We start from the raw sequence: 72089 nt of genomic DNA on the forward strand, positions 1-72089 counted from the left end.
GTCATTCTAAAAATGAAGCTTTTGGGGTGTTCTTGAAATCTCAATGTTTAAACCCAAAACCACTTCTCTTCACGGTTGACTTCATAAGACAGAGTTTAGGGTTAGGAGTAGATACATGATTTGTCGGGTTTGAATATGTCTAGACCTTGTTTATCATCTTGAATGCTTACTATATATATGACGTAAGAAGACTATGTGCTTTGGTTTTTTTTTGTTTTTTCTGAATTATTATGCTCATTTGAATCTTGTTGGTCAAATCCTAGGTTTGACCAAGATTTAAACAAACTTGAAACATGAAAATTAAAAGTTAAGCCTGGATCCTTTCCTAGTCACTCTAAAATTAAGCTTTTGGGAAGTTTTTGAAATTTCCATGTTTGAAACCCAAAACCACTTCTCTTCATGCTTGACTTCATAAGACAGAGTTAAGGGTTAGGGGTAGATACATGCTTTTTCTATTTTGAATATGTCTAGACCTTGTTTATCAACTTGAATGCTTATTTTATATGACATAAGAAGGCTATGTGCTTTGGTTTTTCATTTTTCTGGTTTTTTTAATTTTATGCCCATTTGAATCTTGGTCAAATACTAGCTAGGTTTGGCCAAGATTTAAACAATTTAAAAACATGAAAATGAAAAGGCAAGCCTGGATCTTTTGTAGTCACTCTAAAATGAAGCTCGTGGGAGGTTCTTGAAATTTCCATGTTTGAAACCAATGCGACTTCTCTTCATGCTAGACTTCATAAGATCGACCGAGAGTTTATGGTTAGGGGGTAGATACATGATTTGTCTGGTTTGAACACATGTCTAAACCTTGTTTATCAACTTGAATGCTTACTATCTATATGACATAAGAAGCTAGACTATGTAATTTTGTTTTTCATTCTTCTATTTTTTTTGAATTTTATGCCCATTTGAATCTTGGTCAAATCCTAGGTTTGACCAGGATTTAAACAAGTTTAAAATATGAAAACGAAAAGGTAAGCCTGGATCCTTCTTAGTCACTCTAAAATGAAGCAGCTTTTGGGGGGTTCGATCTTGAAATCTCAATATAATGTTTGTAACCCAAAACCACTTCTCTTCATGCTTGACTTCATAAGACAGAGTTAAGGGTTAGGGGTAGATCGATACATGCTTTTTCTCGTTTTGAATATGTCTAGACCTTGTTGATCAACTTGAATTCTTACTTTATGACATAAGAAGGCTATGTGCTTTGGTTTTTCATTTTTCTGATTTTTTTGAATTTTATGCCCATTTGAATCTTGGTCAAATACTAGCTAGGTTTGACCAAGATTTAAACAAGTTTAAAACACGAAAATGAAAAGGTAAGTCTGGATCCTTCTTAGTCATTCAAAAGTGAAGCTTTTGGGGGGTTCTTGAAATCTCAATGTTTGAAACCCAAAACCACTTCTCTTCATGGTTGACTTCATAAGACAGAGTGTTTAGGGTTAGGGGGTAGATCGATACATGATTTGTCGGGTTTGAATATGTCTAGACATGCTTGTTTATCAACTTGAATGCTTACTATATGACATAAGAAGACTATATGTGCGTTGTATTTTCATTTTTTTGGTTTTTTCTGAATTAATGTTTATGCCCATTTGAATCTTGTCAAATCCTAGGTTTGACCAAGATTTAAACAAGTTTAAAACATAAAATGAAAAGGTAAGCCTAGATCCTTCTTAGTCATTCTAGAATGAAGCTTTTGGGGGTTCTTGAAATCTCAATGTTTGAAACCCAAAACCACTTCTCTTCATGGTTGACTTCATAAGACAGAGTTTAGGGTGTTAGGGGTAGATACATGATTTGTCGGGTTAATTTGAATATGTCTAGACATGCATGCTTATTTATCAACTTGAATGCTTACTATATGACATAAGAAGACTATATGTGTGTTGGTCAAATCCTATGTTTGACCAAGATTTAAACAAGCATAAATCCTGAAAATGAAAAGGTAATTAAGCTTGGATCCTTCTTATTCACTCTAAAATTAAGCTTTTGGCGGGAAGTTTTTGAAATTTCCATGTTTGAAACCCAAAACCACTTCTCTTCATGCTTGACTTCATAAGACATATATAGTTAAGGGCCAGGGGTAGATACATGCTTTTTCTGTTTTGAATATGTCTAGACCTTGTTCATATCGATCAACTTGAATGCTTACTATATATATATGACATAAGAAGGCTATGTGCTTTGGTTTTCATTTTTTGATTTTTTCTGAATGTTTATGCCCATTTGAATCTTGGTCAAGTCCTAGGTTTGACCAAGATTTTAGCAAGTTTAAAACACATGAAAATGAAAAGGCAAGCCTGGATCCTTCTTAGTCATTCTAAAATGAAGCTTTTGGGGGTTCGATCTTGAAATCTCAATATAATGTTTGTAACCCAAAACCACTTCTCTTCATGCTTGACTTCATAAGACAAAGTTAAGGGTTAGGGGTAGATCGATACATGCTTTTTTCTGTTTTGAATATGTCTAGACCTTGTTGAGCAAGATTTAAACAAGTTTAACATGTGTAAACGAATAAGTAAGCATGGATCCTTCTTAGTCACTCCAAAATGTACCAATTGATAGATGTGTTAACTTTGCTTCATGGAAAAATTAATGTCATGTAAATGAGTTAACTTGGATTTCCTACCCTTTAGTCCATAGGTAACTTTGTTCTAATGCACTATAATAATCAATCGAGTTTTTACACAACAGGTCTGTCACTTACGTGTGGTGCCCATGCGTGAGGTCCCACACTTCAGTGAGCACAAGTCACGTGCAGTAGGTACGCAAACTCCCAGCCATCTTCTTTGTCAAGAGAAGACGCATCAGGATGCGTATTGGAAGTCTCTGGGTCCTTCAGGATCCTTCGGTTGTCCCTCTCACAAAAAATAACCTCTCTCTCATTCTCGGCCTCGCTCGACTCGCTCGCTCGCTCGCACCTCCTGCTCACTGACAAAACCTGCACAACAGTCAACATCATCACCCGAAAAAGGGGAGACACCATAATGCACTCCCTTCTTCACTCCTTCCGAGTGATCCCTCTTTTTCCTTCGAGTTTCACTCGACGGGCAAACACACATGTGCTGCATAGTAATAATAAAAAAGTAGAAAAATCGACCTACGAATCTATGATTAAATAGGTTAATCTAGGGTTTTGCCCACTACTACAGATCAAGTTCAAAAATATCCAACTACTGGTTCGATTTTGGGCTACTAATGTGCGTTGGTTTTTTATTTTTTATTTTTTTCTGAATGTTTATGCCCATTTGAATCTTGGTCAAATCCTATGTTTGACCAAGATTTAAACAGGCATAAACATGAAAATGAAAAGGTAAGCTTCGATCCTTTTTAGTCACTCTAAAATTAAGCTTTTGGGATGTTTTTGAAATTTCCATGTTTGAAACCCAAAACCACTTATCTTCATGCCTGACTTCATAAGACAGAGTTAAGGGTTAGGGGGTAGATACATGCTTTTTCTATTTTGAATATGTCTACACCTTGTTCATCAACTTGAAGGCTTACTATATATATGACATAAGAAGGCTATGTGCTTTAGTTTTTCTTTTTTTTTATGTTTTTTGAATTTTTATGCCCATTTGAATCTTGGTCAAATCCTAGGTTTGACCAAGATTTAAACAAGATTAAAACATGAAAATGAAAAGGTAAGCCTGAATCCTTCTTAATTAGTCACTCTAAAATGAAGCTTTGGGGGAGGGGGTCTAGAAATTTCCATGTTTGAAACCCAAAACCATTTCTCTTCATGCTTGACTTCATAAGACAAATCTAGTTTAGGGTTAGGGGGTAGATACATGATTTGTCGGGTTTGAATATGTCTACACATGCTTGTTTATCAACTTGAATGCTTACTATATGACATAAGAAGACTATATGTGCGTTCGTTTCTTATTTTTAAATTTTTTCTGAATGTTTATGCCCATTTGAATCTTGGTCAATCCTATGTTTGACCAAGATTTAAACAAGTTAATTTAAAACATGAAAATGAAAAGGTAAGCATTGAACCTTATTAGTCACTCTAAGATGAAGTTTTTGGGAGGTTATTGAAATTTCCATATTTGAAACCCAAAACCACTTCTCTTCATGTTTGACTTCATAAGACAGATCGAGTTTAGGGTTAGGGACATATGGTAGATACATGATTTTTCTTGTTTTAATATGTCTAGACCATGTTTATCAACTTGAATGCTCATTATATGACATACTAGCACAATGCTCGTGCGTTGCCACGATCCATTAAATTATTTTTCTTGCATATATAAAATATAATGCTTGTGAAAAAATCCATAAAAAAGTTTCATAGGATTTAAAAAATATTAAGGCTGCACTACGCTTGAAATCCTTTTGTTTGATTATAACCGTAATAGAATGTCTTATGCATATAAAGAAAAAAACAACTACTTACTTCCATTCCATAATACAAACCGTTGTGGTAAACTAAAATAGTTTGCCAAAAGCATCGTATATTGGCTGATACTAACAACTTCCCCATCACATTAAATATATTTTATATTTATCTAAATTTTAATGCATCTAGTTATACACCTAAAATTAAACGAAGCACAGGCGAATCAGTGAGTTTAGAAAGTAATTTAGTAGTCATTAGCTGCATCGCACACCTTAAGCTGGGCCCATCTGCCAGTTTTATTTTATTAGCCATGAGCTTCTGCTCTGCACGAACAAGGCAACCAGCTAAATCCCATCTCGATTCCTCTTACCTCGTGCGTTAATTCATCCTCCTCGTTTGAAATGGTTTCTAGATAATGGATCTGGCTCCTCCGCAGCGTGTGACGGCGAATCCATGCCTCTCCGGCCTCCTCTGGAGTTAATTTCACGGAATCCCAATCTTGCTCGAGGGGGCATGTTCCATGGGAGAGAGGCTTCAGCCATGTACGATGCGCTTTAGCTCCTTCGCGTTGGGCGTCGCCGTCTTGCCGAGCAGGCCACTGTCCGCCTCTGCGACCGTCGGTCTCGGCGCTCCCGCGCTGGACGCTGGGCGCTTGTAGCGAGCGTGGGCCTAGGCTCCTCCGTGGCCATGGTGACCATAAAACGGCCGCTCTAGAGCAGCATCTATGCGCGGGGAGTCGCGTCCGGGCTAGACGAAGGCAGGAGCTGGCCCGGCGGCCAGCGCAGCCGGATGTCGTCCTAATGCGAGGCCGCCGGGGAGCTGTCTCGGCGCGCGGCGCATAGGGCGGGAGCCGGGGAGTAGTCTCGGCGCAAACGCCGCGGAAACCAGGGGCGGCCTCTCCCGTCCCCCTTTTCCTCCCCCAGCCTGAGAGGCAGCGATTTGTAGCGGACAGGGGTGGGCGGTGCTGGTTTGGCCTGGCGGCAGATAAGAGAGCTCGGGCGGGCGATTTTGGGCAGCGAAGGGCGGTGATGTAGGCTTGTAGTCCGGCGGGTAGTCGCTGCGTGGCGGGGGAGAAAAAAAAAGAGAAACGTTTTTCCACTTACGGATGGCAATGGTGGGTAATTTTTCTCTAAGTTCAGGGGTAAATCGGTCAAACAATAATGACTTACCACGGTTGCATTGCAATTTAATAGTAAAGATAAAAGGCTATGTGCTTTGGTTTTACATTTTCTGGTTTTTTGAATTTTTATGCCCATTGAATCTTGGTTAAATCCTAGGTTTGACCAAGATTTAAACAAGTTTAAAACATAAAAATGAAAAGGTAAGTCTGGATCCTTCTTAGTCATTCAAAAGTGAAGCTTTTGGGGGGTTCTTGAAATCTCAATGTTTGAAACCCAAAACCACTTCTCTTCATGGTTGACTTCATAAGACAGAGTGTTTAGGGTTAGGGGGTAGATCGATACATGATTTGTCGGGTTTGAATATGTCTAGACATGCTTGTTTATCAACTTGAATGCTTACTATATGACATAAGAAGACTATATGTGCGTTGTATTTTCATTTTTTTGTTTTTTTCTGAATTAATGTTTATGCCCATTTGAATCTTGTCAAATCCTAGGTTTGACCAAGATTTAAACAAGTTTAAAACATAAAATGAAAAGGTAAGCCTGGATCCTTCTTAGTCATTCTAGAATGAAGCTTTTGGGGGTTTCTTGAAATCTCAATGTTTGAAACCCAAAACCACTTCTCTTCATGGTTGACTTCATAAGACAGAGTTTAGGGTGTTAGGGGTAGATACATGATTTGTCGGGTTAATTTGAATATGTCTAGACATGCATGCTTGTTTATCAACTTGAATGCTTACTATATGACATAAGAAGACTATATGTGTGTTGGTCAAATCCTATGTTTGACCAAGATTTAAACAAGCATATAAATCCTGAAAATGAAAAGGTAATTAAGCTTGGATCCTTCTTATTCACTCTAAAATTAAGCTTTTGGCGGGAAGTTTTTGAAATTTCCATGTTTGAAACCCAAAACCACTTCTCTTCATGCTTGACTTCATAAGACATATATAATTAAGGGCCAGGGGTAGATACATGCTTTTTCTGTTTTGAATATGTCTAGACCTTGTTCATATCGATCAACTTGAATGCTTACTATATATATATGACATAAGAAGGCTATGTGCTTTGGTTTTCATTTTTTGATTTTTTCTGAATGTTTATGCCCATTTGAATCTTGGTCAAGTCCTAGGTTTGACCAAGATTTTAGCAAGTTTAAAACACATGAAAATGAAAAGCAAGCCTGGATCCTTCTTAGTCATTCTAAAATGAAGCTTTTGGGGGGTTCGATCTTGAAATCTCAATATAATGTTTGTAACCCAAAACCACTTCTCTTCATGCTTGACTTCATAAGACAAAGTTAAGGGTTAGTAGGTTTGATCGACCAAGATTTAAACAATTTTAAAACATGAAAATGAAAAGGCAAGCATGGATCTTTTTTAGTCACTCTAAAATGAAGCTTCTAGGAGGTTCTTGAAATTTCCATGTTTGAAACCAATAGACTTCGTAAGATCGACCGACTTTATGGTTAGGGGGTAGATACATGCTTTTCCTGTTTTGAATATGCCTAGAACTTGTTCATCAATTTGAAATTTCCATGTTTGAAACCCAAAACCCCACTTCTCTTCATGCTTGACTCCATAATACAGAGTTTAAGGTTAGGGCCAGGGTAGATACATGATTTTTCTAGTTTGAATATGTCTAGACCATGTTTATCAACTTGAGTGCTCATGCATTATATGACATAAAAAGGCTATGTGCGTTTTTTTATTTTTTTATACCCATTTGAATCTCGTTCAAATCCTAGTTTTGACCAGGATTGAAACAAGTTTAAAACATGAAAATGAAAAGGTAAGCCTGTATCCTTCTTAGTCACTCTAAAATGAAGCTTTTGGGAGGTTTTTGAAATTTCCATGTTTCAAACCCAAAACCATTTCTCTTCATGCTTGACTTCATAAGATAAAGTTTAGGGTTAGGTGTTGATACATGATTTGACTGGTTTGAATATGTCTAGACCTTGTTTATCAACTTCAATTCTTACTATATGACATAAGAAGACTATGTGCTTTGGTTTTTCATTTTTTTTTATTTTTTTCTGAATGTTTATGCCCATTTGAATCTAAAAGTGAGAGAACACGTTAAAGGTTATTCTAACAAAGGTCATGCTTGGAATCTTACCTATGTATTATTGTACATCACAAATGTGAAATGAAAATATGTGCATCGATCTCTATAAACCATAAACCCTAACCCTAACTATATAGAAAAAGATGAACAATCCATGCTTTTCGGTTGCCTTTTTTGATACACCTTTGGCTGGATTTCAAATTGGGGGGGGGAGGGGACGAGTGTGTTTCTTTGGATGCCTCTCTCGTATTTGCTAGTTTTTTGGGGTCACAAAAATTCAGGGTAGCATCATGCCCACCCCCTCCCTTCACGCGCGGAAAAAGTGGTAGGCGAGTAGTAAAATGGCATGAACAACAAGTTTCAAGTAAAATTTCGAATATAACCAGAATGTACCAATTGATAGATGAGTTAACTTGGCTTCATGGAAAAAATAATGTCATGTAAATGAGTTAACTTGGCTTTCCTACCCTTGAATCCATAGGAAACTTTGTACTAATACAGTATAATGATCACCCGAGTTATTACACCAACAGGTCTGTCACTTACGTGTGGTTCCCATGCGTGAGGTCCCACACTTCAGTGAGCACAAGTCATGTGCGGTCGGTAGGCAAACTCCCATCTTCTTTGTCAAGAGAAGACGCATCAAAACTCCCCCCTCTCTCTCTCTCTCCAGTTATCCACCTCCGCTGGCTGCTGGTTTTGGCATTGCGTTTCTACCTCAGCTCGGAGGCCATGGTGTGCACGCACAGTAGGCCATGGCGATTTGGTCGCGCTAAGTGGTTCGTCCCCGGCTGCGACGAGGATCAATCTGGGCGGTGGTACGTTAAGGACCCTATCGCATTTCTTTCTTTCAGCGTGGGGTCTTCCATGTAAATGTTAGGGATTTAGATGAAATTTCCTGTTTATTCTGTGTCTTGTTGTAAACTGTGCTTCCGGTGCGTATTGGAAGTCTCGAGTCCTTCAGGATCCTTCGGTTGTCCCTCTCTCTCTCAAAAAAGAAAAAACATCTCTCTCATTATCGGCCTCGCCGCTCGCTCGCACCTCCCGCACTGACAAACCCTGAAAAAGGTCAGACACCATAAATAAGAGGGCCCCACTCACTTCTCTCCCTTCGTCTCCTTCCGTGTGATCCCTCTTCCTCCGAGTTTCACTGGACGGGCAAACACATGTGCTGCCTAGAAATATTCGACCCCTTTGCATGGATAATCATGTCGACCATTTTTACCTGGTTTAGAAATAAATAAATGAAAATGAAGAAAACCTCAAAAATGAAACCCTTCCGCATTGAGTGCTTATAGGTGTACTAGTTGACAGGGAAAATAAGAAACCTGTGATAGGGTAGTAAAAAACAAAATGTCTTCACAAGACGGACTATAGTGTGTATGAAGATTCATGTGCTTTGGTTTTCAATTTTTGATTTTTTTCTGAATGTTTATGCCCATTTGAATCTTGGTCAAATCCTAGGTTTGACCAAGATTTAAGCAAGTTTAAAACACATGAAAATGAAAAGGTAAGCCTGGATCCTTCTTAGTCATTCTAAAATTAAGCTAATTTTGGGGGGTTTTTTGAAATCTCAATGTTTGAAACCCAAAACCACTTCTCTTCATATGGTTGGCTTCATAAGAAAGAGTTTAGGGTTAGGGGTAGATACATGATTTGTCGGGTTTGAATATGTCTAGAACTTGTCTATCAATTTGAATGCTTACTATATATATGACTTAAGAATACTATGTGCTTTGGTTTTTTCTTTTCTATTTTTTTTGATTTTTTCTGAATTTTTATGCTCATTTGAATCTTGTTGGTCAAATCCTAGGTTTGACCAAGATTTAAACAAACTTAAAACATGAAAATGAAAAGGTAAGCCTGTATCCTTCTTAGTCACTCTAAAATGAAGCTTTTGGGAGGTTTTTGAAATTTCCATGTTTGAAACCCAAAACCCCACTTCTCTTCATGCTTGACTCCATAATACAGAGTTTAAGGTTAGGGCCAGGGTAGATACATGATTTTTCTAGTTTGAATATGTCTAGACAATGTTTATCAACTTGAGTGCTCATGCATTATATGACATAAAAAGGCTATGTGCGTTTTTTTATTTTTTTATACCCATTTGAATCTCGTTCAAATCCTAGTTTTGATCAGGATTTAAACAAGTTTAAGACATGAAAATGAAAAGGTAAGCCTGGATCCTTCTTAGTCATTCTAAAAATGAAGCTTTTGGGGTGTTCTTGAAATCTCAATGTTTAAACCCAAAACCACTTCTCTTCACGGTTGACTTCATAAGACAGAGTTTAGGGTTAGGAGTAGATACATGATTTGTCGGGTTTGAATATGTCTAGACCTTGTTTATCATCTTGAATGCTTACTATATATATGACGTAAGAAGACTATGTGCTTTGGTTTTTTTTTGTTTTTTCTGAATTATTATGCTCATTTGAATCTTGTTGGTCAAATCCTAGGTTTGACCAAGATTTAAACAAACTTGAAACATGAAAATTAAAAGTTAAGCCTGGATCCTTTCCTAGTCACTCTAAAATTAAGCTTTTGGGAAGTTTTTGAAATTTCCATGTTTGAAACCCAAAACCACTTCTCTTCATGCTTGACTTCATAAGACAGAGTTAAGGGTTAGGGGTAGATACATGCTTTTTCTATTTTGAATATGTCTAGACCTTGTTTATCAACTTGAATGCTTATTTTATATGACATAAGAAGGCTATGTGCTTTGGTTTTTCATTTTTCTCGGTTTTTTTAATTTTATGCCCATTTGAATCTTGGTCAAATACTAGCTAGGTTTGGCCAAGATTTAAACAATTTAAAAACATGAAAATGAAAAGGCAAGCCTGGATCTTTTGTAGTCACTCTAAAATGAAGCTCGTGGGAGGTTCTTGAAATTTCCATGTTTGAAACCAATGCGACTTCTCTTCATGCTAGACTTCATAAGATCGACCGAGAGTTTATGGTTAGGGGGTAGATACATGATTTGTCTGGTTTGAACACATGTCTAAACCTTGTTTATCAACTTGAATGCTTACTATCTATATGACATAAGAAGCTAGACTATGTAATTTTGTTTTTCATTCTTCTATTTTTTTTGAATTTTATGCCCATTTGAATCTTGGTCAAATCCTAGGTTTGACCAGGATTTAAACAAGTTTAAAATATGAAAACGAAAAGGTAAGCCTGGATCCTTCTTAGTCACTCTAAAATGAAGCAGCTTTTGGGGTTCGATCTTGAAATCTCAATATAATGTTTGTAACCCAAAACCACTTCTCTTCATGCTTGACTTCATAAGACAGAGTTAAGGGTTAGGGGTAGATCGATACATGCTTTTTTCTGTTTTGAATATGTCTAGACCTTGTTGATCAACTTGAATTCTTACTTTATGACATAAGAAGGCTATGTGCTTTGGTTTTTCATTTTTCTGATTTTTTTGAATTTTATGCCCATTTGAATCTTGGTCAAATACTAGCTAGGTTTGACCAAGATTTAAACAAGTTTAAAACACGAAAATGAAAAGGTAAGTCTGGATCCTTCTTAGTCATTCAAAAGTGAAGCTTTTGGGGGGTTCTTGAAATCTCAATGTTTGAAACCCAAAACCACTTCTCTTCATGGTTGACTTCATAAGACAGAGTGTTTAGGGTTAGGGGGTAGATCGATACATGATTTGTCGGGTTTGAATATGTCTAGACATGCTTGTTTATCAACTTGAATGCTTACTATATGACATAAGAAGACTATATGTGCGTTGTATTTTCATTTTTTGGTTTTTCTGAATTAATGTTTATGCCCATTTGAATCTTGTCAAATCCTAGGTTTGACCAAGATTTAAACAAGTTTAAAACATAAAATGAAAAGGTAAGCCTAGATCCTTCTTAGTCATTCTAGAATGAAGCTTTTGGGGGGTTCTTGAAATCTCAATGTTTGAAACCCAAAACCACTTCTCTTCATGGTTGACTTCATAAGACAGAGTTTAGGGTGTTAGGGGTAGATACATGATTTGTCGGGTTAATTTGAATATGTCTAGACATGCATGCTTATTTATCAACTTGAATGCTTACTATATGACATAAGAAGACTATATGTGTGTTGGTCAAATCCTATGTTTGACCAAGATTTAAACAAGCATAAATCCTGAAAATGAAAAGGTAATTAAGCTTGGATCCTTCTTATTCACTCTAAAATTAAGCTTTTGGCGGAAGTTTTTGAAATTTCCATGTTTGAAACCCAAAACCACTTCTCTTCATGCTTGACTTCATAAGACATATATAGTTAAGGGCCAGGGGTAGATACATGCTTTTTCTGTTTTGAATATGTCTAGACCTTGTTCATATCGATCAACTTGAATGCTTACTATATATATATGACATAAGAAGGCTATGTGCTTTGGTTTTCATTTTTTGATTTTTTCTGAATGTTTATGCCCATTTGAATCTTGGTCAAGTCCTAGGTTTGACCAAGATTTTAGCAAGTTTAAAACACATGAAAATGAAAAGGCAAGCCTGGATCCTTCTTAGTCATTCTAAAATGAAGCTTTTGGGGGGTTCGATCTTGAAATCTCAATATAATGTTTGTAACCCAAAACCACTTCTCTTCATGCTTGACTTCATAAGACAAAGTTAAGGGTTAGGGGTAGATCGATACATGCTTTTTTCTGTTTTGAATATGTCTAGACCTTGTTGAGCAAGATTTAAACAAGTTTAACATGTGTAAACGAATAAGTAAGCATGGATCCTTCTTAGTCACTCCAAAATGTACCAATTGATAGATGTGTTAACTTTGCTTCATGGAAAAATTAATGTCATGTAAATGAGTTAACTTGGATTTCCTACCCTTTAGTCCATAGGTAACTTTGTTCTAATGCACTATAATAATCAACTGAGTTTTTACACAACAGTCCGTCACTTACGTGTGGTGCCCATGCGTGAGGTCCCACACTTCAGTGAGCACAAGTCACGTGCAGTAGGTACGCAAACTCCCAGCCATCTTCTTTGTCAAGAGAAGACGCATCAGGATGCGTATTGGAAGTCTCTGGGTCCTTCAGGATCCTTCGGTTGTCCCTCTCACAAAAAAAAAACCTCTCTCTCATTCTCGGCCTCGCTCGACTCGCTCGCTCGCACCTCCTGCTCACTGACAAAACCTGCACAACAGTCAACATCATCACCCGAAAAAGGGGAGACACCATAATGCACTCCCTTCTTCACTCCTTCCGAGTGATCCCTCTTTTTCCTTCGAGTTTCACTCGACGGGCAAACACACATGTGCTGCATAGTAATAATAAAAAAGTAGAAAAATCGACCTACGAATCTATGATTAAATAGGTTAATCTAGGGTTTTGCCCACTACTACAGATCAAGTTCAAAAATATCCAACTACTGGTTCGATTTTGGGCTACTAATGTGCGTTGGTTTTTTATTTTTTATTTTTTTCTGAATGTTTATGCCCATTTGAATCTTGGTCAAATCCTATGGTTGACCAAGATTTAAACACGCATAAACATGAAAATGAAAAGGTAAGATTCGATCCTTTTTAGTCACTCTAAAATTAAGCTTTTGGGATGTTTTTGAAATTTCCATGTTTGAAACCCAAAACCACTTATCTTCATGCCTGACTTCATAAGACAGAGTTAAGGGTTAGGGGGTAGATACATGCTTTTTCTATTTTGAATATGTCTACACCTTGTTCATCAACTTGAAGGCTTACTATATATATGACATAAGAAGGCTATGTGCTTTAGTTTTTCTTTTTTTTTATGTTTTTTGAATTTTTATGCCCATTTGAATCTTGGTCAAATCCTAGGTTTGACCAAGATTTAAACAAGATTAAAACATGAAAATGAAAAGGTAAGCCTGAATCCTTCTTAATTAGTCACTCTAAAATGAAGCTTTGGGGGAGGGGGTCTAGAAATTTCCATGTTTGAAACCCAAAACCATTTCTCTTCATGCTTGACTTCATAAGACAAATCTAGTTTAGGGTTAGGGGGTAGATACATGATTTGTCGGGTTTGAATATGTCTACACATGCTTGTTTATCAACTTGAATGCTTACTATATGACATAAGAAGACTATATGTGCGTTCGTTTCTTATTTTTAAATTTTTTCTGAATGTTTATGCCCATTTGAATCTTGGTCAATCCTATGTTTGACCAAGATTTAAACAAGTTAATTTAAAACATGAAAATGAAAAGGTAAGCATTGAACCTTCTTAGTCACTCTAAGATGAAGTTTTTGGGAGGTTATTGAAATTTCCATGTTTGAAACCCAAAACCACTTCTCTTCATGGTTGACTTCATAAGATGATCGAGTTTAGGGTTAGGGACATATGGTAGATACATGATTTTTCTTGTTTTAATATGTCTAGACCATGTTTATCAACTTGAATGCTCATTATATGACATAAAAGGCTATGTGCTTTGGTTTTACATTTTCTGGTTTTTTGAATTTTTATGCCCATTGAATCTTGGTTAAATCCTAGGTTTGACCAAGATTTAAACAAGTTTAAAACATGAAAATGAAAAGGTAAGTCTGGATCCTTCTTAGTCATTCAAAAGTGAAGCTTTTGGGGGGTTCTTGAAATCTCAATGTTTGAAACCCAAAACCACTTCTCTTCATGGTTGACTTCATAAGACAGAGTGTTTAGGGTTAGGGGGTAGATCGATACATGATTTGTCGGGTTTGAATATGTCTAGACATGCTTGTTTATCAACTTGAATGCTTACTATATGACATAAGAAGACTATATGTGCGTCGTATTTTCATTTTTTTTGGTTTTTTCTGAATTAATGTTTATGCCCATTTGAATCTTGTCAAATCCTAGGTTTGACCAAGATTTAAACAAGTTTAAAACATAAAATGAAAAGGTAAGCCTGGATCCTTCTTAGTCATTCTAGAATGAAGCTTTTGGGGGGTTCTTGAAATTTCAATGTTTGAAACCCAAAACCACTTCTCTTCATGGTTGACTTCATAAGACATAGTTTAGGGTGTTAGGGGTGGATACATGATTTGTCGGGTTAATTTGAATATGTCTAGACATGCATGCTTATTTATCAACTTGAATGCTTACTATATGACATAAGAAGACTATATGTGTGTTGGTCAAATCCTATGTTTTTGAAAACAAGCATATAAATCCTGAAAATGAAAAGGTAATTAAGCTTGGATCCTTCTTATTCACTCTAAAATTAAGCTTTTGGCGGGAAGTTTTTGAAATTTCCATGTTTGAAACCCAAAACCACTTCTCTTCATGCTTGACTTCATAAGACATATATAGTTAAGGGCCAGGGGTAGATACATGCTTTTTCTGTTTTGAATATGTCTAGACCTTGTTCATATCAATCAACTTGAATGCTTACTATATATATATATGACATAAGAAGGCTATGTGCTTTGGTTTTCATTTTTTGATTTTTTCTGAATGTTTATGCCCATTTGAATCTTGGTCAAGTCCTAGGTTTGACCAAGATTTTAGCAAGTTTAAAACACATGAAAATGAAAAGCAAGCCTGGATCCTTAGTCATTCTAAAATGAAGCTTTTGGGGGGTTCGATCTTGAAATCTCAATATAATGTTTGTAACCCAAAATCACTTCTCTTCATGCTTGACTTCATAAGACAAAGTTAAGGGTTAGTAGGTTTGATCGACCAAGATTTAAACAATTTTAAAACATGAAAATGAAAAGGCAAGCATGGATCTTTTTTAGTCACTCTAAAATGAAGCTTCTGGGAGGTTCTTGAAATTTCCATGTTTGAAACCAATAGACTTCGTAAGATCGACCGACTTTATGGTTAGGGGGTAGATACATGCTTTTTCTGTTTTGAATATGCCTAGAACTTGTTCATCAATTTGAAATTTCCATGTTTGAAACCCAAAACCCCACTTCTCTTCATGCTTGACTCCATAATACAGAGTTTAAGGTTAGGGCCAGGGTAGATACATGATTTTTCTAGTTTGAATATGTCTAGACCATGTTTATCAACTTGAGTGCTCATGCATTATATGACATAAAAAGGCTATGTGCGTTTTTTTATTTTTTTATACCCATTTGAATATCGTTCAAATCCTAGTTTTGACCAGGATTTAAACAAGTTTCAAACATGAAAATGAAAAGGTAAGCCTGTATCCTTCTTAGTCACTCTAAAATGAAGCTTTTGGGAGGTTTTTGAAATTTCCATGTTTGAAACCCAAAACCATTTCTCTTCATGCTTGACTTCATAAGATAAAGTTTAGGGTTAGGTGTTGATACATGATTTGACTGGTTTGAATATGTCTAGACCTTGTTTATCAACTTCAATTCTTACTATATGACATAAGAAGACTATGTGCTTTGGTTTTTCATTTTTTTTTATTTTTTCTGAATGTTTATGCCCATTTGAATCTAAAGGTGAGAGAACACGTTAAAGGTTATTCTAACAAAGGTCATGCTTGGAATCTTACCTATGTATTATTGTACATCACAAATGTGAAATGAAAATATGTGCATCGATCTCTATAAACCATAAACCCTAACCCTAACTATATAGAAAAAGATGAACAATCCATGCTTTTCGGTTGCCTTTTTTGATACACCTTTGGCTGGATTTCAAATTGGGGGGGAGGGGACGAGTGTGTTTCTTTGGATGCCTCTCTCGTATTTGCTAGTTTTTTGGGGTCACAAAAATTCAGGGTAGCATCATGCCCACCCCCTCCCTTCACGCGCGGAAAAAGTGGTAGGCGAGTAGTAAAATGGCATGAACAACAAGTTTCAAGTAAAATTTCGAATATAACCAGAATGTACCAATTGATAGATGAGTTAACTTGGCTTCATGGAAAAAATAATGTCATGTAAATGAGTTAACTTGGCTTTCCTACCCTTGAATCCATAGGAAACTTTGTACTAATATAGTATAATGATCACCCGAGTTATTACACCAACAGGTCTGTCACTTACGTGTGGTTCCCATGCGTGAGGTCCCACACTTCAGTGAGCACAAGTCATGTGCGGTCGGTAGGCAAACTCCCATCTTCTTTGTCAAGAGAAGACGCATCAAAACTCCCCCCCTCTCTCTCTCTCTCCAGTTATCCACCTCCGCCGGCCGCTGGTTTTGGCATTGCGTTTCTACCTCAGCTCGGAGGCCATGGTGTGCACGCACAGAGGCCATGGCGATTTGGTCGCGCTAAGTGGTTCGTCCCCGGCTGCGACGCGGATCAATCTGGGCGGTGGCTGTTAAGGACCCGATCGCATGTCTTGCTTTCGGCGTGGGGTCTTCCCTGGAAAAGGTAGGGAGTTCGATGACCTTTCCTGTGTATTCTGTGTCTTGTTGTAAACTGTGCTCTGGTGCGTATTGGAAGTCTGAGTCCTTCAGGATCCTTCGGTTGTCCCTCTCTCTCTCAAAAAAAGAAAAAACATCTCTCTCATTATCGGCCTCGCTCGCTCGCACCTCCCGCGCACTGACAAACCCTGAAAAAGGTCGGACACCATAAATAAGTGGGCCCCACTCACTTCTCTCCCTTCGTCTCCTTCCGTGTGATCCCTCTTCCTCCGAGTTTCACCGGACGGGCAAACACATGTGCTGCCTAGAAATATTCGACCCTTTGCATGGATAATCATGTCGACCATTTTTACCTGGTTTAGAAATAAATAAATGAAAATGAAGAAAACCTCAAAAATGAAACCCTTCCGCATTGAGTGCTTATAGGTGTACTAGTTGACAGGGGAAAATACGAAACCTGTGATAGGGTAGTAAAAAACAAAATGTCTTCACAAGACGGACTATAGTGTGTATGAAGATTCATGTGCTTTGGTTTTCAATTTTTGATTTTTTTCTGAATGTTTATGCCCATTTGAATCTTGGTCAAATCCTAGGTTTGACCAAGATTTAAGCAAGTTTAAAACACATGAAAATGAAAAGGTAAGCCTGGATCCTTCTTAGTCATTCTAAAATGAAGCTAATTTTGGGGGTTTTTTTGAAATCTCAATGTTTGAAACCCAAAACCACTTCTCTTCATATGGTTGGCTTCATAAGAAAGAGTTTAGGGTTAGGGGTAGATACATGATTTGTCGGGTTTGAATATGTCTAGAACTTGTTTATCAATTTGAATGCTTACTATATATATGACTTAAGAATACTATGTGCTTTGGTTTTTCTTTTCTATTTTTTTTTATTTTTTTCTGAATTTTTATGCTCATTTGAATCTTGTTGGTCAAATCCTAGGTTTGACCAAGATTTAAACAAACTTAAAACATGAAAATGAAAAGGTAAGCCTGTATCCTTCTTAGTCACTCTAAAATGAAGCTTTTGGGAGGTTTTTGAAATTTCCATGTTTGAAACCCAAAACCATTTCTCTGCATGCTTGACTTCATAAGATAAAGTTTAGGGTTAGGTGTAGATACATGATTTGGCTGGTTTGAATATGTCTAGACCTTGTTTATCAACTTCAATTCTTACTATATGACATAAGAGGACTATGTGCTTTGGTTTTTCATTTTTTGATTTTTTCTGAATGTTTATGCCCATTTGAATCTTGGTCAAGTCCTAGGTTTGACCAAGATTTTAGCAAGTTTAAAACACATGAAAATGAAAAGGCAAGCCTGGATCCTTCTTAGTCATTCTAAAATGAAGCTTTTGGGGGGGTCGATCTTGAAATCTCAATATAATGTTTGTAACCCAAAACCACTTCTCTTCATGCTTGACTTCATATATAAGACAAAGTTAAGGGTTAGGGGTAGATCGATACATGCTTTTTTTTCTGTTTTGAATATGTCTAGACCTTGTTGATCAACTTGAATTCTTACTATATATATATGACATAAGAAGGCTATGTGCTTTGGTTTTCATTTTCTGATTTTTTTTTTATGCCCATTTGAATCTTGGTTTAAATACTAGCTAGGTTTGATCGACCAAGATTTAAACAATTTTAAAACATGAAAATGAAAAGGCAAGCATGGATCTTTTTTAGTCACTCTAAAATGAAGCTTTTGGGAGGTTCTTGAAATTTCCATGTTTGAAACCAATAGACTTCGTAAGATCGACCGACTTTATGCTTAATTAGGGGGTAGATACATGCTTTTTCTATTTTGAATATGCCTAGAACTTGTTCATCAATTTGAAATTTCCATGTTTGAAACACAAAACCCCACTTCTCTTCATGCTTGACTCCATAATACAAAGTTTAAGGTTAGGGCCAGGGTAGATACATGATTTTTCTAGTTTGAATATGTCTAGACCATGTTTATCAACTTGAGTGCTCATGCATTATATGACATAAAAAGGCTATGTGCGTTTTTTATTTTTTATACCCATTTGAATCTCGTTCAAATCCTAGTTTTGACCAGGATTTAAACAAGTTTAAAACATGAAAATGAAAAGGTAAGCCTGTATCCTTCTTAGTCACTCTAAAATGAAGCTTTTGGGAGGTTTTTGAAATTTCCATGTTTGAAACCCAAAACCATTTCTCTTCATGCTTGACTTCATAAGATAAAGTTTAGGGTTAGGTGTAGATACATGATTTGACTGGTTTGAATATGTCTAGACCTTGTTTATCAACTTCAGTTCTTACTATATGACATAAGAAGACTATGTGCTTTGGTTTTTCATTTTTTTGATTTTTTCTGAATGTTTATGCCCATTTGAATCTAAAGGTGAGAGAACACGTTAAAGGTTATTCTAACAAAGGTCATGCTTGGAATCTTACCTATGTATTATTGTACATCACAAATGTGAAATGAAAATATGTGCATCTCTATAAACCATAAACCCTAACCCTAACTATATAGAAAAAGATGAACAATCCACGCTTTTCGATTGCCTTTTTTGATCCACCTTTGGCTGGATTTCAAATTGGGGGGGGGGGTAGGGGACGAGTGTGTTTCTTTGGATGCCTCTCTCGTATTTGCTAGTTTTTGGGGGTCACAAAAATTCAGGGTAGCATCATGCCCACCCCCTCCCTTCACGCGCGGAAAAAGTGTTAGGCGAGTAGTAAAATGGCATATATGACCAACAAGTTTCAAGTAAAATTTCGAATATAACCAGAATTTACCAATTGATAGATGAGTTAACTTGGCTTCATGGAAAAAATAATGTCATGTAAATGAGTTAACTTGGCTTTCCTACCCTTGAATCCATAGGAAACTTTGTACTAATACAGTATAATGATCACCTGAGTTATTACACCAACAGGTCTGTCACTTACGTGTGGTTCCCATGCGTGAGGTCCCACACTTCAGTGAGCACAAGTCATGTGCGGTAGGTAGGCAAACTCCCATCTTCTTTGTCAAGAGAAGACTCATCAAGACTCTCTCTCTCTCTCTCTCTCTCTCTCTAAAATCGATGCATATGAAGCTACATATATATTCTTGGTCATAATCCCCTTATCTAAAGAGGATGGATGCATGGCTTCACGTCGTCGTCGCTTTCATCGTCAGTATCATCGTCGTCCGAGTAGTAGTACTTCCTACACATTGTTCTGTCGAACACCTTCACTGTGAGCACATCATCGCCTTCATATTTGAAGTGTACGAAGCAGCCGAAATCCACACCGTGCGCGATGGCGAAATTCTCCCAGCCCTTGTCGAGGTACATCCGGCCTTGTCCGTCAAATAGGACCTCCACGGTCCAGAGACGAGGACCACAGTCAGCTGCTCGCAGATACACCTTACCTGGCTCCTGGCCATCAAGATAGTCCGCAAACTTTTTTGGGAGAGTGATGCGTGTGGTTGGCACGTCCATTGGGAACCCCAAGAGGAAGGTGTGATGCGCACAGCGGCAAGTTTCCCTCAGTAAGAAACCAAGGTTTAATCGGACCAGTAGGAGTCAAGAAGCACGTTGAAGGTTGATGGCGGCGAGATGTAGTGCGGCGCAACACCAGGGATTCCGGCGCCAACGTGGAACCTGCACAACACAACCAAAGTACTTTGCCCCAACGAAACAGTGAGGTTGTCAATCTCACCGGCTTGCTGTAACAAAGAGTTAACCGTATTGTGTGGAAGATGATTGTTTGCAGAAAACAGTAGAACAAGTATTGCAGTAGATTGTATTTCAGTATAGAGAATTGGACCGGGGTCCACAGTTCACTAGAGGTGTCTCTCCCATAAGACGAACAGCATGTTGGGTGAACAAATTACAGTTGGGCAATTGACAAATAAAGAGGGCATGACCATGCACATACATATCATGATGAGTATAGTGAGATTTAATTGGGCATTACGACAAAGTACATAGACCGCCATCCAACTGCATCTATGCCTAAAAAGTCCACCTTCAGGTTATCATCCGAACCCCCTCCAGTATTAAGTTGCAAAGCAAATGCACAATTGCATTAAGTATGGTGCGTAATGTAATCAACAACTACATCCTTAGACATAGCATCAATGTTTTATCCCTAGTGGCAACAGCACAACACAACCTTAGAACTTTCTGTCACATCGTCCTGTGTGTCAATGCAGGCATGAACCCACTATCGAGCATAAGTACTTCCTCTTGGAGTTACAAGCATCTACTTGGCCAGAGCATCTACTAGTAACGGAAAGCATGCAAGATCATAAACAACACGTAGATATAACTTTGATAATCAACATAACAAGTATTCTCTATTCATCGGATCCCAACAAACGCAACATATAGAATTACAGATAGATGATCTTGATCATGTTAGGCAGCTCACAAGATCCGACAATGATAGCACAATGGGGAGAAGACAACCATCTAGCTACTGCTATGGACCCATAGTCCAGGGGTAGACTACTCACACATCACACCGGAGGCGACCATGGCGGCGTAGAGTCCCCCGGGAGATGATTCCCCTCTCACAGGTGCCGGAGGCGATCTCCTGGATCCCCCGAGATGGGATCGGCGTTGGCGGCGTCTCTGGAAGGTTTTCCGTATCGTGGCTCTCGGTACTGGGGGTTTCGTCACGGAAGCTTTAAGTAGGCGGAAGGGCAAGTCAGGAGGCGGCTCGGGGGGCCCAAACCACAGGCCGGCGCGGCCAGGGGTGGGGCCGCGCCGCCCTAGGGTTTGGCCACCCCGTGGCCCCTCTTCGTTTCGTCTTCGGACTTCTGGAAGCTTCGTGGAAAAATAGGCCCCTGGGCTTTGATTTCGTCCAATTCCGAGAATATTTCCTTACTAGGATTTCTGAAACCAAAAACAGCAGAAAACAGCAACTGGCACTTCGGCATCTTGTTAATAGGTTAGTTCCAAAAAATGCACGAATATGACATAAAGTGTGCATAAAACATGTAGATAACATCAATAATGTGGCATGGAACATAAGAAATTATCGATACGTCGGAGACGTATCAGCATCCCCAAGCTTAGTTCTGCTCGTCCCGAGCAGGTAAAACGATAACACAGATAATTTCTGGAGTGACATGCCATCATAACCTTGATCATACTATTTGTAAGGCATATGTAGTGAATGCAGCGATCAAAACAATGTATATGACATGAGTAAACAAGTGAATCATATAGCAAAGACTTTTCATGAATAGCACTTCAAGACAAGCATCAATAAGTCTTGCACAAGAGTTGACTCATAAAGCAATAATTCAAAGTAAAGGCATTGAAGCAACACAAAGGAAGATTAAGTTTCAGCGGTTGCTTTCAACTTGTAACATGTATATCTCATGGATATTGTCAACATAGAGTAATATAATAAGTGTAATATGCAAGTATGTAGGAATCAATGCACAGTTCACACAAGTGTTTGCTTCTTGAGGTGGAGAGAAATAGGTGAACTGACTCAACATTGAAAGTAAGAGAATGGTCCTCCATAGAGGAAAAGCATCGATTGCTATATTTGTGCTAGAGCTTTGATTTTGAAAACATGTAGAGAGCATAAAAGTAAAATTTTGAGAGGTGTATGTTGTTGTCAACGAATGGTAGCACTCAAGCAATTTACTTTGGAATGGCAAGAAATACCATGTAGTAGGTAGGTATGGTGGACACAAATGGCATAGTGGTTGGCTCAAGTATTTTGGATGCATGAGAAGTATTCCCTCTCGATACAAGGTTTAGGCTAGCAAGGTTATTTGAAGCAAACACAAGGATGAACCGGTGCAGCAAAACTCACATAAAAGACATATTGTAAATATTATAAGACTCTACACCGTCTTCCTTGTTGTTCAAACTCAATACTAGAAATTATCTAGACCTTAGAGAGACCAATTATGCAAACCAAATTTTAGCATGCTCTATGTATTTCTTCATTAATGGGTGCAAAGCATATGATGCAAGAGCTTAAACATGAGCACAACAATTGCCAAGTATCACATTACCCAAGACATTTATAGCAATTACTACATGTATCATTTTCCAATTCCAACCATATAACAATTTAACGAAGAAGAAACTTCGCCATGAATATTATGAGCTAAGAACACATGTGTTCATACGAACCAGCGGAGCATGTCTCTCTCCCACACAAGCATTTATTTGAACAAAAACAAAAACAAAAGCACACAAACGCTCCAAGTAAAGCACATAAGATGTGATGGAATAAAAATATAGTTTCAGGGGAGGAACCTGATAATGTTGTCGATGAAGAAGGGGATGCCTTGGGCATCCCCAAGCTTAGACGCTTGAGTCTTCTTAGAATATGCAGGGGTGAACCACCGGGGCATCCCCAAGCTTTGAGCTTTCACTCTCCTTGATCATGTTGCATCATACTCCTCTCTTGATCCTTGAAAACTTCCTCCACACCAAACTCGAAACAACTCATTAGAGGGTTAGTGCACAATAAAAATTAACATATTCAGAGGTGACACAATCATTCTTAACACTTCTGGACATTGCATAATGCTACTGGACATTAGTGGATCAAAGAAATTCATCCAACATAGCAAAAGAGGCAATGCGAAATAAAAGGCAGAATCTGTCAAAACAGAACAGTTCGTATTGACGAATTTTAAAATGGCACCAGACTTGCTCAAATGAAAATGCTCAAATTGAATGAAAGTTGCGTACATATCTGAGGATCATGCACATAAATTGGCTTAATTTTCTGAGCTACCTACAGGGAGGTAGACCCAGATTCGTGACAGCAAAGAAATCTGGAACTGCGCAGTAATCCAAATCTAGTACTTACTTTTCTATCAACGGCTTAACTTGGCACAACAAAACACAAAACTAAGATAAGGAGAGGTTGCTACAGTAGTAAACAACTTCCAAGACACAAAATAAAAACAAAGTACTGTAGGTAAAAAACATGGGTTGTCTCCCATAAGCGCTTTTCTTTAACGCCTTTCAGCTAGGCGCAGAAAGTGTGTATCAAGTATTATCAAGAGACGAAGTGTCAACATCATAATTTGTTCTCATAATAGAATCAAAAGGGTACTTCATTCTCTTTCTAGGGAAGTGTTCCATACCTTTATTGAGAGGAAATTGATATTTTATATTACCTTCCTTCATATCAATGATAGCACCAACAGTTCGAAGAAAAGGTCTTCCCAATATAATGGGACAAGATGCATTGCATTCAATATCCAAGACAACAAAATCAACGGGGACAAGGTTATTGTTAACGGTAATGCGAACATTATCAACTTTCCCCAAAGGTTTCTTTGTAGAATGATCAGCAAGATTAACATCCAAATAACAATTTTTCAGCGGTGGCAAGTCAAGCATATTATAAATTTTCTTAGGCATAACAGAAATACTTGCACCAAGATCACATAAAGCATTACAATCAAAATCTTTAACCTTCATCTTAATGATGGGCTCCCAACCATCCTCTAGCTTTTTAGGAATAGAGGCTTCACGCTCTAATTTCTCTTCTCTAGCTTTTATGAGAGCATTTGTAATATGATGTGTGAAAGCCAAATTTATAGCACTAGCATTAGGACTTTTAGCAAGTTTTTGCAAGAACTTTATAACTTCAGAGATGTGGCAATCATCAAAATTCAAACCATTATAATCTAAAGCAATGGGATCATCATCCCCAATGTTGGAAAAATTCAGCAGCTTTATCACGGGCTTTCAGCTTTTAGCAGTTTCAGGCAGTTTTTCGCGCTTTGTATTAGAAGTGGAAACATTGCTAACACCAATTCTTTTATTAGTATTAGTAGAAGGTGCAGCAACATGTGTAGCATTAGCATTACTAGTGGTGGTAATAGTCCAAACTTTAGCTACATTCTTCTCTTTAGCTAGTTTTTCATTTTCTTCTCTATCCCACCTAGCACGCAGTTCAGCCATTAATCTTATATTCTCATTAATTCTAACTTGGATGGCATTTGCTGTAGTAACAATTTTATTATGATGATTCTCATTAGGCAAAACTTTTGATTTCAAAAGATCAACATCAGCAGACAAGACTATCGACTTTAGAAGCAAGTATATCAATTTTCCCAAGCTTTTCTTCAACAGATTTGTTAAAAGCAGTTTGTGTACTAATAAATTCTTTAAGCATGGCTTCAAGTCCAGGGGGTGAACTCCTATTATTGTTGTAAGAATTCCCATAAGAATTACCATAGCCGTTGCCATTATTATAAGGATATGGCCTATAGTTGTTACTAGAATTGTTCCGGTAAGCATTGTTGTTGAAATTATTATTTTTAATGAAGTTTACATCAACATGTTCTTCTTGTGCAACCAATGAAGCTAATGGAACATTATTAGGATCAATATTAGTCCTATCATTCACAAGCATAGACATAATAGCATCAATCTTATCACTCAAGGAAGAGGTTTCTTCGATGTAATTTACCTTCTTACCTTGTGGAGCTCTTTCCGTGTGCCATTCAGAGTAGTTGATCATCATATTATCAAGAAGCTTTGTTGCTTCACCAAGAGTGATGGACATAAAGGTACCTCCAGCAGCTGAATCCAATAAATTCCATGAAGAAAAATTTAGTCCTGCATAGAAGGTTTGGATGATCATCCAAGTAGTCAGTCCATGGGTTGGGCAATTTTTAACCAGAGATTTCATTCTTTCCCAAGCTTGAGCAACATGTTCAGTATCTAATTGTTTAAAATTCATTATGCTACTCCTCAAAGATATAATTTTAGCAGGGGGATAATATCTACCAATAAAAGCATCCTTGCATTTAGTCCATGAATCAATACTATTCTTAGGCAGAGATAGCAACCAATCTTTAGCTCTTCCTCTTAATGAGAAAGGGAACAATTTTAGTTTAATAATATCACCATCTACATCTTTATATTTTTGCATTTCACATAGTTCAACAAAATTATTAAGATGGGCAGCAGCATCATCAGAACTAACACCAGAAAATTGCTCTCGCATAACAAGATTCAGTAAAGCAGGTTTAATTTCAAAGAATTCTGCTGTAGTAGCAGGTGGAGCAATAGGTGTGCATAAGAAATCATTATTATTTGTGGTTGTGAAGTCACACAACTTAGTATTTTCAGCGTTGGCCATTTTAGCAACAGTAAATAAAACAAACTAGATAAAGTAAATGCAAGTAAACTAATTTTTTTGTGTTTTTGATATAGCAAACAAGATAGCAAATAAAGTAAAACTAGCAACTAATTTGTTTGTATTTTGATTTAGTGCAGCAAACAAAGTAGTAAATAAAACTAAGCAAGACAAAAACAAAGTAAAGAGATTGAGAAGTGGAGACTCCCCTTGCAGTGTCTCTTGATCTCCCCGGCAACGGCGCCAGAAATTTGCTTGATGCGTGTGGTTGGCACGTCCGTTGGGAACCCCAAGAGGAAGGTGTGATGCGCACAGCGGCAAGTTTCCTCGAAGAAACCAAGGTTTAATCGGACCAGTAGGAGTCAAGAAGCACGTTGAAGGTTGATGGCGGCGAGATGTAGTGCGGCGCAACACCAGGGATTCCGGCGCCAACGTGGAACCTGCACAACACAACCAAAGTACTTTGCCCCAACGAAACAGTGAGGTTGTCAATCTCACCGGCTTGCTGTAACAAAGAGTTAACCGTATTGTGTGGAAGATGATTGTTTGCAGAAAACAGTAGAACAAGTATTGCAGTAGATTGTATTTCAGTATAGAGAATTGGACCGGGGTCCACAGTTCACTAGAGGTGTCTCTCCCATAAGACGAACAGCATGTTGGGTGAACAAATTACAGTTGGGCAATTGACAAATAAAGAGGGCATGACCATGCACATACATATCATGATGAGTATAGTGAGATTTAATTGGGCATTACGACAAAGTACATAGACCACCATCCAACTGCATCTATGCCTAAAAAGTCTACCTTCAGGTTATCATCCGAACCCCCTCCAGTATTAAGTTGCAAAGCAACAGACAATTGCATTAAGTATGGTGCGTAATGTAATCAACAACTACATCCTTAGACATAGCATCAATGTTTTATCCCTAGTGGCAACAGCACAACACAACCTTAGAACTTTCTGTCACTATCCCAGGTGTCAATGCAGGCATGAACCCACTATCGAGCATAAGTACTTCCTCTTGGAGTTACAAGCATCTACTTGGCCAGAGCATCTACTAGTAACGGAAAGCATGCAAGATCATAAACAACACGTAGATATAACTTTGATAATCAACATAACAAGTATTCTCTATTCATCGGATCCCAACAAACGCAACATATAGAATTATAGATAGATGATCTTGATCATGTTAGGCAGCTCACAAGATCCGATAATGATAGCACAATGGGGAGAAGAAAACCATCTAGCTACTGTTATGGACCCATAGTCCAGGGGTAGACTACTCACACATCACACCGGAGGCGACCATGGCGGCGTAGAGTCCCCCGGGAGATGATTCCCCTCTCCGGCAGGGTGCCGGAGGCGATCTCCTGAATCCCCCGAGATGGGATCGGCGTTGGCGGCATCTCTGGAAGGTTTTCCGTATCGTGGCTCTCGGTACTGGGGGTTTCGTCACAGAAGGTTTAAGTAGGCGGAAGGGCAAGTCAGGAGGCGGCTCGGGGGGCCCAAACCACAGGCCGGCGCGGCCAGGGGTGGGGCCGCGCCGCCCTAGGGTTTGGCCACCCCGTGGCCCCTCTTCGTTTCGTCTTCGGACTTCTGGAAGCTTCGTGGAAAAATAGGCCCCTGGGCTTTGATTTCGTCCAATTCCGAGAATATTTCCTTACTAGGATTTCTGAAACCAAAAACAGCAGAAAACAGCAACTGGCACTTCGGCATCTTGTTAATAGGTTAGTTCCAGAAAATGCACGAATATGACATAAAGTGTGCATAAAACATGTAGATAACATCAATAATGTGGCATGGAACATAAGAAATTATCGATACGTCGGAGACGTATCAGAGAGCCTGCAAAGAGATCGAGCGCCGATCGTTTGAAATTAAATGCTTTTTAGAACATGCTCATAATTAATCACATGCATCATATATGTGGGAACGCGTACGTACCTTCTTGACCAAAGGGTCTTCATAGACGACGATGAAGAACTCCTCTATGATCAAAGGCAGTGTTGACGGTGGTGGTGGCAATGATGATGATCCATCACCCCGGCCGCCCCTTCCCCTTCCCTTTCCCCTTCCCCTTCCCCTTCTGGTCGGTGTCCGAGACGTGGACGCCATGGCAATGGATCAAGTGTATGTGAACGAAGAAGAGAGAGGCAGAACCTATTGACACAAGGGATGGCCGTTGTGGTTGTTTATAAGGAAGAGATAACCGTTATAGGGGTTTACACAATAAATTAAGGAGGAGGTGACCGTTGTGGGGGTTTTACACAATAAATTAAGGAGGAGATGACCGTTGTGGGAGAGATCAGGTGACATGCACCTTTTGCATGTCCCGTGGGACATGCAGCCTAAATCCAAATTTAAACATTGCGAAAAAATCTGAAAAAAATCATGCATGTTCAAAACACATATTAAGATAACCCCTAAAAATTTCAGATCAAAATTCGAAACATACATCGAGAAACAGAAAAGAGAAATCTAAGTTTCTCTATACACTATTCACATCTGAGTTTCTCTTTTTTGTTTCTCGATGTATGTTTCGAATTTTGATATGAAATTTTTAGGGGTTATCTTAATATGTGCTGTGAACATGCATGATTTTTCCAGATTTTTTCGCAATGTTTAAATTTGAATTTAGACTGACATGCAAAAGGTGCATGTCACATGATCTGTGTCCGCCGTTGTGGGGGTTTATATCTCAACAAAAAAGTAATGCAGACTATCTTGACGGAAATGGAACTTCGTGATATAGTTTATCATTTTACCGTGAAAAGTAATGCCTACAATAAATGGTAATTCGTGATAGTTTATCATTTTCGAGTGGGGTACATAAGATACGGGTCAAAATGGCGCCTCTACATTTTTAAGATAAACTAGGCCATATTTTAGTGCCAATTCCCAACTCTTTACGATTTTTAGTGTTTTTAGCCAGTTTCACACATTTAAATGACTATATGCTGATTTATTGGAAGTAATTCAAATTTGAAATGTAGGTGTGTTATAACTTGGTCATAGAAATCCCCCAAAATCATTTTTAGATTCATATTACTTACACTATATACATAAACTAGTGATAGTACTGAAATATTCAACCCCTTTGAATGGATAATCATGTCGACCATTTTGATCTGGTTTTGAAATAAAAAATGAAACCCTTCCGCATTGAGTGCTCATATATAGGTGTACTAGTGGACAGGGAAAATAAGAAACCCGTGATAGGGTAATAAAAAACATTTTTTCTTCACAAAATGGACTATCGTGTATGAAGATTCATGGGTTTCAAGCCGAATAATATATATATATAGTTATATATGGCCATATTTGTGACATATTTTATTATAATGTGCCAAAATTGGGCATGGTGGTGCATCTAGCCAGTCCCAACAATGATTTAAAAGTTTGCCTTGGTTCCCGTAGTAACATGTGCACGTGGGAAATTGAAGAAGCAAGGCAAACTCCAACATATATGAATGGTGAGAGAACATGTTAAATGTTATTCTAACAAAGGTCATGCTTGTTTAATTAATTTCTTACTTATGTAGTATTGTACATCACAAGCGTGAAATGAAAATATGTGCATCATCTCTATAAACCCTAACCCCCTAACCCTAAACACTTATAAATCTATATATCACTACAACAAAAAATCAGTCATGGGATTCAAAGGTTTGCCATTGTTTTCTTGTAGTACTTAATACAATGCTCACACACTTTTGGGAAGTGAGTGGAACTTGTACTCAAACACACATGTGGTGCCGAAAACTGTGCAGGGTTCCTCTAAAAGAGGATATACAAGTGTGTATATATATGCCACACGTTCATTTGGTATTGTCATATATATATATAGGTAGTATGTAAACCACAAATGATATGACTCAATATGCATGCTTTGTTTCGAGCTTTTTTATATCGAGCCCCACAATAACTTTGGCATGTTCTGAAATTGATGTCGATCAATCTCATGACGCTCACCCTTGTTTTGTGCTAGCTAGTTGGACGAAGGGGCTCGTGTGGTTAGCCATTATATCTCTTGTACCATGGCTCCAGACATTTGGGTCACACACCTCTGTATTTTTTTTCAGTTATTGTTTGATATGTACTTCATCTATGCACTGTTCAAATTTGCATTTAAGCAATTTAGCCCCCAAAAATGGTACATATATGGATTCACATTGAGATAATTCATGAAACTTTGGAAATGGCCATCTAGTGTCATGTTTCCCCACAAATGAGAATTGGATTAATTGGTGGCAGACAAGTAAAAGCACATTTATGCGCGACAACCCAAAATGCACAAGTAAAAGCTCTCTTTTCTAAAACATTGGTATGGCATGTCTGCTATTTTCCCTAGCTATATAGAAAAAAGACGCACAATCCATGCTTTCCGATTGCCGGTTTTGAACCACCTTTGGCTTGATTTCAAATTTAGGTCAAAATCATGGGGTGGTGGTGGTGGTAGGGGACACGAGTGTGTTTCTTTTGGATGAAGCGCTCGTATTTGCAAGTTTTTTGGGGTCCCACAAATTTAGCTCATATTTGCAAGTTTTTTGGGGTCCCACCATCCCTTCACGCGCGGAAAAGTGTTAGGCGAGTAGTAAAATGGCATGACCAACAAGTTTCAAGATAAATTTCGAATATATAACCAAAATGTACCAAGTGTTAGATGAGTTAACTTGGGTTCATGGAAAAAATAATGTCATGTAAATGAGTTAACTTGGCTTTCCTACCCTTGAATCCATACGAAACTTTGTACGGTGTTCTAATACAGTATAATGATCACCCGAATTATTACACCAACAGGTCTGTCACTTACGTGTGGTTCCCATGCGTGAGGTCCCACACTTCAGTGAGCACAAGTCACGGACAATTTTTTGCAAATGTTGCAAAGGATAAAAGGTGGAAGAGGGTCACACGGAAGGAGAAGAGGAAGGGAGAGCAGTCACGGCCTCGAAATGCTTCAACCTTTCCGGGAAGTGATGTTGACTGGCACGCAAGGTTTTTCAGTGCTGCAAACCTGCAGTGCGGCGATTTTGACAGAAATAACCCTTTTGGCAAAGAAAAACACGGACTGAGCCTCTGAGCAATCTATTTCACTGGACTAACCTTTTTGTGTGGCTCATTCTGTGTTTTTCTTCGCCAAAAGGGTTACTTTGTCAAAATCGCCCCCTGCAGTGCAGGCTACGCGCCCGTCTAATATTCTTTTTTTTTCAATGACAAAAGGGGGGGGAGAGAGAGAGTCTTGACGACGTGTTTTCACTTGAGTACTTGACAAAGAAGATTGTTGGAAGTTTGCCTACCTACCGCACATGACTTGTGCTCACTAAAGTGTGGGACCTGCATGTATGGGACCCTGCAGCCCTCTTAGGGCAGACGTGTGAGACGCAAAATATGTTTTTTAGTTTAGTAAGGCAAAAAAAAGCCTTGGAGGGCCGAGGCGGGGCGGCCGTCCGCCATTTTTATACCTTACGCCCCTCACACCTCGTTTCATTTGTCATGTCTACCAAGGAAGAGCTCGGAGGAGAAGATGCAGTCCTAGCTTCTCGACCCCCTGGCGCCCCACGCATAAATACTACTACCAGAAGTACACTATCTCTAACAATCCTGCCTCCGAAGGGAGATCTCGGAGGAGAAGATGCGGGCTCAGCGTCCCCGCCGTTGATGAGCCAGGACACAAGGGTTACTACGCCTCTTTTAATTACCTTCGTTTTGCTGCTAATACTCGGACTTATATCTGTTATCTTCCGCAGGAGAGTGTCGATATCGCCGGAGAAGATGATGTGAGGCAGATGATCAAGCTCGCAGTAGAAGATGATGTAAAGGAGATGGTCAAGCTCGGAGCAGAAGATGATGTAAAGGAGATAGTCAATGTCGGAGAAGATGATGTAAAGGAGTTAGTGAATCTCGGAGAAGATGTGGTGGCATTGGACCAACAGCGGTCGTTGGGTGAGATCCCGGAGATTCACTTACCTCATTTGCACTAGTAATGATATGCCTGATCTGTAACATTTTGAACGTTTTTCGTCGGCTTACACAGGAGCTATCTCGGCTTAGGGTCAACAAGGCCCCGGGAGCGGAACTTCCGCATCTCGGCGCCGAGAACTCCGAGTTACGCCAGAAGCGCCCTGGTGAATCGCACGCGCAGGCGCAGCACATCCGTTCGCAGGATCTCTCATCCTTCGACGTCAGGTTCCAGCGAGAGGTCGTAGAAGAAGATAAGTTGCCAGCTTCCCCGCCGTTCAAGAGGATGAAGGAGCTGAAGACGGAGGTTAATATTAGCTGACTTTGGGTTGCTGGTTTTTGGGTACTTCGAGTCACTGACATGTAGACACCACTTAAGTCTGTCCTACATGTTTGTGACCACATTCGTTAATCAGCCAATTTGTGCCCTTCGTTTGCCGGTAACGCTCGATATGTTTGTTGTTACCTTTGGCAGGATCACTCCCCTTGCTTATCCTGTCGAAGGATGAAGTTGGATCTTGCCAGCATGCGGGAGGAGAACAGAGAGTTAGGGATCAAGATATTTCGGTACAGGCAGGCGGTATCTTTCCTAGAAGTGGATGTGATCACGGCCTGTGCTCGTAGGAGTTGTGACGAGGCCATTCATCTGGGAGAACGGATCAAAGCTCAGCTTGTCTCTTTGATGGAAGTCGCAGAACGCGTGATTTTCAATGCTAGAGAGGCGCGGGAACAACTTCTGGTGGCTGAAGATCTCGCATAGCAGTTTAGTCATGTGCGCTTATTAGTTGCCTACTACTTTTGTAATTATTCACAATTAAGTATGTATCAATGGCTTGCCTTTTGTGTGACGGAGGAAATTGCACATACCACCACTTGTTGGTGCAGTTTTTGCACATAACACAATTTGAGATTCTTTTTACACAAATAACCAGATTTTGACGTAAACTTTTGCACAAAAAACAACCTTACTCCATGTTTTCTTTTGTCTTCTAAAGACATGTAGGTGCTTCGAAAAATACCTCCGTTCCAATGCTTAAAGCTTAGTATATTTATCTTGAAAAGTCAAACCAAGTAAAGTTCGACAAAACTCTTAAAAGAATCTATCAGCACATATAATATTTTGTAGACACCATATGAAAATATAATTTATTTTCTATCTAATAATATTGATTTTGTATCTTGCATATTAATGCTTTTGGTAAAAACTTAGTCAAACTTAACTTAGTTTGACTTTCGAAAAATCAATTTAATCCTTAAGCTTTGGGACGGTGGTTCTAGACGTGGTCTAGACGTGTTTCAACATATTACCTTCGCATTTTCTAAACGCATGGAGTTTCTTACAAAGTTTATTTTTCGAAATATTTTCGACTTTGTATTATTTTTATTCATTTCCCCCTGGTTGTCATGTTTTCTGTCCGGCTTCCCCAGCCCATCCATCCGTAACCCACATGCGCGCGTGACACGAGTAGTGGGAGACATGGTGCCCAAAGGGATAGCTTTTATTAATGGTGGCGATGGTTCCCTAGGCCAATGCTGGCGATACGTCTCATCGTCGCTAGCTGTGCCTTCCCCATGCGGCCGTATTAATGCACACCACTGCTCCTTTAGTCCTTTGCGCCTCCGTGGCTGATCAAGTAAGTTTGATCATAAAAGATGATCACATAAGCTCGATGATTACCTATAACCTAAAAATTATCTTAATTTGTAAACGAAGACATAAAATAACTAGTTGTTTGATTAGGAAAGACAAAGGAAATTTCTATTGAGATTGAGTTCATTTCATAGTTGTTATAGACACATAGCAATATTACCAAGAGATAGGATTGTAGAGAAAGCAATCCATAGGTATTTTGGAGGGTTCTCAATCCTTTGAATCAAGCAAGCTTTATAGGAAAAAGCCCTATGTGTAAAAATCCTACTCCGTACAAGATACCTTTAGAAATCCTTTGAACCAAACAAACTCCGATTCATATTAGTAGACTATAATATGGATATATTTAGACACATTTTAGTTCAAGATTCATCCATATCATTTGACAAGTAATATGAATCGGAGTGAGTATATTAAATGGATTAGTATATATTGTTCGAAAAAATTAAGTTATACTGTACTAATAAAGAAACCATTTCTGTGGTCAAACTGCTTTTTGACGGACGAATCGCACCAGGACGTAGTGGCGTGCTATCCTAGCCGAAGTTTTACTCGGCGCATCGATGCATTCTTTGAAGAATAAAAAAGTCATATCCACTCCTACTCTTCACCTCCATCGTTTCCATCCTTGGCTCTCCACTTCCATCATCGTTCTCCACTCGCCAAGCGCTGCTAGCAAATTTTTTCATCCTCTAGATCTCCCATTTGCATAGCTTTCTCTCCTCACCCCTCCGCAGAACCGCAGCACTCCTCCTTCCCGCTCGACTCTCCTACAAATCTCCAATCACACATACTTGCTTCCGCCCTCTTAAATCCATCTCGTCTCCATGGCGGCATCGAACGACGACCAGCTGTATGGCGACTGGGGGAAGCTCCCGCCGAGCTGTTCAATCTCATTGCCCGCAGTCCGGACGTTACAGTCGACGTCCGGCTGGCCGCATGCTCCAAAACGCTGTGCCGCCATGTCGCCGACAACATGAATCTACACCATTGGGATGGACCCTGCTTGCTGATGCCCGATTCTGCCCATTGGCACTATGATGATAGTAGTGCGCACCACACGGTGTACCACGTTGTGCCCCTCGACCATCCTCGGCGCACAGCCATCCTGCCGTTCATGGACAATAGATTCTGGGTTGGCATGAACGGCGACTGGATCGCCGGCGTGGACAGTGGTGGGAACTGGTTCCTCGCGAACATCTACACGCACCAAGAAATCTCCCTACCATCGTCGGAAACTTGCAACATTTTTTGGGAGGAATGGATTGGCTTCCCCGACTTGCCTCCTGAAAGGTACATGACGTATGGGCGTGCCATGTTTTTGTTGAAGATTGTAATTTGCGAAGTGCCCACAAAAGCTGGACATTACTCAGATTACAAGCTCATCGCTCTATTCAATTCTGGACTCGCTTACCTGGCTAATGGTAGCCAGGAGTGGAGGTTATTCTCTCTTGCTAGTTGGGGTGTAGATTACAGTGACGCCATCGAGCACAACGGCTTCATTGTTGCGGTGGATGGGTGGACCGGCACCACATATTGCTGGGATCAATCACAGGCCGGTAATTCTTCAATCCATATGATATACTTCGCAATAAATTTTAATATCAAGCGCATTCATGATATATTGTAACTGAATTAACTAATTGCTCAATAAGATTTTTTCACCTTTCAAATGACTGTGCACCATTTAATTATCCAAACCTGTTGAACCATTGCTACAAACGAATTACAGTACTATATGCAGTGCACTAATCTGTCAACCCAAACCAGATTATTGCAGTATATGAATGCATTCCTGAATTAGTTACTGCATGCTCTTGTCAGAATATGAATAAGGAGCTTAGCCCTGGCCTCTTCATCAATTGATGCATGCAAACTTTCAATTTATTTGAATATTCGATGTACTCAAAGCTTTACAATCATGGATCAGATAAGGTTGAGACATGTATCTACCATCAATGAATATGAGTGTAATTAACATACATCTCAAATGGGAACAATTTTATTTCTTCGAGTTTTTATACAAGTATAATGACTGCATCTTCCATTTGATCCTACAAATGTGAAGTTGCAGCTACTCGGTATTATTGTCTTCCTGAGCCATTCAAACACTAATTTTTTTGGTCTCCGTTTACAATGCAGATGCACACCTTGCCCTGCCATTCGTGATCCCATCACCGATGGAGGATCCATTTGGCAGATGGTTTTTAGCTCGATCAGCCGATGGCAAGCGCTTGATGATCATCCATGAAGATCGGTATATACGTAGCAATGATCACCTTGAGCCTGCAGAAGTTCTGCATGATGGTAATGGCCTTATCCTGCGGGAGTGTCCTGCCCCTGTCATACATATTTTTGAGAAAGATCCATCCCTGATTGGACCCAATTGGAGTCGAGTTGACAGCCTTGGCACACACTCTCTGTTCATTGGACTGAATTATCCAATGAACCTGAAGATAAATGATGGCAATGCTCCTGATGGAACATTGACTCCATTCATGAGGTCAAATTGTGTTTACATCGCGTACTATGCATTTCGGGAACCAGCATTTAGTTGTATTTGTCGTTGTAACCTGCAGCAAGGTGAAAATGAGCTCATGGGAGTTATCACCCTTCCAAAAGAAGGTTGGGGATTTCCCCGACAGGCGACAATGTGGTTTAAGCCTAGTCTGAAAAATATCCGCATGTTGATGCAACCCTAAACTGAGCCATGAATCTTTCTGGAGAAAATAATCTTTTTTGTACGATATATTTGAACAATTCAGTAACCGGTTCCGTATCTTAATATGCTCTTCCTTTTTTCTGAATCTTATATACCTTGACCCATTTCAGTGTGTCTGTTTACTCATTTTAGTATGTATGTAGCCCACATTGAAGTAATCTAATCTTATTTAAACGGATGGTGATGAACTCTGTATTTCCATCCTTCGTAAACCGTGCATGTCTGTTTATTTTTAGTTTCATTTCAGCAACTATTATTAGTATATGCACACCTTTTTTTAATGTTGAGAGGAGTATAAGGGCATTACAATGCTATATACTATATGGCGCTAATAGAGAACAAATGAATGTGAAAAGATTGTAAAATCCTCCAGGTACTCTCCTTACAGCGCTAATTGCTGATGGCAGACTGACTTCCTGTTGGTTCCGGTGCTGTAGCTAGGACTGGTGAAAAGAATTTCACGCCCCTTGCAGTAGCGCATGTGTTGGACGTGTCCTAATGTTTTCCTGCTAAAAGTTGCAATCTTTTAAGCACTTGGGTACGGTATTTCCCCACCAGCCTGGATGCAGGCCGCCAAACGCGTCTTAACCAATGGTTAAAATAGCGTGTTAAATGAATTAGCGGCAGCCTCCTTCAAACGATATGAACGCTATATCGTGGTAATAGTGTGGTATATTTTAAATAGCATTTTCAAAATAATACTAAATATAGCCTAAAAATAAATAATTTTACTAGAGCGAATAGATATATATAGTCCAAAAGTGACTGAATCATACATACATAACCACATATAGAAATAGATCTCAAGTATTTTAGAAGGCTAACATCAACATTTCACAAGGCAACAACATAGTATAAATTATTTATTAAAACATATTAGCATGAGCGATATTATCTTCTGACTTAGAAGTGGAACCAATAGATTGTAGTTCATCACCACGAAAAAGTGAAAGCAACTTGCCTGAAAAAAATAGCGCGCTAACACTATGAAGTAGGGCGATATAGCATGCTGTTTCGCAAATAGCGCCACAGCGTGCAAAATTACTAAGCGTGGACCCTCTAGATATGCTATAGTGCGCTTTTAGCGGAGAAATAGTTAACTGGGCTTCATTGAGGCCCTGGTTTGACAAAGCAGCCTGAGTACGCATCTAAAAAAAATCTGCTTGAGGACGCATGCTTGTAAAAATGAGAGAGCAGACTACAATTACTTCAGTCCCGAACCCTCTATCTCTCCCACCTACTTCACCTCTTTTACACTAATGACTGCCATGAACGGCTCGCCTCCTCCCTCCACCGGCAGCTGCACAGGCGGTAATGGCTGCCGACACGGATGAACATCGCCGATATTTCTGAACTCGGCCGATTTGATCCACCGCATCCTCCAGCAGCTTGATGGACGTCCGATCTCTTCTATCCAGATCGTGCCTAGAGAAGGATCTACGAGTACATCCGTTTCTTACCCTTTGGCAGCGTCGGTTCCATCTCTCGCGGTTCTTTCTTCTCATTGGAAGCACCATACGGCTCGGCCTTTGGTTTCCCTGGCGGCGGCACCAGCTTCTCCGGCTGCGCCGACCCCAACCCCCGCGGCACGGTCTTCTCCGGTGGCGGCACCACCAAAAGTGGCTGTAAGTTGTCCTGAACTCACTAGGATGCAGGTGTAAGTAGTCAATGATAGTTGGGGTTTTAAACAAGTTCTTTTTTCTTTAATGATGGGAAACTAGTATTCTTACGCAAATGTTTTTTTAATGACGGAAACGGTAGATGTTAAGTACTAGTTACGGCAAAAAAAGATGTTAAGTAATAGTATCCATCACGGAGCAGGGTTTGGCGATCTGAACATACAAATATATGCTCCATGTTACCTGTTTCAGAAAGTCTGAAAGCTTGCTCGATACTGTAAAATCAAATTGTCTTGCTGCTGCTAGATTTTGTGCAAACTAATTAAAGAGATAGCTAGATGCATTTTCTCCATGTATGTTATGTTCTGATTTATATGCTGTTGATTGATATATACCGTGCTTAACTAGATGCAGAAGCAAACTCGCTCCAACGTCAATGAGCAACTACGTCTTAGGACTGTCGATTGTACATGTCCTCTGCACCCCCCCGAGTTCAGAATTCAAAGAAACTCACTAGCCAAAAAGCCAAAGGTGACGGGCAGGCGTGATGCAGCAATTCAACGTTTTATATCAAAAGGGCGAGGGAAAGGCCGCCCTAAACGGGTTGGTCACTCGGCGGACCCTCCTCAGCCCTCGCGCTTCTATGTGCAACTGGATGGCAACGATGACATGTATATGTTGGTCATCCCCAGAGAATTCAAGCAATGTCTAAAAGGGATTCTTCCCAGGCCTATCAAGCTCAAGACGAGCGTAGGCTGCGCCTGGTATGTGCACATCGATGAGTACCAGGGTGAACTGGTCTTGAAGGATGGTTGGTTCGGGTTTGCAGAGGCGCATGAACTGCAGCTCGATGACATTCTCGTCTTCGAGGTGAAAGACACTTCCTTGATGAATGTGTTGATCTACGACTGTAACACCTCCACCCAGAGGGTAATATTTTGTGCTGATCACCCTTAGTTGCATGCATGATCTGCAGTGCTTTTAGGAAGAGGGGATCAGAAACACCTCAATATTTTATTGAATTAACTAGATGCTGCTTTTGGACCTGGGGTAGTGTCCTGCTGATGTTCATGCTGAACTTGATTTTTGTATTAAGCTGAACTGGGGATCAGATACACTGTGATGAGACTTTGTTAATTAGCTAATATAGTATATGTTAGACATGTTTTATTTTACTTTAATTTACTGTGATATGCTGCGGTAGTTTCAATGTGCGGTCTGATGATTTGTATTATACCTAGCTACATGGAGCTCAACATTTTGAAATATTCATAGATTTGTAAGTGTAAATGTGATATATCCCATATGTAGTCAATGCTTTCTTGTACGAGCTTGTAAAATCTCAGGGAAAAATACATTTTATTTTAGGAAGTGTAAAAGTGACCAATTTTTTTGATCTGATTGTAGCGAACGATTGTAGCGAACACAAGTGCAGATGGTCAAACCCCCAAAACTTCTCATATTCATTGTTACATGGTCGAGATATAAAGGTATTTTACGCACTGGTTTAATACATCGCTATGCTTACATCCATGTTTGTTTGCAGTTTTTTTTTGACACCTCTTAATGCTCCCTCCGATCCATTTTTTTTTGAGATACACAGTACAAACACAGACGCTCTCATATATATGTATCTAGACACATATTAGTTGTAGAGATATCCATTTTATCATCAAGTAATGAGGATCAGATGGAGTATCGTTTTCATTTTACCAAAAGAAACGGATATACTGTATAGTACAACGTAGTCTGAGGCCCTTAGCTCTGAATGCAATTTCTGTGTGCACACTGATCGGATCATAACCCACACGACCTGTCTCACTGGTATGTAGGTCCGGGCCCCACCAGATACTGATAAAGCCCAGTGACCCGCCGGGTGAAGTTTTCTGTGTGGATTCCTGCGTACCTGGCTTCATTCCTCCAAGAAATGCGCATTTTTTTTGACCGGGGGGACACGCGCATTTATTCCCTTGCTGATGTATCATTCTCAGTTTCTCACAGCCCCCTCATGTTCAGATCTCCCCAGATCCCTCGCCGTCCATCTCCCCTGAGTCCTCTCCCTACACCACCGGCGTCCACCACCGCTCGGACTACGCGGCTTGGACTCCGTCCTCTACGGATGCGGCGACGTCGCACCTAAAAACTCCACTAAGGCGGCGCGGCATCCCCGATTCTCTCAGTCCATGGCTGCAATGGCGGTATGTTTCCCCCGAATCACTAGGGTTGCCGGTCACATCTTTATTATATCTAAGCTGTATTGCCGGTTGCTTAGCATTGTTTGATATAGACTATTTCTCTCATCCAGTGTATATATTAATCCTCTGGTAAAGACTCGGGCTACACATGCACGCATGCTAGCTAGGTTGGGACTGGATCTAATGTGTGCAATAATAATCGTTCAAATATGATATTGGTCAATCCACGGCCGATAATCACATATGAGGACACCGAGCATGCATGTCTGGCTTATGGACTCTTTAGGTCGACGCTGATTTTTTTTTTGTTTGCTTGGTCGATCTGTACTGGCGGATGATGAACTGCAGATGCATTACTCTGATGCTAGACCTAGCCAGCAAGCATGCATGGCTCATGCTAGCTTGATTTCTATTCTCATAGCTACTATTTATATCAATTTGGCTTCTGCGATACAATGATACACTATGCTGAATAATTTGATGATACAAGGTTGTACATATCAGCCTAGCTAGATTCAGAAGCTTATTGTTCAGACTGTGTGTTCGATAAGAACAATGATCCGCTGACTTTGCTAGGTGCCTTTGATTATGCATTTTCTTGGAATTACGGTCAGAAGGTAGAGGCATTATCTAATTGAGGCCTCTTTTTTGCAGTGTTCAAACAAGAAGCTCAAGCTTGGAGAGAGCTTATCATGGAAGGAGACATCTGTAGAGCCAGCCCCAGTGTGCAAGGTGTTTAGGCGCATCGATCAGGATAATACCGTGACAGCTTCCGCAAGGTACTATGTACATCGGAGTTAGAGGTGATTACCATCCCCGGTCGTGTTCTACCCTGGTTTTACGGTGGGTGTCCAGAGTCCATCAACTTTGAAGATGTCCACTGCATGCACCTGGATTGTGGACCTGAAGCAACAAGATGGCAATGTTTTAATGGACGCAGGATGGCCAGAGTTTGTCAAAGCACATGACTTGAAGGTAGGATACCTCCTGACCTTCAAGAAGATTGACACCAAATCATTGCAGGTGCTCATATTTGGTTACAATTGCTGTGAGAAAGTTATATGGTGTTCAGGTTATCACCCATCGCTGGGGCAACAAAATGAATCACAGCTGTATTAAGTTGTCTTACAAATGTTCTTTAGTATAATGATGATGTATTGTGGTGAACATGATGGTACCATTACTGGATTGTGGTCACATGTGAGGGGGGGATGTTGATATGTATAAGTGGATTGCCTAGCCCTTTCCATTAGTTCGGACTTTTGGTTGCGTTGGCTTGTGTATGAAGCTTGGCATGGTATCGAGCCCGTGGTCTCGAGTTCGAGACCTGGCTTTCGTAATTTATCCTAAAAATTGGTGCTGCCCTCCGTTGCCCTCCTCGGAGTCCACGTATATGCCTCTTGAGAGTCTCCTTGTGTTGACCTCTTCCCTTCTTCCGGTCACACGTGAGGAGGGGTGTTCAGATGTATAAGTGGATTGCCTAGCCCTTTCCATCAGTTCGGACTTTTGGTTGCGTTGGCTAGTGCATGAAGCTTGACAAACCTTATTTATATGTACAGCTCTCTAGTTGTACTATTAATTATTATGTGCTTATGTTGGCTGGATTGTGATGAACATGAGATGTTCTGTTGTTTCCGTAAAGAAAAAACGTGTTGTTTTTTCGAATCCTGCGCTGGATATGTTTTGCACAAACTAGTGAAGTGCCCGCTGACAAAACATATTATGCGCAAATAGGCAACCCTCAGTAACGATCATGGGTTCAAGCGTCCAGGATCCAGTGCCTTGACATCAGCAAGCACAGATGAACAGTTGGTTGACTTGTAGATTTGGACGTTGGATCGAAAATAGATAGCTAAGAACTAAATCGTAGCATGTAGCATATGTACTGTTCATGGTCTCATTCCGGGTTCAAGTGCTACCCCATGTAGCACCACTTTTTTTTTTGGGTTAGCCCAGACAACCTTCCCAATAAAAAAAAAGTACTACCTTCCCTTCATGGGCCAATTGTTTGTACTTTTGGGCTACCGCCGGCCATGTACATGGTGATTGCTGTCAGCCTGCTTGCTTCGCTGATAACAATCCAAAAACATTTAATGGGCCTCCGACTCATGCCATTGGGGCCCTTCCTAATTTAAACACGGAGATCCTATGATTGGTCCTCAAGAAACCGAGATTCTAAATATAAAGTTATTTTTATTTCGTATCAATTATGATTATGATTCTTTTTTAAATGCGCATAGCCAGTATGCGCATCTACATGGGCTCTATATTTTGATATATTCATATAGTTGATTTCAAAATTTTCATAAATTATTTAAAGTTCCAAGATTTATTCTATCAGTTTGCAAGATCTTAGAGTGTATTTGTAGTTTAAAAAAATGACAAACCTCTTCATCAGATTGTTGTTAACAAGTGTAGTGTTGTGAACCCAAAATATATTACATACTTCCTCGTAGATCAAATTTGAACTAATTAAGTTGAACTAAAACCCGGATCAACAGTTAGTATGGATTATGTGCATGGAGTACGAAAAACAAATGAATAGGCAATATTTCAGTTTTTCCTTCAGTTGAGAATGCTAGAGCAGGACCCATTTGCCAGTAGCGTCCCTCAACATTTGAAGGTAAAGACAAACAAAAGGGATCGAAAAAAGCAAGTATCCTACATATCTCGGGTTAAAACATATCGAGAAATCACATATTGCTTGTACATAGAGGCTGACATCGTGGACCCATCGGCCAGCCGTGGAAAAAAATCCAAGAAAGGAAACAATTATCGTACAGAGAAGCTGACATGTGGGACGCATTTTGCAGCAGCGTCCTCAACTTTAACAAAGGCGGCGAGGATCGAAAGAAAAAGCAAAGTTCCCAGAAATCAGCGGTCAAAAATAAATCCAAGAAATGAAATGTTTATTGTTCATAGAGGCTGACATGTGGGACCCACGAGCCAGCAGCGTCCCCAACGTTTCAAAGGCGGCAGGGGATCGAAAAAAAAGGCAAGTGACCATATACCAGGTGCCAAAAATAATCCAAGGAAAGAAACTTTTATTGTACATAGAGGATGACATATGGGTCCCGTTTTGCAGGAGCGGTCTCACATTTTCCAAGGCGGCACGGGATCGAAAAAAAAGAAAGGAAAGGTTTATCGTTCAGAGAGGCTGAGATGTGGGACCCATGGGCCAGCAGCGTCCTCTTAGTTTCAAAGGCGGCAGGGGATAAAAAAGGCAAATAGCCAGTAATTAGGGTCAAAAATAAATCAAACAAAGGAAACTTTTACTGTTCATAGAGGCTGACAGGGACCCATGAGCCAGCAGCGTCTCAACGTTTCAGAGGCGGCATGAGATCGAAAGAAAAAGGCAAATACCAAGAAATTATGGGTCAATAATAAATCAAACAAAAGGTTTATTGTTCATAGAGGCTGACATGTGGGACCCCTGAGCCGGCAGCGTCCCCAACGTGTTAAAGGCGGCAGGAGATAGAAAGACAAAGGCCAAAAATCTGTTGGTAAAAAAATCCAAGAAAAGAAACATTTACCGTTCTGAGAGGCTGACATGCGGGACCCATGAGGCAGCAAAGATCCTCAACGATTCCAAGGCGGCAGGGGATCAAAAGGGGTCAAAAATAAATCCATCATAGGAAACTTTTATTGTTCATAGAGGATGTGGGACCGACCTGCCAGTAGCGTCCTCATCGTTTCAAAGGGGGCAGGGGATCAAAAGAAAACGGTAAATAGCCAGAAATTAGGGGTAAAAAATAAATCCAATGAAGGACACTTTATTGTTCATAGAGTATGACATGTGGGACCCATGAGCCAGCAGCTTCCTCAACGTTTCAAAGGCGGCATGAGATCGAAAGAAAAAGGAAAGTGACCAAATATCAGGAGCCAAAAATAATCTAAGAAAAGAAACTTTATTGTGCATAGAGAATGACATGCGGGTCCCATTTTGCAGCACCGGTCTGAAGGTTTCAAAGTCGGCATTAGATCGAAAGAAAAAGACAAGTGCCAAATATCAGGAGCCAAAAATAATCCAAGAAAAGAAACTTCTATTGTACATAGAGGATGACATGCGGGTCCCATTTTGCAGCAGCGGTCTCAATGTTTCCAAGGCGGCACATGACCAAAAGAAAAAGGAAGTAGCCAGAAATAAGGGTGTCAAAAAATCCAAGAAAAGGAATATTTCAATTGGGCTGCTTCTGGCCATACGGGCCTTCAAACTATCCCGCGGACGCCTTTTGATTCGTACAATTTCAGCCCATTCCAAAACAGAAAGTCCTATGCCTCGCAAAGACAAAAAAAACAAGGAGTTAAAGCATATAAGTTTGTTTATGTAAAAATAAAGATTTAATTTATCCCTTTGCAATAGCTCAGAGCAAAATACATTGTTTATTGTCTGCAAAATAATCAAGATATCACATGTTTCTTATACGGGGAGGCTGACATCGGGGACCCATGCGCCAGCGTCGTCAACATTTTAAAGGCGGCGAGGATGGAAAGAAAAAATAAACCAAAAATCTGTTGGTACAAAATCCAAGAAAAGAAACATTTTCGTTACGAGAGGATAACATGCGGGACCCATGAGGCAAGCGGCATCCTCGGCGTTTAATGTTAGACGCCGACATGTGGGACCCATGAGCGGCAGCGTCCTCAACGTTTTAAAGGCGGCAGGAGATCGAAAGAAAAAATAAGCCAAAAATCATTTGGTATTCAAAATCCAAGAAAATAAACATTTACCGTTACGAGAGGATGACATGCGGGACCCATGAGGCAGCGACATCCTCAACGATTCCAAGGCGGCGGGGATCAAAAGAAAAAAAGGAAATATCCAGAAATTAATTAGGGGTTCAAAATAAATCCATCAAAGGAAAGTTTTATTGTTCATAGAGGATGACATGTGGGACCGACCTGCCAACAGCGTCCTCATCGTTTCAAAGGGGGCAGGAGATCAAAAGAAAAGGCAAATAGCCAGAAATTAGGGGTAAAAAATAACTCCAAGAAAGGAAACTTTTATTGTTCGTAGAGGATGACATGCGGGACCCATGAGCCAGTAGCTTACTTAACGTTTCAAAGGCGGCATGAGATCGAAAGAAAAAGGCAAGTGACAAAATATCAGGAGCCCAAGATAATCCAAGAAAAGAAACTTTATTTACATAGAGGATGACATGTGGGTCCCATTTTGCAGCAGCGGTCCCAACGTTTCAAATGCGGCTTGAGATCAAAAGAAAAAGAAAGTAGCCAGAAATTAGGGGGTCAAAAAAATCCAAGAAAATAAAGTTGATGGATATAGAGGATGACATGCGGGTCCCATGAGCTAGCAGCTTACTCAACGTTTCCAAGGCGGCAGGGGATCAAAAGAAAAAGGAAATAGCCAAAAATCAGAGGGTGAAAAAAAAACAAAGAAAATGAACTTTTATAGTACATAGAGGATGACATGCGGGTCCCATGAGCCAGCAGGTTCCTCAACGTTTCAAACGTGGCATGAGATCGAAAGAAAAAGGCAAGTGACCAAATATCAGAAGCTAAAAATAATTCAAGAAAAGAAACTTGATTGTACATAGAGGATGACATGCGGGTCCCAATTAGCAGCAGCGGTATCACCGTTTGAGAGGCTGCACGGGATCGAAAGAAAAAGGCAAGTGACCAAATATCAGGAGCCAAAAATAATCCAAGAAAAGAAATTTTATTGTACGTAGAGGATGACATGCGGGTCCCATTTTGCAGCAGCGGTCTCAACGTTTCCAAGGCGGCACAGAACCAAAAGAAAAATGAAGTAGCCAGAAATCAGGGGGTGAAAAAAATCCAAGAAGAAAGATTTCAATTGGGCTTCATCTGGACATCTGGGCCTTCGAACTATCCTGCTTGGCCTTTTGACTCGTACAATTTCAGCCCACTCCAAAACAGGAAAGTTCCGAATTTTCTAAAAAAACAGGAAAGTCCTATGCTTCGCAAAGACAAAAAAACAAGGAGATTCAACATATAAGTTTGTTTATGTAAAAATAAAGATTTAATTATCCGTTTGAAATAGCTCAGAGCGCAATATATTGTTTATTGTCTGCAAAATAATCAAGATATCATATGTTTCTTGTACGGGGAGGCTGACATCGGGGACCCATGAGCCAACAGCGTCGTCAACGTTTTAAAGGCGGCAGGGGATGGAAAGAAAAAATAAACCATAAATCTGTTGGTAAAAAATCCAAGAAAAGAAACATTTTCGTTCTGAGAGGATGACATGCGGGACCCATGGGGCAGCAGCATCCTCAGCGTTTATTGTTCATAGAGGTTGACATGTGGGACCCGTGAGCCAGCAGCGTCCTCAACGTTTTAAAGGCTGCACGTGATCGAAAGAAAAAATAAGCCAAAAATCGTTTGGTCAACAACATCCAAGAAAATAAACATTTACCGTTCTGAGAGGATGACATGCGGGACCCATGAGGCAGCAGCATCCTCAACGATTCCAAGGCGGCAGGGGAAATATCCAGAAATTAATTAGGGGTTCAAAATAAATCCATCAAAGGAAACTTTTATTGTTCATAGAGGATGACATGTGGGACCGACCTGCCAACAGCGTCCTCATCGTTTCAGAGGGGGCAGGAGATCAAAAGAAAAAGGCAAATAGCCAGAAATTAGGGGTAAAAAATAACTCCAAGGCTTTTATTGTTCGTAGAGGATGACATGCGGGACCCATGAGCCAGCAGCTTACTCAACGTTTCAAAGGCGGCATGAGATCGAAAGAAAAAGGCAAGTGACAAAATATCAGGAGCCAAAGATAATCCAAGAAAAGAAACTTTATTTTACGTAGAGGATGACATGCGGGTCCCATTTAGCAGCAGCGGTCTCAACGTTTCAAATGCGGCTTGAGATCAAAAGAAAAAGAAAGTTGATTGTACATAGAGGATGACATGCGGATGACAAGGTATCAACTTGTCAATGCCTATGGATTGTAGGCTAGGGTTTAGTTAGAAGTAGAGGGCAAGTAGATCTCGAAGGTTTCAGCCGAAAAGTACTCGATGATTATGAAAACTAGGGTTTGTAATAATGATTCGATTGCCTCTTCGTCCCTCGACTCCTCTTTTATATAGGAGGCGGAGCCGAGGGTTTCGTTTTGTACAAATTACAGAGTCCGGGACGGTATCTAACTCATCCCGCCAGATTTACAAATAACACTTCCTATTACAACTCTAACTTTCCTTAATATATCTTGAGCTCCCGAATCTTCTTTATTCTAGGTATTGGGCCTTCAGTAAACCCCGGGTACTATCTTCGGCAGGCCCATTTGGGATGCCTATGTCAGTAGCCCCCGAGATTTTGCTTGAATCGTAGAGTCAGGGAAAATCTCCACTGTTTATTTTTACTCGAGAGCTTTAACTTTTTTATATTTCTTCACATAAAATTCTATATTGTACAGGGATACTGGTAGTTGGGGCTAGTTCATCTGACGGATCAGGTACTAGTTAACTGCTCTAGTGGCAATCCGCAAAAACCTACTTCGAGATCACGTCCCTGGACATGATTCCGGGATACTGGTGTAAACTTCGACAGGTGCCGCTTAAGGTCTTACCATTCTGTCGAGTCCCAGTCAAATTTATCGAGTACCTAACGCGTCCGTTAGGATTTTTCTTCGTATCTGTTGATACGGATAAAAGTAGCAGAGCGCAGTCTTCGGCGGTGCCACGCCCAGCAGAACGGATCTGGGGTCTTACCTTCGCAAATTTGCGGCATTCAGAAATTGATCGCAACTTTGGCGTTCTGAGAATATATTATCGAGTGCTTTTCCGGCTGTTGGAATGGCACATTTTATCGAGTCAAATATGACTTATATTGCTCTCCCGATGGGAGTATATGTAGAGTTAATTATAACTCGAAATATACTCTCTTGCTTTTCTATCTTTTCTTTGTTAATTTCATCGGGCACGCGAACAGCGTTCCCGATGGGAGTAGCCCCCGAGGCTACAACCAAAAACTTGTGCTTGGTTGTAGGCTCAACATTTTAGTCCACCTTGTCACTATATTGTCATTATTTCCCAATATGATCTCTCTTCTTCTTTTTTTTTTATCTCTCGGGTGCGCGAACAGCGCTCCCGATGGGAGTAGCCCCCGAGGCTACAGCCAAGGACTTGTGCTTGGTTGTAGGCTTCCGCAATTTCTATATTGCCATACTCGAAATTTTACTTTTTATCGAAGTAGCCCCCGAGCATTTGGGCAAAAACTTGTATTTGATCAAAGGCTCCCGAAGTATTTAATAACTTCTCCTGTCGCCAATCTTCTTTTATTTTTCTTGTCGGCATGCTTCCCTTAACCAAATTTACTTCATCTCTGATAATAGTCGTGATTTTTCTGCCTTGTGGGTCCATTGTTTCCACCACGTTGACACGTCGTGCAAGTGGGGGACACACGTCCTCCGCTTTTTCTGGCGCACGTACAGTAACGCCTTTCTCAGTAAAAATACCTTTTTACCCTTTTATCTAGAAGATCTTTTTTCACCACACGATTTCTTCATCCAACGGTGCATTGATTCGCCTGATTCTTATATAAACCTTTCTTCAACCTCCGTTCACTCCTTCGCTTGCGCCGCACATCTGTCCCCTTTTGCAAAAACTTCCCCTGCGCCCAACTCTCTCTGATCTTCCGCACTCACGAACATTGCTTTTTCCATTGCCGTTGATGCCACCGCGCACGCGACTCACTCGCCACAGCACTCCAGAGTCCAAGATGAACGCCGAAGATCTTGAGTGGGAGAGATCTAAAATCTCCAACCAGGACGTCAACATGCTGAAGAGGCTTGGCCTGATGAAGAAAGAAGACGCCATCCGCTTTCCCAGCGAAGAAAGCTACCCCAACCCTCCAATGGAGTACCGGGTTAGTTTCGTTGATCACCTCATCCGCGGCCTTTCGGCCCCAATTCACGATTTCCTCCGCGGCCTTCTTTTTGTTTACGGGATTCAACTGCACCAGTTGACCCCTAATTCCATCCTCCACATTTCCATTTTTATCACACTGTGCGAATGCTTCCTTGGAATCCCTCCTAATTGGGCTCTGTGGAAATGCATTTTCTGCCTCTGCCGCAATGGCTCCCACAACGCCACCTATAACATAGGCGGCGTTGTTATCTGTGTCCGAACTGACGTTGATTATTTCGACGTCAAGTTTCCTGATTCTGTCCAAGGATGGCGCAAAAGATGGCTCTACATTCACGAAGAAAGTGCCAACTCTGTGGAACACAACATAATCCCTTTCGACGGAAGTGCCAAAATTCAGCGCCGCCGTTCCTGGGACGCTGAAGCTTCCGAAGAAGAGAAAAAGGCGACAGAAGCACTTATGTCTCGTATTCATCAGCTTCAAAATACTCGAGGCAAAGAACTATCTGGTGTTCAAATCACTGCCTACTTCCTTAGGATTAGAATGCAGCCTCTTCAGGCTCGCAAAAATCCCCTTTGGACGTATTCCGGAGAAAACGACGCCAATAGAGTCTCCAGTGATCTTTCTGCAAAGGACTTGGAGAAGTTGATTCGAAGAGTTTCCCGCTTGGCCAAGAAGGATCCTATTCCCTCCTCTTGTCGCGTGGAACCATACAGCTCCGCCAATCCTCTCCCCGAGGTATTTTGTCTTCTCGAGTTTCTGTCTTGTTCCGAACTTTCCTTGCATCTTATTGTATTGATATCTCTCTAATTTTTTCTTTTGTCGCTATTTTCTTGCAGAACCATCCTACTATGGCTTCCCTTCCTCCTCTTCCTGAGGATGGAGAAGTCGAAGAACAGGCTATCGTTGCCGAAGACACCCAAGGTTCTTCTATTCCTGAAAGTGAAGTCGCGGGTTCTCACAAATCTGCGGCTTCCCATGAAAAAGAAGTTGAATCTGAAGCCAGCGAGTCGACGCAATCCCTTCCTCCTGCTGTTTCCCCAAGGAACAAAAGGAAAAGGAATGATGCCGAGGATTCTGGCACTTCTAAGGCTGAAAAAGTTGTTCCTTCCCATCCGAAGGCAGCTTATGATCCTTATATTGAATCCCTCGTCAGCTCGTAAGTCACCTTTATTTCTCCCTTTTTCTGTACTCGATGTGTTTATCTTGTCTTACTTTTTATGCTGCCGATTTTTGATCAACAGTGATGACGAGGAAGAAGTACCAACTGTTGACGTGGCTCCTCGGACAAGCACGTCACATACTGTACTTGCCTCAGACACGCTAGTTGAAGGAGAAGAATCCTCGCCTCCTCAACAAAACGTCGTCACCACAACTCCGCCGTCAAGCCCCCTTGCTCCTTCACCAAAAAGGACAAGGATTGAAACAATTGATAAACCTGCCCCTCAATTGGGCAGCTCGTCGACTCTGCTCTTAGATGATGTAAGTTTGTCGATATCTATATTTTTTCTATTTTGCTTTTTCACGCCTTCACTCTCTTTTCATGCCGATGTTTCTCTTGCTATGTTCTTCTTTAACAGCCCATGATCAAAGAGCTTCTCCGAATCGGATCCCAATTTATTGGGTACCGTGAGTATGCTAGCAGAGCCGAAGGTAACAACTTTATACTTGCCGTTTTTTGACTTTTTGCTCCTGTTGCTTGTCGCGATTTTTGATCTTTCTTCTCCCCTATTTTTTTATATCTCGATAGAGAAACTTGCAGAGGCCAACAAACGTGCCGACGCACTTGCTCAAAAGCTTGAGCAAAGTGAGGCGGCTCGCAAGAAGGCCGAACTTGTTGCTAGCGAAGCCAAAGCCGAGGCTGATGAAGCCAAAGCAAAAGCTGCTAGTGTCGAGGAACTGCAGAAAAAACTTGAGGATGCTGAATCTGCCTTAAACGAGCATAAAGCTGCACAAGCTTCTCGTGAGCAGGGGATCCTCAAGCGCCTGAAATCACAAAGTCGACGCACTCACAGTAATATTATTGATCCCTTCTATTTTTTATGAAAACCGCTGTTTCTTGTTGTTGACCAACGTTTTGTTTCCTTGGCAGACCAAACAAACCAAGATTTTGATCTGGAGAATCCTGTCAATGACCCTCTCCTTGACGCACTTACTTATCTGGAGCTTCATGGGTCCGAAATTCGTGAAGGCGTGGCCAATGCGAATGCAGGATTGTCGGCGCTGTTTCCCTACTTCTTCCCGAAGAAAGAGGAGCCCCCGACTTTCCTTACCCTTGCCAAGACTTTCAATTCACCAGAAGATCTTGGACTAAAGATGCGTCAGGAGAACATGAAGATTGCTGTCGAAAGCACTGTTGCTCTAGTTCTTGACAGCCAGTGGCGTTGATTGGACGAAAGTTGGCGACACCGAGCAAATAGATCAATCCAGATGGAGGTCCCTGATTAAGGCAGCCAAGCCCAACACGAAGAAAATCTTGGCTTATCTCGGGATCAAACCAGCTTCGACTCCTAGCTCATCAAGGCCGGAGGTCTAGTTGCATGCCTCTTTGTTTTTATTTCTCTGTTTCTTTTGCTATTGTCGCCAAAGTAGTTATTTGGCGACACGTACTTCGTTAGCTCCACTGTAAGGCCTTTGTAATTATTCCGAAAGATTAATGAAAACTCTATCTTTTGCTTGTTGATTGATGTTGTCTTTTAAATTTCAGTTGGTATTTGATAACTACACTCCATCTTCCACTCCTTCCAATGTTTCGCCTTCTTCTTCTCGCTCAAAGAGAACTCTTGCTGATGCTACACCTGTCGAAGATTCCTTGCCGCGAGAATTGGATGAACTTCGGCAGCAGCTTCAGTATGCAAAGAAGCAAACACTTGTGATGATGGAAAAATCTCGCAAGTCATCTGAAGCCGAAAAAATTGCACTTGACAAGCTCGTGAGGCCGTGGCTGCCAAGGAAATCGCTGCTTCCGAGGCTGAAAAGGCGACTACTCGAGAAAATTTCATGCTCGAGTTGATGAATGAAGCTAGTGCGGATATGTCGGGTATGCTTGTTTGAACCTCAATATCTTCCGTCTTCACGCTACGTCTCTTGAAATTTTCTGCTCCGTTGTTTTAATAGGTTCCTTTTGATCTTTGTTCTTTGAAGAAGAGAGGGTAAATACTAGGACGAACCTCCTCGTTAATCTTTCCCTTGATTATGGTTCTTTGTTTTGGGCTACCCCAGAGAGGACCCGCCAAATTGTCAGATTTCAGGATCGCGCTTCTCAAACTCGTGACTTTCTTGACTTCTGTACCAAGACCCTGTCCATGGTTTATAATTCCATGTTTCCTCGGAACGTTCAACCAAAGACTCTTTCCGGGTTAATGGAGAAATTCAAGGATGCCCACAGGATCCATGATTTTGTCAAAGCTCAACTGGTAGCTGGCGCCAGATTTGCTCTTATCATGCTTCAGATCTGTCACTCAAATCTTGACCTGACCCAAGTTGTTGCGAAAGTTCATCAGAAAGTAAAGCGCCGAAGAGTTGGTGTCGACCGAATTAACACGAAGGTTTCGCCTGTAGCCGAAGAAATGATTGAAGACCTTCTTCGGATGGATGCCGACTTTTTTGCCGATGGTCATTATGCTGATTTTCTTGGCGCTGCTCCTGAAGAAAACAGAATTACCCTTGATGACATACTGAATCAAGACTAATTATCTTCCTTTGTAGATAACTCTTCTTTGTAACCCATGATTGTGATTATATTGTGAAGCAATCATTATATTTCTATATTTGTCTAGCTCCCGAGTGTTTCGGTGGCTATTTACTGTATTTGTATATTGCGAGGTTTTGAACCAAGGCATTTATTTAATATGTATTGATGGCGAATATCAGCCCCCGAGCTTCTTTATTGAGTACTATTTTGTATTTTCGTTGACTCACGAGGTATTTTAGTACCAAGGCAAGGCTTTTCTTTGTCGATGAACTATATTGAAATTCGTCGGGTCAAAGACTTTGAGCATGTCGATAAAGAAAAGATATATTGACACTATCTTTATTATATTGCAGCACCGCGAGCCCGCCTCATTAAAAACCTTTCTCGGCCCCACTCGGTGCCCCGAAAAAGGAAAAGAGTGCGTCTGAAAACTCGCGGGCGTTTCAGTACATTGAAGTTTTACAAGGACTATATTTCGACTCTAGGCGTAGAACCGCCTGAGTTGCGCCACGTTCCAGGGGTTTTGCTCCTCCACCCCTGTCTTCTTGTCCTTTATCCTGTATGCTCCTCCTCCGATTACTTCCGTGACAATGTAAGGGCCAAGCCATGGTGACTCGAGTTTTTCATGACTTTTTTGCGTGAGCCGAAGAACTAGGTCTCCCACCTGAAAAGATCTTAGCCGCAAACGTCGACTGTGGTAATTCTTCAAGTCCTGTTGGTATTTGGTTACCCTTGATAGTACCTCGTCTCGAGCTTCGTCGAGTGCGTCGACGTCGTCTTCCAATGCTATCTTGGAAGTTTCTTCATTATACTGTGACTCGGGGGGAGTCGTGCTCTATTTCTATTGGTAGTACTGCCTCTGCTCCATGGACCAGGAAAAACGGTGTCTCCTGTGTCACTGTATTTGGTGTTGTTCGGATGCTCCACAACACACTTGGTAGTTCTTCTGGCCAGGTATGTCGAGCTTTTTCCAGTGGTCCTAACAGGCGTTTCTTGATGCCATTGCAGATGATGCCATTGGCTTTCTCGACTTGCCCATTGGTTTTAGGATGTGCAACTGACGCGAAGTGCAACTTGATACCCACTTCTTTGCAATAATCTTTGAATTCGTGGGATGTGAAGTTACTGCCATTGTCTGTGACGATCTTTGTGGGGCACTCCAAATCTGAAGACGAGTCCTTTTATGAATTTTACTGCGGATGCTCCATCTGGTGAATTTATCGGCTTCGCTTCTATCCACTTTGTAAATTTGTCGACAGCTACTAGCATGTACTCCTTTCCTCCTGGCCAGCATTTGTGTAACTTGCCCACCATATCAAGTCCCCATTGGGCAAAGGGCCATGACAATGGTATTGGTGTTAGCTCTGCTGCTGGAGAGTGGGGTTTTGCGGCAAACCTTTGACACGCGTCGCAAGTTCTTACTATTTCCTTAGCGTCCTCGATTGCTTTGTCAACCGGTAGAATCCTGCCCGAAAAACCTTGGCTGCAATAGCTCGACTACTTGCGTGGTGGCCACATATTCCTTCGTGTACATCCTTCAAAATTATTCTTCCTTCTTCGGGTGTGACACATCTCTGCAGGACGCCTGAAATACTTCGCTTGTACAATTCTCCTTTGACCACCGTGAAAGCTTTGGAGCGTCGAATTACTCATCTTGCCTCAACTGGATCATCGGGTATTTCTTTCCTGAGGATGTACGATATGTACGTCTGCATCCATGGTATCTGTATCACCATGACCAGGTCCTGATCTTCTTCTTCTTCTTCCTCTTGCTTTTCCTTGGTAGCCCCCGAGGGTTTCTTCTCCTTCTTTTTTGATTTTGTCGATTTTGTAGATCTCTCTGTTATCTCTTCCCAAAATACACTGGCGGAGCGCAAGGCATTGCGACCCGATGTTTGCAAGGACGTCGGCTTCGTCATTGCTCAATCTGCTAATATGATTTACTTCGCATCCATCAAACAACTTTTCGAGCTCGTTGTACACCTCCTTGTATGCCATCATGCTATCATTGACTGCGTCACATTGGTTCATGACTTGCTGAGCCACCAATTGTGAGTCGCCAAATATTTTTAATCGAGTTGCACCGCAAGCTTTCGCCATCTTCATCCCGTGTATGAGGGCTTCATATTCTGCTTCATTATTAGATGCGTTAGGGAACGTCATCCGAAGGATGTACTTCAACTTGTCGCCTTCAGGTGATATGAGTACTACTCCTGCATGACTCCTTCTAGTCTTTTGGACCCATCAAAGTTCATGGTCCAGGTTCTCGACAAATCTGGAGGTCCTGTGTTTTGCAACTCCATCCATTCTGCGATGAAGTCCGGCAGAACTTGCGACTTGATTGCTTTTCTTTTTTCATACGTGATGTCCCGAGGGAAAGTTCTATCCCCCAAAGGGAGACACGACCCGTAGCTCTGGATTGTTTAGTATATTTGACAAGGGAGCTTCATTGACCACTATGATCGGGTGTGCCGAAAAATAGTGGCGCGATTTCGTGCTGTTGTGAGCACTCCATATGCTAGCTTTTGGTACTGAGGGTACCTTTGTTTTGATGGCGATAAAACTTCGCCGATGAAGTATATCGCCTCTGTACTCCGTGGAGTTTTCCTTCTTCTTCTCTTTCGACAACTAGCACCGTGCTCACCACTTGGGGCGTGGCTGCAATATCCAGCAGCAGAGGTTCCGGTTCCTTCGTCGCCACCAGAATTGGTGGTGTCGAGATTGTGCGCTTCAAATCCTCGAAGGCTCTATCGGCCTCTTCGTTCCACTGGAATTTATCTCCTTGCTTTATTAGAGCGTAAAATGGTAACGCTTTTTCTCCCAACCTGGCGACGAATCTGCTCAAAGCTGCGACTCGCCCAGTTAGCTGCTGTATTTCTTTCAGCTTTGTTGGCTTCCTCATTGTTATGATAGCTTGTATTTTGTCGGGATTTGCTTCAATCCCTCTTGCTGAGACTAGAAATCCCAGAAATTCTCCTGCTGGGACGCCAAAGGAACACTTCGTCGGGTTCAGCTTGAGGCAGAATTTGTTGAGGTTGTCGAAGGTTTCCTTGAGATCCTCGATCAGTGTTGCCCCCTCTTTTGACGTTATGACGACATCGTCGATGTACACTTGCACGTTTTTCCCGATCTGTGTCGCGGACACTTCGCATCATCCTCTGGTATGTTGCTCCCGCGTTTTTTAAACCGAAAGGCATTGTTCTGTAACAAAACACGCCGTAAGGTGTTATGAACGCTGTTTTGGCCTCGTCTTCTTCTTTCAATCTGATCTGGTTATAACCAGAGTATGCGTCCAGGAAGGAAAGACGTTCACATCCAGCCGTGGAGTCGATAATTTGATCGATCCTCGGGAGGGGAAAGTGATCCTTTGGACAATGTTTATTGAGACATGTAAAGTCGACGCACATGCGAAGGACTGTCGTGTGTTTCTTTGGCACCATCACTGGGTTAGCTACCCATGTGGCTTCTGTAGATATCTCTTTGATAAAACCAGCTTCCTCCAGTCGATTTACTTCTGATAGCATAGCTTTGCGGTTTGGTTCTGAAAAACGCCGCAAAGGTTGTTTGATTGGTCTCGCTAATGGATCCAAGTTTAGGTGGTGCTCGGCAAGTTCCCTGGGTACTCCTGGCATGTCAGCTGGACACCATGCGAAGATTTTCCAGTGCTCACGGAGGAACTCGACGAGCGCGCTTTCCTATGCGATATCCATGTCGTTTGCGATAGATGTCCTCTTTTTCGGGTCTGTCGGGTGAATCTGCACCTCCTTAGAATTTTTCTTGGTATTGAAAGTTGATTCTTTATTTGGCCTTCCAACGTCTGGCAATACGTCGAAATCGGTCATGCTTTTTGACGCCAAGTACTCAGCTTGCATCCCGAAAGTTTCTGATAGCCGATGAAAATCCTTGTCGCATTTATCGGCTAAGGCAAAGCTTCCTTTAACTGTGATTGGTCCCTTTGGTCCAGGCAATCTCCACAACAGGTATGTATAATGTGGCACCGCCATAAATCTAGCATATGCTGGTCGTCCTAACAAAGCATGGTACTGCGACGGAAAATCCACGACTTCAAATTCCAGCCTCTCGATTCTGTAATTTTCTCGGGTCCCAAACTGAACGTCGAGATTGATCTTCCCTAATGGATAACTTGGTTTCTCCGGTGTGATGCCGTGGAACCTTGTGTCTGTTGGTTTCAAGTTTGCTAAGGATATGTTCATCTTCCTCAATGTATCTGCATACATAAGGTTTAGGCTGCTGCCGCCGTCTATGAACACTCGGGAGACATCAAATCCTGCGATAGCTTCTTTGGCGAGAATAAGTGCTGACTGCCCTGGTCGAGGGACTTACTGCGGGTGATCTGCTATTGTGAAGCCAATATCTTGTCCTGACCAATTAAGGTACTCAACTGTTGGTGGAGGCATTTTTTCTGCCATAAACACCTGTCGTGAGATTACTTTCTGAGCTCTATTGGACGGCCTTCCCTTCTGAATCATTGACACCGCTCCGTTGGAGTTAGGATCAACATAAGGTGGTGGTGGAGGTGCTGCCGCTATTCTGAGCTGATGCCGATTGTCGTCTGTAATCGCGGGAGGAGGCGGCAAGTGAATCTCGCTTCTGGGTTCTCGAGGATTTCTCTGTGTTGCCCGCACGTTAACATTCTCTGCGTATCTTAGCATTGCCTGAAAATTTCGACAGTCTTTCTGCAGGTGTCCTGACTGTCTTTTACCGTTGCTGTCGAGGAAAAAGTGCATTTGACACGGCCCATTCATCATCTCTTCAGGGGACACGAAAGGCCTTGGGAACCTAGGCCCGCTATTTTGTCTGTTGTTGCGAGAATCATCCCTGTTATCGCCTCGCTGTTCACTGCTTCTCTGATAATCATCTCTGTTGCTTCCTCCTGTGATTGCCCGAAAACCTGCCGAAATTTGCCCTGGAGCATCATAGTTCGGGTACTGCCGAGGAAATCGTCGCCTCGGTTGATAATTTCGACCACGGTCCTCCTCTGGCGACCTGTGCCGTTTGTTGTGGACAGCGTCTTCTCCATCTGCCCATCTGTTTGCTATGTCCATTAACGCAGATACTGTCTTTGGATTGGTCCTTCCTAAGTCCTCGACAAAATCTCCACGCCTGATTCCTGCGACAAACGCATCTATTGCTCTCTCGTCAGATATATTTTCTGCCGAGTTTTTGATGATATTCCACCTTTGAATGTACTTTCTCATTGGCTCATCTGGCTTTTGTCAACACGCTCTCAACTCCTCTAATGACGCAGGTTTTTTGCACGTGGATCTGAAGTTCTTGACGAACACATCCTCGAAACTTTCCCAGCTGTCGATAGATCCTGGAGTGAGTTTCTTTATCCAAGATCGTGCGGCTCCACTCAAATGCACCTGGATGCTTTGCATAGCTGTTGCCTTGGTTCCTCCTGTGAGCTTCACTGTCTCGAGATAATCAACTAGCCAATCCTCTGGATCTTGAAGGCCGTCGAACTTCTTGAAGTTGTCGGGTAACTTGAATCCTGAGGGGACTCGAGTTTTTCGGACTCTCCTCGTGAAGCATGGCAGGCCGCACATATCTTCGTCATTAAGCTCCGGAGATTGCCGATGATCCCTTCTGCTTTGCCGCGCTCTATCGACCCTTGCTTGTGCTGCTGTGTCTCTTGCTCCACTTGGTCCTTCGAGTGCCGCTGTTGCTGCTGCAGGTCGTGGACTATTTTGCCGTGCCGCTCCTTCGGGAGGCGTTGATACAAACGCTGTCCCCATAGCTCCAACTCCTGCTACCGCCATATTGTATAGTGTTTCCCTTGGATCACCTGGAGGTGGTTTAGATGCAAGGATAAAAGCATGTGTCGCCATATACCCAGCCTCTGGTGTCTTAGGGATGATATTTCCTCTTGTATCTATCGACATGAAGGACATGTCGAGGTTTTGGACCAAGTGCTCTCTTTCTGCCTCGGGTATATGTTGCAACCTTGATCTTGCTCTGTTCCGAGCCTCCCTGTGGCTATCACCCGAAGTTCTAGATTGTCGACTTAAATCTGCCCTTCTCCTGCTGGATACAGAAGCTGCCTCCTTTCTCCTGTTTAACTCGGGTCTGTTTTTCCAATTCTCTGGCAGCTCGTGCGAGCCTATATTGATATGCTTGTAATTCCTCTGGTGTGGCCGTGGTAGCCATTGGTTCTGTACCGTTCATAGCTCTCGCGGCTCTGTCCCACGCTGCTTGTGAAAGTTGAACTCTATCTCGCGGCTCTGGCCCGACGTATTTGTTGCCCAGGCCTTGTCGCAGGTTGGAGGGATCGACGTATGGATTTCCCAGATCGTCGAAAGCCTCAGATGTTTCCTCTTGATCCTCAATGGCATAAACCTGATGATATTTTGTATTCAGATCTATGTTGGGTTTGGTGACATCATCGTTGAGATTGATGAAGACCTTGCCAACTGTGATAGACTTGTCGATGAAGTCGTAACTGTCGACATCGCTTGAGCCATCGCTTATATATGAGTCCGCAGATGACTCAAACGATATGTCGTTGAAGATCTTGGCGAGTTTCTCTCTTGCTCTGGTGCTGACGTAGCGTGTCGACGAAGTTTCTTCTTCTCCTGACTCAGTTGACGATGCATAGCTTGAAAAATCGGAATCGACCGCCAACGATCCCGACGAAATCGGAATCTCGACACGATACGATCCTTCCTTCTCGACGCGAAAGTGAAACCTTCCGAACGTCATCTCCATGGGCTCCGCCAGATACGCATATGCATCCAAACGGGAGGGTGGGTGAGGAACAAAATCGACAGGACCAGCAGCGATCTGTTTACCTCGATCCATAGCGTTGCTTGCGGTTGATGATGTCGAAGATCTTGAACGTGCCATCGAGATCAGATCCTTACGCCTCTAGTTCCCACAGACGGCGCCAATTGACAAGGTATCAACTTGTCAATGCCTATGGATTGTAGGCTAGGGTTTAGTTAGAAGTAGAGGGCAAGTAGATCTCGAAGGTTTCAGCCGAAAAGTACTCGATGATTATGAAAACTAGGGTTTGTAATAATGATTCGATTGCCTCTTCGTCCCTCGACTCCTCTTTTATATAGGAGGCGGAGCCGAGGGTTTCGTTTTGTACAAATTACAGAGTCCGGGACGGTATCTAACTCATCCCGCCAGATTTACAAATAACACTTCCTATTACAACTCTAACTTTCCTTAATATATCTTGAGCTCCCGAATCTTCTTTATTCTTCGGGTATTGGGCCTTCAGTAAACCCCGGGTACTATCTTCGGCAGGCCCATTTGGGATGCCTATGTCAGCGGGTCCCATGAGTCAGCAGCTTACCCAACGTTTCCAAGGCGGCAGGGGATCAAAAGAAAAAGGAAATAGCCAAAAATCAGAGGGTGAAAAAAAATAAAGAAAATAAACTTTTATAGCACATAGAGGATGACATGCGGGTCCCATGAGCCAGCAGGTTCCTCAACGTTTCAAACGTGGCATGAGATCGAAAGAAAAAGGCAAGTGACCAAATATGAGGAGCCAAAAATAATTCAAGAAAAGAAAGTTTTATAGTACATAGAGGATGACATGCGGGTCCCATTTAGCAGCAACGGTATCACCGTTTGAGAGGCGGCAGGGGTTCAAAAGAAAAAAGAAATTGCCAAAAATCAGAGGGTGAAAAAAACCAAGAAAATGAACTTTTATAGCACATAGAGGATGACATGCGGGTCCCATGAGCCTGCAGGTTCCTCAACGTTTCAAACGTGGCATGAGATCGAAAGAAAAAGGCAAGTGCCCAAATATGAGGTGCCAAAAAAAACTCCAAGAAAAGAAAGTTGATTGCTCATAGAGGATGACATGCGGGTCCCATTTAGCTGCAGCGGTCTCACTGTTTGAGAGGCGGCAGGGGATCGAAAGAAAAAGGCAAGTGACCAAATATCAGGAGCCAAAAATAATTCAAGAAAAGAAAGTTTTATAGTCCATAGAGGATGACATGCGGGTCCCATTTAGCAGCAGCGGTATCACCGTTTGAGAGGCGGCAGGGGATCGAAAGAAAAAGGCAAGTGACCAAATATGAGGTGCCAAAAAAATCCAAGAAAAGAAAGTTTTATAGTACATAGAGGATGACATGCGGGTCCCATTTAGCAGCAGTGGTATCACCGTTTGAGAGGCGGCAGGGGATCGAAAAAAAAAGGCAAGTGACCAAATATGAGGTGCCAAAAAAAAATCCAAGAAAAGAAAGTTTTATAGTACATAGAGGATGACATGCGGGTCCCATTTAGCAGCAGCGGTATCACCGTTTGAGAGGCGGCAGGGGATCGAAAAAAAAGGCAAGTGACCAAATATGAGGTGCCAAAAAAAAACTCCAAGAAAAGAAAGTTGATTGCACATAGAGGATGACATGCGGGTCCCATTTAGCAGCAGCGGTCTCAACGTTTCCAAGGCGGCAAGGGATCAAAAGAAAAAGGAAGTAGCCAGAAATCAGGGGGTCAAAAAAAATCCAAGAATAGAAAGAATTTTGGTTCATAGAGGATTACATGCGGGACCCATGATCCTGCATCGTAAATGGCTCGATCGGAGAACGTTGAACGAGATGGCGCGATCGAGAAAAAAAACAATGCCAGAGAGGCTGCCATCTGGGCCCTACATCCCTCGGCGGTGCGGATTTGCGTTGACTCGGCCGGCGAACCCGAGATTTCGAGATGCACCACGTCCCGGGCCACCATACGCGACGTTTTGGCCGCTTTCGTCGGGCTAGGTGGCCTCAAAAACGAGAAAAAAAAGTTTTGACATGCACCACGGAGGGACCCAAAATCGTCGGCCATGGTACACCAGCAACCACGGCGCGACTTCAACTTCGTCGGCCATGGCAACTTTTCTTGTAGTGTGTCTGTTGTTTGCAACTTAATACTGGAGGGGGTTCGGATGATAACCTGAAGGTGGACTTTTTAGGCATAGATGCATGCTGGATAGCGGTCTATGTACTTTGTCGTAATGCCCAATTAAATCTCACACTACTCATCATAACATGTATGTGCATGGTCATGCCCTTTTTATTTGTCAATTGCCCAACTGTAATTTGTTCACCCAACATGCTTATTCTTATGGGAGAGACACCTCTAGTGAACTGTGGACCCCGGTCCATTCTTTTACATCGAATACAATCTACTGCAATACTCGTTCTACTGTTCTCTGCAAACATCATCATCCACACTATACATCCAATCCTTTGTTACAACAAGCCAGTGAGATTGACAACCTCACTGTCACGTTGGGGCAAAGTAATTTGGTTGTGTTGTGCAGGTTCCACGTTGGCATCGGAATCCCTGGTGTTGCGCCGCACTACACTCCGCCGCCATCAACCTTCAACGTGCTTCTTGGCTCCTACTGGTTCGATAAACCTTGGTTTCTTACTGAGGGAAAAACTTGTCGTTGAATGCATCACACCTTCCTCTTGGGGTTCCCAACGGGCACGTTAACTGCGCGCCAGCATCAGCATCGTGGCGCTCGAAGTAGCCGGGCGGTGGCGGCGGCGGTGGCTTGGGAGGGGGAGCCATACCCTAGATCGGATCGGTGTCTGATACCATGAAAGAATATGATTTGTCTCATAATTGATGATGATACATTCGGTTTTACAAAGAATATATAGGGGCCAATGAGGCTAACCCTAACTTGAGACACAAGCAAAACTAAACCGACTTATTATCTAACACTCCAAACTCTTTTTTCATGCTCACTAAATGCCAGATGGTATTTATGATACACTTCATAGTTATCCCACAGACAATGCGCTATTTATGAGTTAATCTCCACCATCTCCACTAATATAAAAAGGAAAAAAGAGGCAGATCCAATCAAAAACTACCTAATGTTGAGACTCAACGCGCTGAGCACCGATTCCCACATAACCACTAAGAGCATGTACAATGGGGTGATGCCAACCTTCCCTTAGTAATGCCACATCAGATTTTTGCTTAGTTGGAGGAGAGAGAATGAAGAGAGAGAAAGTTGTCTTCCCTTAGCTAAGGGATCATCTCCTAGAAAATAAGAGAAGACTATTTTCTCCATTGTATCACATATGTCTTCCCTTAGCAACAAATTTCCTACCAAAATTTATTTTTTCATATTAATTGCTAGAGATGGCTGTAAGAGATAATGCGTTGTATGACTTATATCTAATGGCTTCTCTAGCTGACGTGGCGGCGTAAGGGAAGGCATGCCTTCTCCAGAATTGTACATGCCCTAATCCCTCTCATCTCCATCTCCACTAATATAAAAAGGAAGAGAGAGGCAGATCCAAACAATCTAGGCCGTTCATCCGAGCGAATCTAACGATCAAAAACCGTTCAACCTAATGTTGAGCACTCAATGCGTTGAGCCCCGATTCCACGTAACCGCTAATCCCTCTCATTTGTATACCTATTAATAAAGGAGCTAAGGTTTCGGCAAAAATTTCCGTCCAACTTTTTATTAGACCGTTTTGCCCTTCCACCAAACCACATAATACTGCACTTGCCACTTGCCGGTTCCGGTTCGCTCATCTCTTTTCTTTTTCCTATCGCCGAGCTATTCTTTCCTCCCGCTGCTAGATCGTTCTGGTTGCCACTGCCCACCGCAGCGCGTAGGTTGGCACCCCAAAAGATCTCACGGGTGGTCTCCCTCGCGGCCTCTATCTCCGTCTACCTCCAGGACAAGCGCCGTCCCAGGCCCCGGGAATGAGAAGTGCATACTTCATTGCCTATGAAGAAGGAAAGGAAATGGGTGTCGGCGAGCTCCACATCGAGACCAACCGGTGGTGCGTGAATCCTGAGAAGGGGGCGACCGATGGCAACCAGTGACGAAGTCGGGGCAATATTCTCCCCCAACGGCGAGGGCAGGGCGCGTAGGGAGGCTATCCACGGTAGAGGGTGGGGCGTGGAGCCTCCAGGACAGGCCCTGCTCCAAGGACATGGCGTGCAGGGCAGACCACTAGTGGAAAACAGGGCTTTCGTGGGGGCCTTTTGTCGCGGGCGCGCCTCGATCCGCGACAAATGGCCTGGCCACGTCGCCCCGAAACCCTTTGGAGCGGTCCGTGCCTTTTGTCGCGCCCTTATGTCGCGGGCCGTATAACAACCCGGGACAAAAGGGGTCTTAGCCTCTTAGGGTTGGCGTCACCTGCTGGCACCCCTTTTGTTGCGGGCTGTAATACGGACCGCGACAATTGGGCCAGGCCTATATATACACACAGCCAGCCCCCCACCTCCCTACATTTTTTTCCTTGGTCATGAAAGGTGGAGGTGTATGCTAGCTCATTTTTTCTTCATGTGCACAAGAGGTGTTTGATGAAATGTGTGTGAGGGATGCCACTTGATTTTATTTGATAAGATTTCTCCTCTTTTTGATCCTAAAAGGTTAGCAACTATTTTCTCGTATATACATAAGGGCCTAATGACCCACCACAAATGGCCTGTTTTCCACTAGTGGACGGAGCACGGCGGCGGCGGGCGCGCAGGGAACCTACCGGCGGCGACGGGTGCGTAGGTAGCCTACCGGCGGTGTTTACTTGGTGATTGCCTGATTACTGTGTATCGGGGAGATTGGGGATGATATGAGACTGGGGACAGCGCTCAGCAAGATACCAGATACGAGGTTTTTTTTTTTGAGGAACCCATACGAGAGAGCGTTCCTGATTGTTCCCTTGCTCCGGCTTTCCTGTAGGTTTGGTTACTGGGTTGTTGGATCACGGTGCGGACCGGACCGCCCAATTATAACTAGCAAAAGAAACGATCAGCATGATTTACTAGCGCGGAACACATTAACAATATGGCTCTAATGTATAGTCCCACCTCGCTCCCGTATAAGAAATCCCACCAGTTTATATCTGCAAATTTTATGGACTATAATGTTGGGGGATGGCCCCGGTAGACCAAGACCATAGCAAATGTGCCATGATAAAGCATTTGTGTACCGGATTAAAGATTAATCCGGATGCTCCATGTAGAGTGAGAATTTTTCTAAGTTAGCACAAACCGGTATACCAGGAGGGGTATGCCGGAGTACGGTAAACATAAGAGATTGAGATACAAAGGCAAAGATGCCGGAGCTCTAGGGTAAAGATACCGGAGAACCTGCATAGGCACAACTGTAGCATGTCGGCATTCCAGTCAAAGATTTCACCAAGTACTAAAGGACAAGATGAGCGAAGCACTTCAGTTTTAATCGAAGCCCTGGTGCCAAAGCAGAAGGTGACGTAAAAGATACCGGACGAGGTCATCAGTCCCAGATTAAAGATAGAACCGGCGTCAGCAGGGCCAAAAAAGCTTTATAAAGTAGCTTAGCTCATCAAAGATTCTATTAGGGTTTCTTCCCTTGTAAGCCACATCTCCCCCTATATAAGGAGGGGAGGCACACCCCTACGCGGGACAGAGGACGATAGTTCATAGATAGGGAGATCCATTGTGTAGCGAATAGAACAGGTTCTGCACCGTATGTTCTTCAACCTCTGGCTTTCAGCCAAGTTTAGCAATACATACTGGATTTCTGTCTCTTTTTCCCTTTAACCTTACCCTCACCCGGATCTTCAAGCATACATTCGGCCCCAACCTAAGCCATCCTATGGCATCTGTTGTTCCACCACGACGATAGTTGGCGCCCACCGTGGGGCCAGCAGCTACGCTTGCTGGAGTTCATATTCGGGCGGGCCTCCTCACCGTTTCCGACGAGCGCGTGGTTTTTGGCCTCGTCCAGCGCGTCGGCTCGCTGGATTTCGTCAACGACAACGCGGGGTGCTTTGCCAACGGAGGACGCTTCCCCAAGAACGGTCGCATCTTCTAGTTCGGGTCGCACCGCATCTACTTTGGCACCGTGCCGGAGCGCCAGTACCCATCGCTGGTGCTGGTGGCACTGGATCCACCAAGGCCTGCAGCTGCCCGCGAAACACGTTCCGACCGAGCCGCCGGCAGCGTCGGGGTGATGATGGCTGGCGCAGGGGGCGCTGGCAAAGAAGCTGCCGAGGAGGGCGCTGCACAAACCAAGTCTGGGCGCACGGCGAAGCCACCGACCGAGCGTGAAGAGAACATCGACGACACCTCCAACGCGCCACCGGCAGCAACTCCGCTCCAAGCAGCTATGAGTGTTCTGGCCACGCCCATCGCACACAACGTCGATACCGCGGCCACCCAAGTCGAGACGCTGCTTACCGGCGCAGCGGACGTCTTCCGAGCCCAGCAGGAGCTCAACCTAACCCTCCATGAGTATAACGCAGCGCATGGCTTTGCTTCAGTTAGCGCTAATCCCGCTAGGGTAGCAGGCAACCGGCTTAAGGCTCATAACTTAGACCAGGATCTGCGCCGGGAAGTTCTTTCCGGTAAGAGTGTGTCGGTATCTTTGGGTACGGTAGAAAAATCTAATACAACAGTCCGGATAAAACTATAAAGCTGCTAGGGCTGCAGTAGAAGCATGTGAATCACTGTCAGGAGATGCCTTAGCAAAATAGTAAGCTAGAGTAAGAGAATTACTTGATATGATTGAGGCACAAAATGCTGAGATGGCCCAGAACAACAAAGCAGCCGCGTCATCTCAATCAGTTCGCTCGGCAAAGAATGCCGGAAGCAAGTCGCATGGGCAGACCTCGTCCCCCCATCCCGACAGAAGAAGAGAAAAAGAAGCAAATGCACAGCAAATAACTGTGTATGATCCGGTTTTGGCCGAAAAACAAAAAGCTTGGCAAAATGACGCCAGCAGAAAAAGCCAAGGGGCAGGTCGTGGCTATGCCGGAAATGGCTATGCCGGAAACGCTCATGCCGGTAAATGTGAAACCGGGCAAAATTATCGAGTGGCCAGAGCGGCATACGCCAAGGAAGAAATACCACCACCAAGGTACCAAAGAGAAAAGGCCGCAGTGCCGGAACAGTACGATGAAGCCGATTCCGGAATGGAAAGGGTCGGGTACTACCAGAATCCTTTGGGAGAACGTGTTGGACAAAGATGCTTACCGGACCGTGACGCGCGGCACAAGCTGGATAGGGTGTATCTCTCCGAAATGATCGAAGCTGAGGGCCCACCGGGTCCGAAATGTTTTGGCCCTTGGATACGAGGGAGGAGCCACCGGTGCGTAACTTTCAGCTGCCCCGAGATACAAGAACATATGATGGCACTACTAAGCCGAAAGATTGGCTTGCATATTATGTTACAACGGTATATGTCGCTGGAGGTGGAGGAACCGTAGCTGGCGGAGGAAACCGGCGCTGGGCGGTAGGATACATGTCGTCAGTGCTAGTAGGACCGGCACAAATTTGGTTGAACAATTTGCCAAAGGGAAACATAAATGGCTGGCTTGACTTTGAATAAGAATTTGTGAGCAACTTCAGCAGCACGTACCGGAGGCCAAACAGACCGCAACAGCTTGCCATGTGCTATCAGCGCGAGAATGAAACAGATCGGGATTATATGACCCGGTGGAACTCAACAAGAAACTTCTGTGAGTGTGTGATAGAAGCACAAGCGATTGCTTGGTTCTGTAACGGGTGCCGGAGGGGCTCATCGATGTGGAAAAAGCTAAAGAGGAACATGCCAACCACCTTGACCGAGATGATGCGGGTGGCTGATAGCTACGTGTTGGGAGATCCAAAGCAACTGGGAATTGCAGGTGATCCTTTGCCAAGAACCCAACCGCGCCAGGATCAGTACCGGAACAAACACCACAACAAGAGAAGAGAAGATTTCCCGGATAGAAGATACGGAGTGCAATATGTGGCCGCGGTACAAGATAACTTTGGAGCCAGCGGAAGCCAAAGGAAGAAAAACGGAAATCAGTCGTGGCCGGCCTGAAAAAACAGTGGGTGGAGAAAAAACCTTGGCATGATCAGCCAAAGTATACCATGGAATCCGCAATGGAGAAACCGTGCCGGTGGCACACTCCTAACCCCGCGAAGCCGGCAAATCACTTGAAAAAAGATTACTCTTGGACCAAGCACTTGATGGCAAGGGCCGCAGCAAAAGATGCTAGAGACCAAGGCTTTGATGCATTGCCACCACCGCCACCATTAACTGGGGCGAACACGCAGCCAATTTTCGCGCAGCAAAACAAGCCGCAGCAACAATAAGGGGTTCATTAGGTGGTGCAGGATAACAATCGTCCCCCACCCCCCACGCCCCAAGGCCTCAACTCATACGGCTTACCTCAAGATGAAGATGCCGGCACCCAACAGTCCCTTAACCGTGGTGGGAAATTACAAGATCTCACTCGAAACCGCTTCCACTGGATCAAATCTGACTGAATCGTTGGTCATAGCAGAAGATAAAAGGAGAATTCAAACCACGGTTGCGCTAGCTCAATCTTCCCAGCTGAACTTAGCAACAATGAGCAGCAACCTTGGCACACCGACTTTCAAGCCACCAAAGGAGACAAACGACATTGTGTTGGATCCGGCTTACCCAGAGCGCACCGTTCGTATCGGTGCCGGTCTGAGTGAAGCATACGAAAGCATGCTCGTCAACTTCCTTCGTGAGAATCGGAACATCTTCGCCTGGTCTACTGATGACTTGGTGGGTGTGCCGAGGGAGTTGGCTGAGCACTCTCTGAACATCCGGAAAGACGCGAAGCCGGTAAGCAACCTTTGCGCCGGTTTGCCGAAGATAGGAGTAAGATCATTGGAGAGGAAGTAACAAAGCTGTTGGTTTCTGGTTTCATTGTGGAAGTCCTGGATACCGAATGGCTAGCAAACCCAGTGTTGGTCGAGAAGAAGGAAGAAGACCCAAAAGCACCAAAGACTTGGCGCATGTGCATTGACTACACACACTTGAACAAGGCATGTCCCAAGGATCCGTTCCCGCTACCCCGGATTGATCAGGTGATCGATTCCACCGCTGGATGTAAACTGTTGTCTTTTCTAGATGCTTATTCCGGTTTCCACCAAATCCCCTTGAAAAAGGAAGATCAAATAAAGACTGCTTTTATTACCCCGCACACGGCTTATTGCTATGTCACTATGCCTTTCGGTTTGAGAAATGCCAGCGCAACATACCAGCGTTGTATGCAAAAATGCCTTCACGATCAAATCGGTAAAAATGTGCAAGTCTATATCGACAATGTCGTGATAAAAACTGAAGTAAAAGATACTCTCATCGACGTTCTGAGGCAAACATTCGATAACTTGCGAAGGTTCTGGATGAAACTTAATCCGGCAAAATGCACCTTTGGCGTACCCGCCGGAAAGCTGCTAGGTTTCCTTGTCTCGAGCTGCGGCATAGAAGTTAATCCGGTAAAGATTCGGGCCATTGAAAGAATGGTGTTACCCCAATGCCTGAAGGATGTGCAAAAATTTACCGGATGCTTGGCATCATTAAGCCGGTTTATAAGCCGGTTGGGAGAAAAAGACTTTCCGTTGTACGCCCTAATGAAAAAATCGGATACTTTCGTCTGGACCTCACAGGCAGACGCGGCGTTCAAAGAATTAAAGAAAATGTTAGCCACCACTCCGGTATTGGCTTAGCCTTTGGAAATTGCTTTACATAGAAGCAACAAACCGGGCCGTGAGTGTTGTGGTTGTGGTAGAACGAGAAGAGGAAGGAAAAATCGTGCAGAGACCGGTATACTATCTGAGCGAGGTGCTCTCCCTCTCAAAGCAAAACTACCTGCACTACCAAAAAATGACCTATGGCATGTTCATGGCCGCCACTAAGCTCAAGCATTACTTCGAGGAGCATCCGATGAAGGTCGTATGCGAGGCGCCTATCTCGGAAAGCATTGGCAACAAAGATGCCAGTGGCCGGATTTTCAAATGGGCAATTCAGCTATCACCATACGTACCCACATACGAAAGAAGAGATGCCATAAAATCACAAGCTTTGGCGGATTTCATAGTTGATTTGGCTGAGATGCAATACACGCTGCCTAAACCGGAAGTTGATTACTGGAGGATGAACTTTGATGGATCAAAGCTCAAAGAAGGTCTCGGTGCAGGAGTAGTTCTCACCTCACCAAAGGGCGATCACTTGAGATACGTGCTGCAGATACACTTCAGGGCATCAAACAATGTTGCTGAGTATGAGGCGGCGGATCATTTGTTATGGTGATTCAGATCTTGTGGTGCAGCCATGTTCCGGAGATTGGGACGTAAAAGATGCCAACATGGCCACATACCGGTTCTATGTGCAGCAGATTGCCGGATTCTTTGAAGGATGCGAGTTTCACCATCTGCCACGGGCGGAAAATGAAGCCGCGGACACACTTTCCAAGTTGGGCTCATCCATGCAAGAAATTCCTTCCGGAATAGCTTTGGCTCACCTTCGGAAGCCATCAATCAAACCAAATCCGGAATCCAAGTCGATTTTCGTACCGGGATCACATGTGGTACCGATGGACATTGATAATCCAAACACGGGGACTGCTCCGTCCATCTCGGGGACTGCACCGTCTGACCCGGGGACTTCAAGAACGAAACCGGAAAAGGCTATGCCAGTGGATTGCATGGAGATTGATGTGCCGGTCTTTGTGGTTCGAGAGGCACCAAACTAGGTAAAACCTATTAAGGAATTCTTGGTCAACGGTGGTTTGCCTGCCGATGAAACCGAATCGCGGAGAATCCAAAGGAAGTCCAAAGCCTACACCATCATGAATGGCGAGATGTATTAGAGAAGCGTTACCGGAGTCCTGCAACGCTGTGTGGAACCGGAAGAAGGAAGAGAGATGCTGCGAGAAATCCACCAAGGGGAGTGTGGGCACCATGCCTCATCCAGAGCACGAGTGGAAAAAGTGTTCCGACATGGATTTTACTGGCCTACTGCTTTAGAAGATGTTGAGGACTTAGTCTGGAAGTGCAATGGGTGCCAGAGGTACAGCAAGAAAAATCATACCCCAGCATCCGGTTTGAAAACTATCATGATAACTTGGCCTTACGCAGTTTGGTGTATGGACATGGTCGGACCATTCCGGCAGGCAAGAGGACTAATGACACATATTCTAGTCATGGTGGACAAATTTACCAAATGGGTGGAAGTTAAACCAATCCGGAAATGTGATGGGCACACAGCCGTCAAATTCCTAAAAGATATCATTTTGCGGTATGGTTACCCGCACAACATCATTACAGATAACGGAACCAACTTCGCTCAAGGAGAGTTCAAGTGGTTCTGTGAGGATAACAATATCCGGTTGGATGTGTCTTCAGTGGCACACCCGCAAGCAAATGGGCAAGTGGAAAGAACAAATGTGCTCGTGTTGTCCGGTATCAAACCGAGGCTTATCGAGCCACTCGAAAAAACGCCAGGATGTTGGCTTGATGAATTACCATCTGTGTTGTGGAGTCTAAGGACCACACCAAACCGGTTAACTTGTTATACACCATTTTTCATGGTATATGGAGCAGAAGCGGTCATACCAACCGACATCATCCATGACTCACCACGATTTCAACTCTATACCGAAGAAGAGGTAAAAGAGGCCCAGGAAAAAGATGTCGATTTGCTCGAGGAACAATGAGACTTGGCACTGGCAAGATCAGCCATATACCAACAGAACCTCAGACGCTATCATAGCCGGAAGGTAAACCCAAGGGTGTTCCAGGAAGGGGACCTAGTTCTACGTCTAGTGCAGCGCACTGAGGGACGGCGCAAACTCTCACCTCCGTGGGAAGGACCTTTCATTGTGAGCAAGGCTCTGCACAATGATGCCTATTACCTAATCGATGCACAGGATCCCAATGAAGGAAAGGCGGACAAAACCGGAGAGGAAACCAAACACCCATGGAACATAGCTCTACTTCGCCCTTTCTATTCCTGAGGATGTAATGTAAGAAGTTCCTTTTTGTACCTTATTTGCTATCAATAAACATGTCGTCACCTCGATGTATCTTGGGGACTGCCTCTACCGGAATCGCATGCCATGTGTTTATTTTTTCGTACACCGGATTGTTTGTTGGAAATTTTCCTTTCCGGTTTGGTAGTGTGTTTAACCTAAAGGTAAATCTTCAACTTAGCTGCTCTCTGCAACCCGGCTTCATGGCAAGACAGACAAACCGGAAGGATTTGAGCACGTGAAAGACAAGAAAGAAACCGAAAACAAACAATCCGGAAAAAGGTTTAACTAACCCCGGTTTTGTCGGTTTTTTTGTGAAAAATTTCTAGTTTTTTCTCTAAGTTCGAGAAAATGCTTGCTTGGAAAAAGAACTTTGGGCCTCATACGTCAAACACCCAAAAGAGGTAGACAGAGCCAAAGTAAAATAACCAAGCATGCATCGGATTGAATTCGGGAATGAATCTGGAATCTTCACCATACAAAGTGCAAAGGAAAACGAATCGAAAGGTTTAAATCAAACCAAGTTACCGGTTTTTGATAATAAGCTTCAAAGTCAAGCATGCAAACCTAATAAAATATAGCTGTTCACCACAACCAAAAGGAGTTAAATGTATATTACATCTTCCCTCCCCGGCATACCGGGGGAATTTCACGAAATTGTTTCTGATAAGACAGGACCAAAGTTTTTACTGGTAAAGCGGCGATGCGCTCTCCGGGGATTTTCAGGTACAACGGGTACTTCGGGGGCTTGCTCG

Source organism: Lolium perenne, chromosome 3 (assembly GCF_019359855.2).
Source record: "Lolium perenne isolate Kyuss_39 chromosome 3, Kyuss_2.0, whole genome shotgun sequence".
Classification (NCBI taxonomy): domain Eukaryota; kingdom Viridiplantae; phylum Streptophyta; class Magnoliopsida; order Poales; family Poaceae; genus Lolium; species Lolium perenne.